At 49.8% G+C, this 69,967-nt stretch overlaps 2 protein-coding genes across 5 annotated transcripts; both read right to left on the bottom strand.

Moving 5' to 3' along the window:
• Positions 1-15,160: 15,160 nt before the first annotated feature.
• HERPUD1 (homocysteine inducible ER protein with ubiquitin like domain 1) lies at positions 15,161-24,971 on the bottom strand. 2 transcript variants are annotated; one of them, XM_019666840.1, is made up of 8 exons: positions 24,692-24,971; positions 21,756-21,833; positions 21,593-21,667; positions 20,365-20,495; positions 18,100-18,222; positions 17,202-17,552; positions 16,746-16,851; positions 15,161-15,926 (listed from the first exon to the last, which is right to left on the bottom strand). In XM_019666840.1, the coding sequence occupies exons 1-8, from the start codon at positions 24,824-24,826 to the stop codon at positions 15,762-15,764; spliced, it is 1,164 nt and encodes a 387-aa protein (XP_019522385.1). In that variant the 5' UTR covers positions 24,827-24,971; the 3' UTR covers positions 15,161-15,761. The 2 variants fall into 2 exon arrangements, with proteins under 2 accessions (XP_019522385.1, XP_019522384.1); XM_019666839.1 differs by having other exon boundaries at positions 15,163-15,926; positions 21,593-21,664; positions 24,692-24,970.
• An 8,043-nt stretch (positions 24,972-33,014) lies between these two features.
• SLC12A3 (solute carrier family 12 member 3) lies at positions 33,015-65,190 on the bottom strand. Of its 3 annotated transcripts, none has more exons than XM_019666837.1 (26): positions 64,853-65,184; positions 64,264-64,407; positions 63,005-63,080; positions 62,208-62,303; positions 61,759-61,898; positions 61,276-61,386; positions 60,256-60,367; positions 59,920-60,050; positions 57,659-57,743; positions 56,908-57,062; positions 56,520-56,627; positions 55,946-56,069; positions 54,123-54,224; positions 53,115-53,270; positions 52,307-52,406; positions 51,127-51,238; positions 50,741-50,881; positions 49,574-49,680; positions 48,028-48,110; positions 47,101-47,178; positions 46,456-46,557; positions 45,385-45,496; positions 43,049-43,135; positions 39,986-40,121; positions 38,371-38,438; positions 33,015-33,449 (listed from the first exon to the last, which is right to left on the bottom strand). In XM_019666837.1, the coding sequence occupies exons 1-26, from the start codon at positions 65,123-65,125 to the stop codon at positions 33,308-33,310; spliced, it is 3,081 nt and encodes a 1,026-aa protein (XP_019522382.1). In that variant the 5' UTR covers positions 65,126-65,184; the 3' UTR covers positions 33,015-33,307. The 3 variants fall into 3 exon arrangements, with proteins under 3 accessions (XP_019522382.1, XP_019522381.1, XP_019522383.1); XM_019666836.1 differs by having other exon boundaries at positions 64,264-64,410; positions 64,853-65,183; XM_019666838.1 differs by lacking the exons at positions 33,015-33,449; positions 38,371-38,438; positions 39,986-40,121; ... (1 more) ...; positions 45,385-45,496; positions 46,456-46,557 and adding an exon at positions 46,578-46,668 and having other exon boundaries at positions 64,264-64,410; positions 64,853-65,190.
• Between the last annotated feature and the right edge of the window lie 4,777 nt (positions 65,191-69,967).

Raw genomic sequence — 69,967 nt, 5'->3', positions numbered from 1 at the left:
GAGGGGAGGTGAGCTGTCCAAGGCCACACAGCAGTCAGTGACAGAGCCACCCCAGCCTAGGCTGTCTTCACCCCCAATATGGGTATTCAAGTCTTGGGATATTGACCTGCTCTCTCCCAGAACTTTGCCCTCCTTAGAGCTTCCCAAGCCCTCACCATCACTAATGGTCTGTCTTTGGGGCAGGATGAGGCAAGGGACTCACAAGTATACCCCCAATCTCCATGTTGGCAACTTCAAGTTGCTTTTACAGTTGCCCAGAATCAGAATTTTTGGGGTGTCTGGACCCAGCTTTTGCTTGATATGCACTAAGTCACCTGAGCTCTCATATTTTTAACTTCCAGAAGAAAGAGAGACAGAAACCCAGGCCCATGCTGCACCCCCCCCCATCACAGTGGCCCCCCTGGAGCTCTATTGATGGGTGAGCACAGGGAGGGAGGTGCAAGCACTCACCTGACACCTTACAGATGCAGCTCGGGAAGTCTGGGGTACCTAAGTCCAGGGGGGCAGGAGGCCTGGGGAAATGCTGCCCCTTTGAGTTCAAGCCCACATCCTGACAGTAACAGAAGCTGGTCTGATAACGACCATGGCTCTTAGTGCCAAGGTCTCAGTCTTCGTGGCTGGTTTCTGCCCGACCCTCTATAAGATGCCTTCCTTGACCACCTGTCTTTGCCTTTCCCTCCCATTCTGAATTCTCATCTGTACCAGTCACTGGACACGGCACCGTCTACTGTGGATGAGCTCTTGTGCTGTTAGACTTTTAATATTAATCTATTAATTTTTAAACTATAAAATGGGTACCTGCATAGTTGAGACATTATAGAGAAAAGGAAAGCAAATCACTTGTTAGTCCTTCCATCCTAAAACAAATCTTATTTTGTGTGTGTGGTGGGGAGGGGGCTTTCCTCTAGCAAGCCTTTTGTTCCTTTGCACATTTATTCATTCAACAAATATTCACAAATATTCACTGAGTATCTATTCAGTAGATGACCTCAGGCAGGGATGCAGAGGTAGGGGAACCAGATAGCTGCGGGCCCCTCCTCTCACAGGCCCATTTTGTACAGGGACATATAGAAACGGCCTGAGGCTCATGTATTGTGGTCTTGACCCCACATCCCAGAACCAGGAGGCGATGTGACTATTTACCAAATAATAAAATCCACTGTTCATTGAGCTCTTATTATGGGCCTGCTGGACTGCGAGCTCCTTGAGCCAGGATCTTGGCTGCATTGTATCCTTACGTAGTAGGTGCTTGGCACACAGTAGGCCCTCAATAAATACTTGTTGACTAGGGTAGAAGTGCCAGGTGCTGTGCTGAGTTCTTCACATGCCTTATCTTATTCCATTCTCATGATAACCCTATAAGCAGCTATCATCCATTCTCTCCATTTTATAGGTGAGGGGTCTGAGCTCAGAGAGGTGCAATAACTTAGGACTTGTACAGTGCGCATCAGAGAGTCTGACTCTGCTGCTGGCCACTGGGCAGTACTGTGGGCAAAGCTACTCTTGGATGTCACTAAATCAGAACCAGCTGCCCCATCTCACTCCCCAGGTTCCCACGCCATTTTTATCCTGCCTATTCTGGCAAGCCCACCTAAGCCTACTCCCCCGAATGGAAGAATTTATAGGGCCCAGAGCAGAGGTTTACACTTTCCCGGGAGCTGGCCCCACATGCATTTGATCGTAGGCAGAGCCAGAGGGGCACCTGGTTCTGAACAAGTGACACAGTCTTGCTGAAAGCAACCCCCCATTGGCCAATACGCTACACAAGGACAAGGAGCTGGACCCCCTAACCTCCAGAGCTGGGAACCTGTATCAGTCAAGGTTCTACCAGACAAACAGAACCAATGGAGATTAGTTACTTGTTTATTTCAAGGAATGGGCTTTACCTGGCTGTAGAAGCTGACTGTAGAGGCTGGCGAGACAAGTTCAAACTTATAGGGCAGGCCGGTGGGCTGGGACAGTCGAGGAGAAGCTGGTGCTGTAGCCCAAGGGCGCGACTGCTTCCTCCTCGGGGAAGCCTCAGTTTTGTTCTTCAGACCTTTCAGTAGTTGGATGAAGCCCATGCAGATCACTGAGGATGATCTCTTTTATTTAAAGTCCACTTTAACATGGTACATGTTAATCACATGTGCAAAATGCCTTCACAGCAACACCTAGATTGGTGTTTGATTGAATAACTGGGCCCAGCCAAGTTGACGCATAAAATTAACCTTCACAATTCACCTGTCGTCAACTTGGTATCCATTCACAGGTTCTTAAAGCACAATTCATCCCCAGATAAAGCGAGCAGCAAAGCCATGCTTCCAGCGATCGGATGCAGCTATCCTGCGTGTAACCAAAAACACGTGGACCCTTTCCTTAGAATAGGATGCCAAGTCCTTGGGGGATGGTCACATATCTCCTTAATATCCTGTAACTTAAATGCCAAGTTAAGCATCATGAATTCATCATATGTTAAATGATAAGGAGACGAGAGGGAAGAAATGCTTTATATGCATTATATATCTATGTATAATATGCAAGTCTGCATATTACTATGCAAACATATCCATAACAAATAAGGAGGAACTATTCATGATAATTATAGTTCTCATTTCTGCAACTGGTCACCTGGAGTTGGTGTGACCTTCTTCCACTACCATTCCATGCCCTCAGCAAGCACCTCAGCAATCATGGTTCTCAACCTGGTAGGGTGACACAAACCTTCATTCCTGACAAGTCTGAGCCATTAGTTGTGCTGCCTTAATTGGGTTGTTGTAGTTGTCCACTGCCTTTAATCACAGGGTGGATGGTAGTACTAAGGGATGCTCTGAGGGGTCTCCTGTATTTCAGATATCTTCTTCCTTATCTTCATGGTGGAGTAGCAACAAATTTCCTCTTGATAATCAGGATCAATCACCCCAAGCAAGAAAGGAACTCTTTTCTTTGCCTGTTTATTAAAAGGCATGAGAAGTTCAAAGGGGCCAAACGGTAGTCTTAGCTTCCAGTTCAAGGAAAGCATTGGTGTGTCCTGATGGAAATCATTGTCTCCTGGTGGAATAATTTCTCCCCGTTGTGGATTGAGTTGTGTCCCCCCCAAATTCATGTCCATCCAGAACCTTGGAATGTGACCTTATTTAGAAATGAGATCTTTGCAGCTGTAAATCCAACAACTGGTGTCCTTATAAGAAAGTCATGTGAAGACACAGGGACACGGAAACAGAAGGAAGATGCCATGTGAAGGCAGAAATTGGAGTGAGGCAGGTACAAGCCTAGGAAGGTCCAGGATTGCCGGCAAACATCAGCACCTAGTTAAGTTTATGATAACCCACCGTCATTCTCCAAGATCCATCTGTCTTGTACACAGCAAATAGGAGAGTTGAATGGAGAGTGGGACTCATGACACTTGCTCGTATCTTTAAGTCCTTGGTGGTGACACCAATCTCCGCAATCCCCCCAGGAATATAGCATGGCTTTTGGTTTACCATTTGCCTAGGTAGGAGCAGTTCTAGTAACTTCCATTTGGCCTTTTACACCACAATAGCCCTCAATCCACAGTTCAGGGAACCAACACGGGGATTCTGCCAGTTCCTGAGTATGTCTATTCCAATTTTGTATTCTGGAACTTCGGAATAACCACAGGATGTGTTCGGGGACCCACTAGACTCACTGTGAGATAGACCTAATCACCTGACCTCCATAAGTTTGTGCTTTGACCCCGTGGGCCACAGTCATGTTTTGGGTCTCCCAGAATTCGTGTCAGTTTAGAGCCAGTGTCCAGGGATCCCTGAAGTCTGATTATTTCCTTCTCCCCTGTGCAGAGTCACCCTGGTAAAAGGCTGTAAGTTCCTTTGGGGAAGGCTGGGAGGAATAGTAACAGTGAAATTCTTTCAGTGGTGCAGGGTCCTTCCTCAAGGGGACCTAGCCCCCTTCATTCAAAGGGGTCTGAGTCTGTAAACTGGCTCAAGTCTGGGAGTTGGATGAGGAGCTACATTTCTCTCTTTTGGTGATTCAAGTGAGACTTCTCTGTTCACTTCCCTAGGACTCTTCTGCTTATCCAGATCAAATAAGACTTTAGTAGACTGTCCATTTCTTTCTTTCAAGGGTACCATGATCAACTAACCAACGCCACAGGTCTCTGCCAGTCAAACTATTCCGAATTCTGTTTTGATTCTGCTGTCCATTATGGAAACCACAGCCACCTTGTCTTTGGTGATTAAGTGCCACCACTCAGCCCTTGTCATCCTGGAACCCAGTTATCCCCATTGTATTTAGGGGTAGAAGTCCAGCAGCACCATTTCCCACTGTAATTTCTGACCCACAGACATGAGTGACCCAGGGCTCTTCAGTGATTTATTTCTCACAAACTCCCCTCACAAATTTATTTCTCACAGTCATGGTGAAAGTTGTGTCCTCTGGACCCTCCCATGTTGGGTGAACAGGTCTAACATGATAAATCCACTCTGACATTCCAGTCTCCCCTAAGCCTTTGAATATCTTTCTCTATAGTATACCAAGGCAGTTCCGGCATGTCAACATCATTTAGTGTAGACTAACTTTTAGTCTATATTTCAGCCAACCAAACAGTTAGAGAAATTTCTAAATTCTCATGCTACATCAATAAATCCAGAACCTCTACTTATTGGGCCCATATTAATACATACAGCCTGATCCAACTTTAGAGTCCTTCCACCATTATCCCACACCCTTAAGATCCATTCCCACACATACTCCCAGATTTCTGTCTGTATAAATCGGAAAAAAACATGCTGTTCTTTTGTTGTATCGTATACCTCCTTGTGGATTACACTTTGAGGTCTGCTGGGAGGTAAGTCTACTTATGGTCTAGAAGCAAAGAGGGCTGGGGTGGGAGTAGGTCCTAAGAAGAATCAGCAGTGTCTCTCTAGGTCACTATCTTAGGGGAGGCCATTACAGTTCTTCAGACAAAGGGTTAACTTCCTTAGAGCCGGGTAGAAGGGCCGCTTCTACTGGCAAAGATAGCTGGAACCTCTCCCGTGTCAGTCAGACTGCAGACATGCGTGGCTTCTCATCTGCCTCCTGGCTATATAAAGAATATTGATTTCCACTGTTATTGTATAAAATGTCACTTCTAATCAAGTATCTGTTTGCTACTTAGAATGCCACACAAGGTGTTGATGGTAACTTATTTGCATTTCCCCAAAGCTGGCTCAGCCCTAGGCTTGTTCACAGGAAGGGTGAAGCTGTGGGCCAGAAGCCCCTTTAGGCACGTCAGCATATCAAAGGCACCACAAATCCTATGGGGAAGAAACCTATGCACTTGGATTAACCTGAGGTTTCCAGATTTACTTGACCATGAGCTCATTTTTTGGAGTGTTTCTTCTATAGAACTAGGATTGAAAAAAACACACCTTGGGAAATGCAAACAATAAGTTGCTACGGCCTGTGCTGGAATTATGGAGTATTTTGTTTATTCTTAGCTATTTATTTGCTGTTTAATAATAAAGACCCGAACGAATAATTTCCTAAGTATTAATAGTGGAATGTAGCACATTATTATACTCCATTTAGTAACTGTGTGGGAGCATTGCTATTTCTGCTACGTCCACCTGTCAGCTGTCTTAAGGCGTATGTGTTGTCTGAAGGTTCCTCCCTTTGTCCTAGTGGGGCTTGGGCCAATCTGAACACTTGTCAGCTGTCCTCAAGAGTACCTCTTCCTGGAATTATTTTGGGCCCATGGAATCTGGAGTTTAATTGTCACAACCTGATGCTACAGGGAGAGGCCCCTCCCCTTTAGAAACAAAAGATGGGCACCGCCAGTTGCCTGGGGTTCCAGGTCCCTTGCTAAATGGTGATGTCCACTCCTCTGAAAAGAATTAGGCTTTTCCACCCAACACTTTAAAAAGGCCATAGTATGGTATGAGATATGGAAATGTGTTTGTGTTAAGGGAAATGAAGTAATTTTGTCTTGATTATTTCTAAATGGGTAAGAGAACAAGACTGTACTAAAAGGGGCACAGAAATTTTATAAAAAAGGGATCTTAAGGAATTTTGGAGGAGATCCAAGATGGCGGGCGAGTAGATAAATTCGGTGCCTGCATCCTTCTGTGAACACGTTAAAGTTACAACTAAATTACAGAACAATCACCCTGGAGAATCATCTGAGGTCTAATTGAACAGAAGTCCTATAATTAGAAATATAGAGAGGAATGCATGTTGAGACTGGTGGGAGGGGCAGGGAGGCAGGACCTGCCCCAAACGGCCATGTGGCGGTTGGGAATCAGGAGAGATGTCTTGGCCACAGAGGTTCCCCACAAAGAAGTGAGGCTCCCCAGCCCAGAGTGGTGGTGCCAGAAAAAGGAGCCCCACAACATCTGGCTGTGAAAAACAGTGGGGATTCCAACCATCTGGGTTGGACAGAAGGCTGCGCAAAACCCAGATGTCCTCTTGAAAAGCCCACGCACAGGTTCACTCACTCACTCGCAGGCACTCACCAGGGCAAGACCTGGAGGACAGTCGCCATTTTCCCTGTGTGTGGGGGGGTCCTCCCTTTCTGTGCAGCTGGCAGGTGGGCGCTGTCTTTCCTGTGTTGAACTCTCCCCCACTCAGCCAAATATGAATCCGATTGGTCAGGTGAGCTCTGCTGGGATCCCACCCCACCTAACTCGCTCAATGCTGGAGGCACTTTCTCCAAGCGCAGCCAGCCGCATCCACGTTTCACACTTTCTTGAAAAATTATTGGAGTCTGGCAGGCCCCAGTCAGGCGGTGACTGGTCCCAGTGTGCTCTGAGACTTTTGCTGAGTTGCTCCAGGCTCAGCACTGTCCTGAAACCAGAGTTTACATTAACCTGGTGACCACAACTCTTCCAACTCTAGTGATTCCAAGACCCTGCCTCACCCAACTTGCCTACTGCATGAGGCTCTATGAGCAGCTGAACCTTAAGGGAGCCAGCAGGTGGCAGCAGGCCTCGAGGTGTACTGGCTTTTTGCAGAGCTACCCCAGGCCTGGTACTGGTGGCAGCCATCCTCAGTTCTCACCGAGGCCTCTCCCACATGCTCCAGGTTTAATACAGGCAGTGAACAACTGCAGATAGTTTTGTAGCTCCTACCAGATAGCTCCTGGCTGGTTATAGGCAGTAGGTGACCTGTGCCTGCACCAGAGCCCCTCCCAAGAGGCCCCAGAACCAACATACTTGGAGGTTGGCTTCAGACCACAGCAGAGCATAGCCCAATTAGCCCCACAAGCAGCATAAACAAAAGGTGGTCTCAGCAGGCATCAGAGCCCACTGGGGTGAATCACATTAAGTGGGGTAAGCCCCCTGCACAGCAGCCAATAAGCTGTGGATGTGGTCAAACCCCACAGCCAATCAGCCTGAGGGTTGGGTCGATCCCACCTACTGCTGTGCCAATAGCAATCGAGGCTCAACTATAACAGGAGGGCACACACAACCCACACAAGGGACGCTTCTGGAGCACCCAGACCAGGTGACCAGGGAGACTATGCCAGGGCCCCACAGGGCACCTACTACATAAGGCCTCCCAGCCAAGACTGGGAGACATAGCAGATCTACCTAATACATAGAAACAAACACAGAGAGGCAGCCAAAACGAGGAAAGCAAGAAATGCATCCCAAATGGAAACAGGAGAAAAATCCAGAAAAAGAACTAAACGAAATGGAGGCAAGCAATCTACAGAGACAGAGTTCAAAACAATGGCTATAAGCATGCTCAAGGAACTTAGTGAGAACTTCAACAAAGAGATAGCAAGCATAAATAAGGACATAGAAACCATAAAAAAGAACCAGTGAGAAGTGAAGAATACAATAACTGAAATGAAGAATGTACTAGTGAAATCACCAGCAGACTAGATGAAGTAGAGGGTCCAATCAGTGATTTGGAAGACAGTGTAGCAGAAAACACACAATCAGAACAGCAAAAAGAAAAAAGAATCCAAAAAAACGAGGCTAGTTTAAGAGGCCTCTGGGACAACATCAAGCATAACAACATTCATATCATAGGGGTGGCAGAAGGAGAAGAAAGAAAGCAAGGGATTGAGAGCCTATTTGAAGAAATAATGACTGAAAAATTTCCTAGCCTGGCAAAGGAAATAGACATATAAGCTCAGAAAGCACAGAGAGTCCCAAACAAATGAACCCAAACAGGCCACACGTTATAATTAAAATTATAATTAAAAGACACATTATAATTAAAATGGCAAAGTTTAAAGACAAAGACAGAGTCCTCTAAAAGCAGCAAGAGAAAGGCAACTAGTAACTTATAAGGGAGCTCCCATAAGACTGGCAGCTGACTTCTTAATAGAAACTTTGCAGACCAGAAGGGATTGGCACAAAATATTCAACGTGGTGAAAAACAAGGACCTACAACCAAGACTGCTCTAACCAGCAAGGCTATCATTTAAAATCGAAGGACAGACAAAGAGCTTCCCAGATGACAAAAAGCTAAAGGAGTTCATCAACACCAAACCAGTATAACAAGGAATGTTATAGGGATGTCTTTGAGATGGAAAAAAAATTATGAATAATAAAATGACAATAGCTACATATCTGTCTACAATTAGTTTAAATGTAAATGGATTAAATGCTCCAATCAAAAGACATAGGAGAGCTGAATGGATAAGAAAACAAGACCCTTACATATGCTGCCTACGAGAGACTTATTTCAGATTGAAAGACACATACTGACTGAAAGAAAAGGGATGAAAAAATATATTTCATGAAAATGAAAAAAAAAAAAAAAAAAGGAAGCGGGGGTAGCAATACTTCTACCAGACAAAATGGACTTTAAAACAAAGGCTATAACAAGAGACAGAGAAGGACCCAGTAATACCATTTCTGCGTATTTAATCCAAAGAAACCCAAAATGCTATTTCGAGGGGACATGTACATCCATATGTTCAGTGCAGCATTGTTTACAATGGCCAAGATGTGGAGGCAGCCTGGGTGTCTGTAAATGGAAGAATGGATAAAGAGGAGGTGGTACATATATACAATGGAATATTGCTCGGCCTTGGAAGGGAATGGGTTCTTGCCATCTGTGGATCGACCTGGAGGGTATTGTGCTCATGGAGCGCCAGACAAAGACAGATGCAATGTGTTTTTGCTTATATGTGGAATCTAAAAAACAAAATTTACAAACAAAACAGAAACAAACTCATGCATAAAACATCTAGATGGTTACCATATGGGAGGGGGGTTGGGTGTGTGGGTGAAAGAAGGGGGAGGGATTAAGAAGTACAAATTGGTGGTTACAAAGTAGTCATGGGAATATAGTGTATAGCATAAAGGATATAGTCAATAATATTGTAATAACTATGTAGTACGGTGTCAGATGGGTACTAGATTTGTTGGGGTGATAGATGGGAGGGGTTTGGGGGCAGGGTGAAAAGGTGAAGGGATTAAGCAGTACAAATTGGTAGTTATAAAATAGTCATGGGGATGTAAAGCAAAGCATAGGGATTATAGTCAACAATATGGTAATAACTATGTATAGTGCTAGGAGGATGCTAGACTAATCAGGGAGATCACCTCTTAAATTATACAAATGTCTAACTACTATGCTGTACACCTGAAACTACAATAATATAAAATACTGAATGTCAACTATAATTGAAAATTTTTAAAAAGGGGGGAAAAGGTGAAGGGGAGTAAGAGGTCCCAATTTCCAGGTATAAAACAAATAAGTCACTGGGATGTAATGTACAGCATGGGGAATACAGTCAATAATATTGTGATGGCGTGGTACAGTGTCAGATGGTTGCTGGACTTCTCATGGTGATCACTTCTTTAGGTATATGAATGCTGAATTCTATGGTCTACCCTCTGAAACTAATATAAATTGTATGTTAGCTATATTTTTAATAAAAATATTTAAAATACATATAATCAAAAAAGGAAAATTTTATGTGAGGTCAAGCTGAATAAGATTGAAACAAATTTAATCAAGTAAGTGAATTTGAAAATCAAGAGTAAGCTGATGCAAAAGCTTGGTTTTCTCTCTCTGCTAAAAAGGACTATTGGTCTGCTCTGATATTATGAAAAGGTTTTCTGCCTAGAAAGCAAAGATGCTGTGTTTTATCAAAACAATTTTTTGTTTCATGTTTTCTTAATCAGGTCCTTGATTACCTGAGAACACTGAATCTCCTCAACAGTAAGACCTAAGTTTTGCTAACGAATATGTAAACGTCTGTATTTGTGTTGAAATCTTCTATTGTTACTTTGGTTAAATGGATAATTAAGTATTGCATCATAATGGCTTTATGATCCTATTAAGTCAAATGTCCAAACCTTTTGATATATTTTGAGAAACTTCTCAAAAAAAATTTTTTTAAAGATTTTTTTGGGGAATTGGGGTAGGGAACACCGTTGGAGAATCGGGGAAGGGGAACAGAAAAGTTGCTGTCCTTTTGTTCTTCAGTCTAGTTGTGGAGGATGTCGCTTCACTGGCCCATGTTGGTATTACCATTGCGCTCTTCCCTGCTGAAGCAGATGGGTCACCAGGCATTGGACGGCAGCTCACGCCGGCTGCCAACCACTCAAGGTAGTTCATGGCAGCCCACTGCAGCGGGGGCTGCAGCCTATGCCATTGTTGGCAACTCACAGTAGCCCAGCTCCAGGTCGAGCTGTTGTTCACCATCTTAGCTGTAGAGGGCGCAGCGTCACTGGCCCTCATGTGGGATCCAAACTGTGGCCCTGCTACTCAGAGCTGGCGTCCTAAGCCAACTCTTAACTAACGTGTCACTCGGCTGGCCCCCAAAAATTTAAATTATAGAGTCTTGACTTGGGGATAACCTTGAGGTATTTCAGAAGGGTCCCTGGAAAATTTGTTTTCTCTCCTTATAAAAGAGAAATATTAAATTATTGTAATTAGGCCTATTTGATATACTAAAATTACATGGGAAGTTTTGTAAATAAAGAGATAATAAGTATGCTGTATTTGTATATGTTATAACTGTTCCAGAAACATATGTGAAATTCCTGAAAATCTGAGATGTCCTGGCATAAGATGTCTGTCATCAAAACTGCAGCACGTTTGGATGAAGTCCATTTTGGTTTTGCAAAAGTGACCCCTTATTGCCAGACTTTTGCCATCCTGATGTTCTTTAAGACGTTAACAATCTGTTCTTGAATGAAAAAAATTAGGATGGGTAGACAATGACTGTAAATTAAATGGCTAGTTGGGGCTATGGGAAACCCAAGATGGCCGCTTGGTTCTTCCTGGCTCCCTGGATTTTTTGTTTTTGTGTTCCTTCATCCACCATAGTACATTTGGACTGGACGTGTGGGTTATCAATGTCCTTGTTGTGTGTATGTATGTATGTTGTACGTATGTATGTTTTCCGGGTGAGTTGAGGCTTTCCCTTGCCATGAGGTGATGCCCTTACAATGGCAAACTGTTAAGAAATGTGTTTATTGTTTGCGGCATACCTTCCACAACATCCATTTTACTGAGCAAATCATATGAACTTTGACGGACAACCTTGCAGACTTCTTGGAATTATCACTGACCCTATCGCTCACAACTATCAGGCAAGGTCAAGGGAGTGAATAGAAAAACTGGATTCAAGCAGAACAAGTTTAATTACATGGGACTGAATGAGCTGATGAGAAGGGTTACAATTTTATGACTTTATTTGAAATATTGCTGATTTTTAAGATCTTTTGTTTTCCAGATAAAAAGGAAACTTGTTTCTCTTAAACTACCTATTAGTTAGCAATTTGGTAAATTATACCTTTGTAAGCAGTATTGAAGCATTTATATTTTTCCCCCTACTTGATCCCTACAGAACTTGGAAACTCTTAGTATTTAGCAACATGGTTATTTGCATAAGTTCAATAAAAGTCTGTTTTCCTTAAAACAGGACACAATTGGAAACTAGTTATATTACCAAGGCTTTGACTGGAATGAAAGAGAGACAGGCCATGAATAAACTGATATGACCAGAATGCTTTAAAGGAATTAAAATTGACTTTGAAAGCCAACAAAACCCCTTGGGAAAACAGCCTGGTATCTTGCTTCCATGGTTCACAACAGTCTTTCCAGGTAAGGAACAAAGGTTCCTTCCTGGGAGATGCAAAGAAAGAACTCAAGATATTTGGGGACCCTGGAGGAGAGAACACAGTTAGTACTGCAGGCAATGTCTGATGGCAAGTCCTTGCTTTGGCTTTTCTGTTCTTGATAGGTCTTTTTAAGTCAATCTGAAGATTCCTTATGAAAAATTCTAGCAAAGCAGATTTAAAAGAGCCTTTGTAGTTAATTTACTATTCTTGCTGGGCTTATACAAATAATCAGGCCAAGTTGATTGAAACTAAATTTATTTTGCACATAAATAAGTCTTAATTTGGCTATCTTTGGTAATAAAAATGGGGTGATTTTAGAGAAAAATAGTTTCAACAGAAATTATAAATACCTTTATAGATATTAGATTCTAATGATGTTCATTATCTTTTGAATTTTTTTCCCTACTTATAAACTGTACTGGATCCTGAATTTTTCTAGTTTTCTTAAATATTTGGCTACAACCCTCCAAGCAAACATTTTCATTTTCCCATCCTTTGACTTGGAATCATTGAGAGCTGAAATTGCTCTTTTTCCAAAGCCATGCAAGCTAAAGTAAGGCAGCTTGATATAGACTTCAGAGAAATCATCATAGCAGCTCATCTATGGACAATCTTTGTTGCAGGAAGATGACCAGAGACATTCCAACTGCACACCAGGAAAATCTATCAGACTAACTGCCTGCCTTCACTCCATCTGATGATCCGAGACAGACATCTAGAAATCTCCTTGACTGCCTGCATTCAGAACTCAGAAGCTGAGATTATAGTCTGCTCTGCTCATTAACCTTTGTTTTTCTTTTGTTTCCATAGAGATGCCTCCTATTACATGCCTGATTGCTTGCACTTTGAGAGCTCACCAGCATCACTACCTCCTGAAACGAAACACAACTTTAACTGAACTTTTCTCAGGATTGCTTTAAAGATACAGAACTATCTATCTACCAGCCCAGCTCCCGGAACACGAAACCTCCAGGGAAGTTTCAGAGGAGAGAACCTGGAGGGTTCAGAGCTGGTCACCCAAGATATGCCTCTTGGGTATGCCAACTGTTTTGAGCTAAAGGCAACTTTAGCCACAGGCCCAAGAGAAACTTCTGCTTCTCCCTTAACTACCTAGAAGAACTTGAATTAGGGGTCTTGTCCATAAGGTTATCAGAGATAACCTCTTCTGACCTATCTATAGAGCAGGACAAACTTCTATTTACTGAACTTCTGTTATTCTTATCATCCTGCATTGACCCTTTGAAGCCCCCAAGGCACCTGACCTCATCCCTGGATGTCAATCCCCGTCTCTTAACCTCTCTTGCATGTGGGGTCTCTGACTCTCAAGTACACGGGGTTCCCATACATATGTAATCAATTTGGTTCTTTTCTCTTGGAAAAAAACAACAACAAAAAACACCTTACAGTGAACTCTTACTGGTCACTTTCATAAATTGTCAAGTATGTCAGGATTCCTGCTTTTTGGTGGGAGGGACAAATCTCATGTCTGCCCTTTTGCTTTTGCTGTGACCCTTCTCTCCAGCTCCTCAGTCTCCTTCCATTATTTCCAACCCACTTCCTCACTCATAAAACTCTACATCAGCGGTTCTCAACCTTCCTAATGCCGAGACTCCTTAATACAGTTCCTCATGTTGTGGTGACCCCCAACCATAAAATTATTTTCGTCGCTACTCTATAACTGTAATTTTGCTACTGTTATGAATCGTAATGTAAGTATCTTTTTGTTTTCCAATGGTCTTAGGCGACCCCTGTGAAAGGGTCGTTCGACCCCCAAAGGGGTCGCGACCCACAGGTTGAGAACTGCTGCTCTAGAACCTCTGATCCCAAGTTATTTCTTTGTTCAAGCACGGATTTTGTCCTCATAGCTTGTCAATAATCACTGCCTTTGTACAGTTCCTCGTCCTGGAGGTACAGTGTTATTTGAAACTTTATACTATTTAACTCCTTACATAATTATCTTAGTTGGCTTTTTAGAACACAACCATACATAAAATACCTTTGTATCTACCCAGCATCTTGTTATGAACTGTTCAATGAATGTTTATTTGATGTAACAAAGTTTCCAGTAATGCTTAATTTAAATGATCACAACCACAATACAAGAAACTGATTTACCATATTTTGCTGTGTATAACACACTTTTTTGCCCAAATTTGTGAGGGAAAAATAAGGATGCGCATTATACATGGGTAGTACTAATTCCGTATCTATATAAATGTTTTTAATTCTTTCATTTATGCTCATGAGTTAAAAGTGTAACTCTAGAAATCGATAACGATATCCGTATACAAAATAGTACCCTGGAATATGATAATTGGTTTTGTCAAACTTACTACAAAGTTGCAACGAGGAAGAGTTCTTGGCCTTCTATGATGCCATAGTAAATTTTGTAAATTTGTTACTGGTACATAAAATGTCATGTACCTTATATCTGTTCTTGTGTTTTGTAATTATTTGTTACATAAAATTTCTTGTACCATAATATGTTAAAAACTAAATGCTAAAATTCCTTTATAATACAAAAAACAAGTACCTAAATGTAAACAAATAAAAATTGGAATTAAAATGAAAGATTTTTTCCTTGAAAGTTTGGGCCAAAACTATGTGTGTGCATTATACACGAGAGTGCATTATACATGGCAAAATACAGTACTTTGCCCTAAACAGCACTATCCAGGCCTTTAGCATTCTATCTATAACATTATTCACATGAAAAATACATAGAACTTTGCTTTTAAGATTAGTCTCAAAACTAGTAATTAAACAAAAGATTAGAGCCACAAAAGTAAATTCAGCTTATAAAAGCATGGCATTTGAGGAGGTAACAAAACTGTCTTAGAATTACCAAGGTGGAAAATACTTAATGTCACTAACTTAAAATATGTGAAATTTAACTTTGATGGGTTACTATGTAAGCCAGTACTGTTTAAATCAGGAAATGGGGGCAAACACAAGTATATTCTTAGTAAATTAAAACTTTCAAGGCCTTACTTCATCATTCTTAAGTAGTACAAACCATCCTTTTATAGAAAGAAGCAAAACATTCAGGTTACTTAAAAATCAAGCAACTTCACTGTTGACCGTCTAGTGACAACAGACACGGAGTAAACTGCTAAGAGTCTCTGCAGAATCATTCATAATAAAACTTTATTGAACAGAAAACCTCGCAAAGGTTTTCACCTCTGCAAAGTTCCCCTTGGTTTAAAGTAAAGCACTGCATTTGAAAAGGCAATTATACAGAAGTCTTTCCTAGAAAAGTCCTGCTAAAACATGTCTAGCAATTTCATTGATTATATAAAGTAGTACACTTAGTGTAATTTGAACATTCCAACAGGAATCAAATCGTACCAGCAGAACCATTTCTGCATCTATGACTTCTATGTACAAACACACATGCAGACACACACATCTGGAAAAGTTCCTCAGGCATAAACATGCGATACTAATGCCTTCTACTTACAATGCCTATTAAACTATATACAGTATATATTAAAGCTCTTCAGAATAAAGACATGAGAAGCCTTGGGCATTTTTTGTTCATCAATTTGTATCACGGCTTCACGTCTTACTTTCCGCTTTTGCTTGATCACAAAAGCATATCCTCCTCCTTGTTGGTTCTTTTACTAATTCTGTGCCATTGCCATGTCCAGGTGAGGAAATCTAGCTGGAGTCGAATGATCCAGTCCACGCCTGTAAAAGCCTCCAGCAGCCACAGAGCAAACAGCATCAGTTTGCTATGGCTGGGGGCCCTTCTGGAAGAAGAGAGGCAAAGAAAGTCTTGAAGACGAGCCAAGCTGTGCTCATAAATGAAGGGCTGGTCTGTTCACCATCCAGTACGTCCCTGTCTGGAGGGAGCTGGTTGGGGTCTTCAATTTCAGGATCAGGGCCTTCCTACAGACAATGAAACACAACGAGGAAACAATTAGGACCGTGATAAACACCAAATGATGTCAGGCAGTGGCAGAGAAAAATCCCTGGGCACTTGTGCCAGATGCAAAGCAGCCAGGCAGGCAGGACCCCAAGGCTGGATGGAGCTCCTTCTCAGGCCTCCACAGCACAACTGCACTTCTGACATTCTCATCTGTTTTGAATATTCCCAGCAGCAAGTATCAGAACAAATGAAGTAACGAGACCTTCAACTATTGTTAAATAAGTTAACCTCTTCATTAAATATGGATATTCTTCTTTTGGCAGTGTTGAGTTAAAACACTAAAAATGGAAACCCAGGGTTCTAAGAACAGACACTAGGGTGCTATTTTTATTATAAAACAATATCCTTTAGAATTATGCATTAAACTGCCTCATAAAAATTCTATTTCTGTGGGCAATTTCCAGGAAATCTATTCTGTGAGACGTACTTATGTTCTTAATCCTTAATAATAATGATCCACTAGCAGTTTCCATGGTCTAAGGTCTAACACATTGTTACAGACCACTGAATAATGGAAATAGTGAGTTTAAAAAAACATTATTTACATATGTCAAAATACAAATTGCCACAGCCACGGGACAAAAATACCTGATAGATGCCGTGACACATTTAATGCTTTAAAAATAGCTACTGTTCTAAGAATAAATTTGAAAAAAAAACCACCTGAAATATTTAGCCTAATAAAACGGTAAACCACGACACCGGTTAGTTAAAGATTAAGAATTTGCGAGCTTGGCATCTCATGTCAAGCTCGCTGGGCTCTCCTGGAATTGCCATACCTGTAAGTTATTGTTGGGGTCCTGATTTACAGCTTCACGAAGAGGACCGTTATTCGGGAAGTTCTGAACCGGTCGCTGTCTAAATGGAAACCACCCAACGTGATGCCTTCAAAGGAAGCACATAAAAGTCCGTCTTAGCTAACATCACAGTGAGGTTTACTCACGAGTTTAAGGCCCCCCTCGCTCGCCTCCTCTAATTGGAGGAATGCCCTGATTAGAAGCTCACAGCAAGAACCATCTGCAGACACCTTCTGTCACACCACCTCCTAGACGTTCTCCCTGGCCTGTCAGGTTCTGACGGCAGGGGCTGTGTTTTATTCATCACTGTACACTCAGCAACATAAACAGCACCTGGCACATAGTACGTGCTCCATAAGTGCTTGAATCTTGTAAAGTGTAATCTGTAGTAAATGGGGGTGGGGTGGGGGGGGAAGGAAAGTGAAATCATCTGCTTACAGGTACATAAGCACGGTGGCCCCCATGACCATGAGGAATCTGCTCAAGGAGGAGTAGAAGTAGAGGATACTGAGAAAAACGGAAAACGTAGCTGCCGAATAGGTCCAATCCAACCAATCTCGATTTATCTCATCATCTTCTTCCACGATAGGGCCGCCTTGTGCATTCATCCGCAGATTTTGATTGGCCCCAGGATTAACTACCACTTGAGGAGCAGCATTCTGATTGGCTGGTTGGTTTTCAGCTGGAAACTGGTTGTGAATAGGGGCTGGAGCAGGTGCAGAGACCACAGGTATCTCCTGTGTACTTGGTGAAGGAACAAAAGTCCCCGATGCAGCAGTGGCCGCTAAACTAAAATAGAAATGACAGAGGCAGATATGGTGAGAGCGAAGCACCGTGAAGACTGCGGTTCTCATTGCCTTATTTACTCAGGGATCTTTTTTACAGTTAAGTATTGTAAATAGCTACATACGAACTTATTTTTTTCTTTAACTTAGTGAAGAACTTCTTGACTAACACTCATACATGGCTTTTCTGCTCCTGAGAGAAGCCACATGATAACTTTCATCTGGAATTAAACAAGGCTACTATAACAGTATGGTGTGGTAGCAAACTAAAATCTTCACAAAACTTTAAAGATCCTACATGTTGAAAAGAAATTAACACATTCTACATGAAATCATCAAAGTATGTATCAGGCTTAAGCAGCCCTGCATCAACACACGAATTAGGTGGAAGTTAGCATTTCCGCTCTGCTCCACCCAAAGAACCAGACAGAGCAGGGCTCTGCAGAAAGGAATCAAAACACAGTCATCGCTGCCTTTATAGGGAACATGATGGGACTCCCCTCAGCTCCCAGGGGCCCTCCCCCCACCACACATGGCAGGAAAGCACTCACTACTGCATGTAGTACTGCCGAGCGTAGATCTGCTGGAACCAGGAGAGCTGCAGCCACCCATAGGTTGTGTAGCCTGAGAAACCAGGCCCCAGGCCCTGGAACGCCAGCTGGGTAGCTTCTGGCCTATGAGAGATTTTTTAAAAATACTCGTTTTGAGTTGGTTTATAAGTGAAAACTAAATTTAAATTACAATCAGGAGTTCAAATCAAAGCGACAGAAGAATGGGCTTTATGAGGGTTACACACAGACTAGTGTGTGATGCAGCTGTGGACACAGCAGAGGGCTGGCTGACCAAGCCCTCCTCCCATGGTCCAGATCCCACGGGAACACCAGAGCCGTGCCCAGTACTGGCTCTCACCACGTCATCACGGATGTACAAACAAGCAGACTGAGTAGATTCCCACCCCCATGTATGAATTGCCAAGTCTCACTGCAGGTCTAAACTCACTGTTCATCCTTTAGAAAGCAGCTCTGAAAAGCCACATTTCTCCCAAAGCCTTTCCTGAAGGAAACTCCCCACTCCTCCCAATACCCACTTCTCTCTTGCCTCTAGATCTGTGTGTGTGTGTGGGGGGGGGAATGTGTGTGTGAGGCACCACCCATGCACGCTCGCTGACCTGCGCAGGTGCTGGGCTGTTACCTCACTATTTCCCAACAACCATAGGGAGCTCTATCCTCTAGTTTATGGAGGGCAGCCTGAGTGCAGCTCAGGGAAGACAAGAGATTTATTTGCACAAGGTCACTGAGCTAGTAAGTAGCAAGGTTGGATTTGAGAACTGTTTGTCTGACACCAAACAAACTCATTCTTCTATCAGGCAACACAGCCTTAAACTGCCCAGGGGCTGGGGTGGGTGGGGGAGGCAGGGCCTGTGGGACTCATCGGTGGCTTTGTGGACCTTACACGGTGAAGTCCTTAGCCAGCACTTCAAAAAAGTGAAACTAATAGAATTGCCAGAAGATCAGGAGTTGGTTACGTGGTCATTTCTGCTAGTTGACTCATTTCCTTAACTAAAGTTATATACACACTGGCTGCTCTATAAATAATTGTTGAGTGAAATCAACAAGTTTAATTATAGTTAAATTCACATAGTTAGATATGGGCCTCGATCCTCAAGTTGTACAGCCAGAATAAAGGAAGCAGTTTTAAGTGTTTTTATCCAATAATGCATCCAATTACCATCCAATGTACATGCTGACAGTCTTTTAATCAAATTCCATACCCAGAGTATTTCTAAAATAGTATTCCAATACAAGCAGGTCTTGGTATGATACTATTTCTTGATCATTTAAAAAATCACATGCATAGAAATGAGAGGATAACAAAGTACTTTTGTTGGCTCTGACAATGATGGCACTGCAGGTATGCAAGGTTACTAAAAGGCGTTTACAGTTATATACTGACGTATGCAGGGGTAAAATGACATGATGTCCTTGAAATACTCCAGGAAAATAAGTGAAGGGGTAATAGATAAAATGAATATGGCAAAACTTTGATCATTATTGGGCCTGGGTGATGACTATGTGCTGATTCAGGTCCAGTTCCCTCTACTTTTGTGTGTATTTGAAATTGTCACTAATTAAAAAAGAAAACAAGAAACTCCTCATTCTTCAGACTGGCTTTATCAATAACCAAGTATTAAAAACTACTAGGAAAAGGAGGGCGGGGGAATTGGGGAGTTACAGAGTTTCAACTCATCATTAATACGTTATTTTTTCCCATAGGGACTTTCATAATAAAGTGTTCCAAGAGCTATGAAATCCAAATGTTAGAGCATTTAGTCACTTCCGGCTTTGGCTCTCAAGAAAAACTAAATCAGTGTAAAGAAAAGGCCTTTTTTCCTAGCACCACCAACAGTCCTTGGCAGAGCATTTCTTAAGCAGTCTGTTCATCTTGTCACCCATTGTTACAACAAAGCACAAAGCCATCAGCAGAGCAGCTGCATGACGCTTCAACAGCTGTTTTTTCTGCAGCAGCATGAATCTCCTATGGTGAGGCCAGCACATGCGAAGCGCACCATACAGGAGGGGACAGGCCTACATTTTCAATACATGCATCTCACACTTTTTTTATATGTGCCTAAAATTTTGGCTGTGTAGTAAGAAAAGTTAAATACATAAAAGATTTTTAAAATGAAACCTTTATGAAGCAACACTTTGTACATTTTAAAAGTCTATGACTATACATTGTAAACACCTTATTCTTAGATTGATACAAATGATGCATATTTGAGTTGCATAAACCTGGCTCTTTATTGTAACACTCACCTTGAGATGTTCTCCCATCCAGAGGGAGAAAGGTTCCGAAGAACCTCCCTTGGCCTTAAACCATCACTTGAGGAATCCCCAGGGTATTGTCCTTGATTATGACCAGCGGGCTGCTCTGTGGGTTCAGCAACCTAAATAAGCATAATGGGAACAGAGAACAAAGGGTCTGATGCAACTGGCTGAAATCAAGCTAAAAGAATTAATTTGCTGTGAATGGCTTATGTCCCCCACCCCCACCTCTGAAATCAACAAAATTAAACAGATGCAATATTATGTAAAAACTATTCTGAAATTTGTTCAACACAATTTCAATATATATTTCATTCATATTTTTTCCTAGAGTAAGTATGATGCAGTTTCATTAAAATCTTTTAGTGAAGTTACCATCGGTGAGAAAGCTTCCTGGTAGTGCTATGTATAGCTTATGGCACTCCATGTACTAAATCAAAAAATTAAATTTGACCAACAAGATTCATAACTACAACCCAGCCAGCAACCTGAAGGGAAGGATTTTCTATGCTATGTTCAGATGTTTCAGGAATGTATGCAGATGTAAAGCAAATTTAGAGTGTATCCCCACATTTATTAATGCTGCATATTTATTTGAATCAACACTGTGAAATGAAAAATAAATGATGTTGACTGTCAGCATCATTTAACAACAATAAGTCTTCACAGATCACTTCATAGAGACTGGCCTTTTCCTATCCAACTAAATAAAATAATCACAATGAAAATTTCCCAAGAAAATATCTTCACTTCTTCCTTCTTTATAAAAATTAACGGTTGCTTAGAAGAAACTGATTATGTGCTAACTTTCATAAAGACTCCTTGCGGAGTGCCTTGTTAGTTCAGTGATCTGGATGCACAAGCGCGGTACGTCAAATCACACCCCAGAGGACGGGTGACGCGGGCAGAGCCCCACTTTCCCACCACAACGTCGACAGGACCGTCCGTCTCCTACTATTACTGGGTTGTTGGAAAAGTCATGACGCATTTTTGCAACGAAAAACAGAAAAAATACATCATGACTTTTCCGACAAACCAATAGAATGAACTCTCACTTGTATTGATAACAGTTTCTAATTCCTGATTCTCGCTGGGGAAGAAACAAAATATTACTTGATAAAAAGGCTATAAAATCTCTCTTAAGAGTTTTATCCAACTTCCTCTATTCTTATCTTGAGTCTGAATGACACCAATTATCATGATGATAAAGCAGACAGACCTGTGCGCTGGTTTCGGGCATTTTTGGGGGAGTCTTCACATTGCACACCAGGTGCAAAACATGCCGCTTTTCCTGCTGAAAGTAATACGGAGCAACTTTAGGGCCTGAGCACAAACTGGTAAGAGCTTAAAAACATTCAAACGTTAACATGTAAGTGACATACCTTTGGAAGCAAGTCCCTGAGACACTGGTTATCCAACAGCAGCTTCCCAGAATAAATTAGCCTCTGGTCCTCCGGACGCTTATCATGGAAAGGAAGAGTAGCATAGGTCAGCGTTTAACCCCTACAAGTTCCCAAACACGGAAGACACTGTTTTATACAAATCATTTAAATATGTGTGTGTGTTTTTCCCCCCAGCATCACAGGAAAACCTTTTTTTCCCAAAGGCCCCATATAGAAAACTTTTATTTAGAAAGTATTTAAATTTAAACTGGTCTCTCACATGCAAATAAATTTAGGATGGAAAATAACCTGCATTCCACAAAACCTAGAGCTACGCTACCTGACCTCTTAACTCCTGGGGAAATCGCTTTCTGTCACTAAAAACACAGATTTCATTTGGGACTCCTATAGTAACTAACTTCAAAACCTGTTTGGTCTCGGGGCAGCTGGTTAGCTCAGTTGGTTAAAGTGCAGTGTTCATAATACCAGGGTTGCCGGTTCGATTCCCACATGGGCCACTGAGTTACACCCTCCACAACCAGAGTGAAACTACTGCTTGACTTGGAGCTGATGGGTCCTGTTCCCCAATAAAAAAACAAACAAGCAAAAAACCTGTTTGGTCTCAAAGTACTCCCAAGGCCAACCTTCATCAAAACCACCTAGTACTGGCCCAAAATAACATGAAGCAATTTTAAACTTCAGCCTCAGAGAGACATTCCCGACATACAAAGGCAGTTACAGAGGAGGTGGTGTGTGGCTTACATTTCCACAACAACCCTGTGAGATTTTGTACCCTTATTTTAAGGGGGGAAAGTCTGAAACTGAGTTGTCCAAGGTCACCAGCTGCTGACGAGGCCAGATTCCAACCTCTCACCTTCACTCCAGTGATTTTAAAAACACAGGGACTCCACACACTTTTATACAAATCTCAGTTTTAAAATCTGTTTTTCATTTCTTTAAAACTTTACTTAAAAATAATCACCTCAAATGATATATACCAAAGGCAGTACACGGAAGATTACCACCAACTTGTTAAACTACTCTCGCCAGAACGCAAAGCTTAGACCAAAGCTGCTCCTGCCAAGTAACCTGGAATTAGAAAGCAAGCTGTTTAAAACAAACAAAACACAACTGTGTCTGTTTACCTGCACAAATCCGAATTTTTACAACTGTGCAACTAAAGCAAACTACAGAACTGGATTGGACGCTGTGTTCACCGCTGTTCTCACTGACTGCCTTCATTGGTAAATGCTGTGCACACGATTTTGCAAAATGCTCTTGTAGAGGTGGGTCCTGCATCACACGCGTATGAAAGCGCCACGCCGGAAAAGGTTTGAAAACCACAGCTGTCTGAGACTTAAGTTGTCTTCCTCCTTAAAGGGCTGAATTGACGCTCTGTATCTTTCTCCAGAGGCTCATTTGATAAAAATTAAATATGTTAAGCAAACAACTATTATAAAGTAAGGCTTCTCACATTAGAAAACAAATGACTACTCTCCAGCCACAAATGTACATACCCAGGACACCTTTTATTTACAACTTTTGGGCCTTCAAACTTCAGTGATATTCCTCCCCAAGGAAGCCCTTAGGAAAGTTCTCCTCTAAGACACTGCCTTTTACCAAATGACGCAACTAGAGAGTACACCTGCTCTGCCAATTCGTGTACCTAACAGCCCTTCTTACAGCAACCCCGCCACCTCCTTTCTTGGAAGCAGCTGTGGTGAAACTGCCAAGTCCCCAGGTGCATGCAAATAAATAAATAAATAAGCAAATGCCAAAAGACAACTGGGAAGGAAAACTCACTGCTACATTCAATATTCAACAAACATGGAACAAAAACAACCTGACCCATGTGCTACCACACACTGCAACTCTTCAGATAAGAGGGAACAATTTCACAATCTTTTCCTGCCCTGATGTCCTCTCCTGTTTGCTGGAGAATTACACTTGTGGGCAGTAAAGCACACAGCTGACACTTACATAATATTAGAGTCGAAAGTAAATACAGGAAGGTCCAGCTCCCAGCCGCCATCACGCGGTGGACAAGAGGGCGGTGCTAAGGGGGATACTGACAAATGTGTCAACCAAAACAAAGCTAGGCAGTCTCCGTCATGGAGGGACCTAAGTCGTAAGGCCAAGACTCCAGACTCCTTCCGCCCGTGTCCCTCCTAAATCTTGACCAGCAAGTGCACGGGCTCCTCCCTGGGTCTAAGCAAAGGCTGTGGCGCACAGCACAGCAGGGAGGGGCCCATGGCGGAAGGTGGGTAGGGAAGGGGCAGAGCCACGTCTCGCTCCTGGGTGTGGGCCCTTAAGTACACACTCCTGGGCCCTCACCATGTTTCTCCAACCGGTGGCTTGAGCTTGGCACCTGCCCTCTCCTCTCCGAAACGAGAGGCTACCTTCAGAAAACTCATTTTGCGGCATCTATGTTTTATTTCTATCCTTTGGATGCAATCCCAAACGAGGAACGCCTAGTTGCCCTGTCGTTTTGCGGGGGGGAACTAAGGCTTGAAGGGTGAAATGACTCACCCAAGGTCAAGCTGCTGTTTCAGCGGCTTGGCTAAGGCTGGAAGCCAGATCTAGGGGACCGGGAAGGGGTCTGGGGAGGTGGCCAGGAGGATAGCAGCCTTGGGGGTTGGGAGACTTGGAAGGCGAGATGACAGGGGAAGGCAGGCCGTCAGGAAGGCGGGCGATGGCAGCCTACGACGAGGAGGTGACAACCACGGGGCCGGGAGAGGGGACGCCTTTGGCGGCAGGGCGGGGGAGACCAGAGGCCTGGGAGAGGTGACCCGGTGAGGACCCGCGGTCGGGGGAAGGCCGGAGAAGGGCGAGGCTACAGGATAAGGGGAAGCAGACGTGGCATCCCTCGGGGGCTGGGAAGAATGACAGCCGGGGCTAGGAGGGCGTTGGCAGCGGGGGTCGGGGGCCCCTCTCACCGGGCGCTCGGGGTAAACGCGGCTCAGGTGGGCCTTCAAGTGGCCCACGCTCCAGCTGCGATCGCCGCTCAGCTCCAAGTCGCGGTGGCGCTGGTTGGGGCTCTTAACCAGCAGCGTGACGGGCTCGGCCTCCATGTCCGCTGCGCTGTGGGCTCGGCTGCGATCCGAGAGGCCAGGCAGGCGGCGTCGCTGCCGCCCGTCAGCTCCGCGATTACGGTTTGTGTCTCTGGGGCGCGCGCCCCCGCCTCGGGTGCCTTTTATAGGGACCCGGCGCCCCAGCGCTGCAGCCAGAACCCTCTGTGGCTGCCGCCCATTGGCTGATGCGGAGGCCACTGCCCCCACGTGGCCCAATCGGAGGCCGGGCCCGTGGGCAGAGGCGGGCCGAGCACGTGGGCGCGGCTGATGCAACCCGACGCCGTTGCGTCACTTCGCGTCGCGGCTGAGCCGGGGTCGGGGGACCATGTCTGGGGGCGCTGTGGTCCGCTGGGACCCTCCGTCCCGAGGAAATGAGGTTGTTCCCTAGCTCGGGTGCCTGAGGCGCCTTGGGGACGATCATCCCGGCCGACTCCGGGACTGGCAGCCTCTGCAAATTGTTTCCTCACAAAGCAGCACCGCGCCCGAGTTGACCCCGGGCGTCAAGACCCGTTTTGCTTCTCTTCCCCCTGCGGCCGGCCCGACAGGGGAGGCCTCCCCACCTCGACCCTGGGGTCCGCTCCAAGTACTGCAGGGCTGACCCTGTTCGGCAGCCCACCCGGAAGGGCTCCCTCGAAGGGCAAACAGGAAACAGGGCGGTTCTTCCTGGGGCTGAGGATGGAGGCGGCCAACCTGCCGTGGCCGAGTCGTCTGTGGCCTCAGACTTGAATGTGACACCTCCAAGTGCGGGACGTCCCCCTATGAATGGCCAGCGGGCCAACACGGCCCGGCTGACACTTGGAGACACTCCCAAAAGGGCCCCACTTTATGGGCTGCTAACCTTCGCTTCCTTTACATGGGGGCTGAGACGAGGAGAGCATGGTTCTCAAGTGTTCTAAAACATGACGGCAAAGGCCTCTCTGAAGTCGACTCTCCCTCCCTCGCGTAGGGAAAACGGTCTCAAAAAACAACAACAGAAAAACCTGACGTTGTGCCGGCCCTGTCCTTGTTCCAATCCTGTCGGGACATCTGTTTTTCCAGGTGTGCCAGGAGCTGGGCCAGGGCGGGAGGGTGACGAGAGGCGCCCCGCCTGGTGGGTGGGTGTAGTGCCACAAACGGGGCAAAACGCGTGGCCTCGCAGTCCAAGGGGCCAGCAGCCTGGGATCAAGGTCTTGGGCAAGGTTCGCGTCCTTCTGAGGGCTCGGAAGGAGAGGCTGTCCCGTCCTTTTGCCCAGCTGCTGGTGGTTTGTTGGCCACCTTGGGGTTCCTCGGTGGGTAGACATCACCCCATCTCTGCCTTCATGGTCACATGGCATTCTCCCCGAGTGTGTGCCTTCCTATTATTTTCTCTCTCTGCGTGTCTGTTTCTGTGTCCCAATTTCTCCCCTTTTCATTAGGATGCTGCGCCTATTGGGTTAGGGCCCACTCTAATGACCTCATCTTAACGATCATCATCTTCAAAGACCCCATTTCCAAAGACAGTCAAGTTCATAGGTGCTGGGGGTTCGGACTTCAGCATCTTTTTGGAGGACATGATTCAACCCGTAACAGTTGGCCTTAACGTACGACAGAACATGGAGTGGCATCTTTTCAGCTGTCTTTATGTTAAGAAGGGAGGTGGAGGGCTTTGGAGATCATTTGTCCCCACGCTCAGCTCTCTGGGGTTGTTTTTTGTCACCCAGGAAAGCTTTGTTTCTTTTCATCAGGGCATCGCTCCCACCCTTGGTTTAATGCTCTGCTGTCAACATCTGAAAATTCTTAATAAATTTTGAACAGGCAGTCCTGCGTTTTCACTTTTCACTGAGTCCCACAAATTATGTAGCTGGTCCTGCTTTTCATACATCAGCATGGAAGAAAACGGCTGATTATGATCTGGTAGTCTTGCAACTAGCTAGCCGCTGACCAGTGGGACCAGACCAGATAAAACAGACCAGATAAAACAATCAGAGGCCCTCGAGGCAACAGCCAGGCAGGAGATAACGGCTTCATTGAGAAATTAAGTATGCCTCGTAGCATAGTTTCCTCTAGACTGCAGTGACAAGTATCAGGGCCCCTTAAGACAGCACATCCATGTCTGCTCGGTAGTAAGGGAGTAAAGGGGTGTTGTTGTTTTCCTAGGTAAAAGGCAATCCAATTTCTGTGATTCCCTCTGGGGTTATGTTCCAACAAGATAGCGCCTTTTAAAGGACTTTGGTGATTTTGCCTATAGCATGTTTAGAAAAATATTAAATTCAAGTCAACAAAAGTGCCAGGAATAGAAGGATAAACACAAGTGACCCTGCTCTCAGTGACCTTACAAATATAATGGTGGTGATAAGACACTACAAAAATACAGAAATAAAAGACAACCCCAAGGTCTCTTATATTTCTGAAGGACTTATGATTATATCGAGGAATCACACAGAGGCAGGAGGAGACAAAGGGGAGACAGAAAACTTGATGGAAGAGGTAGAATTTGAGATGAACTTTGTAGGCTGGGTGGAATTTGAATAAATAATAATGGCAGCAATTATTGATTAAGCCCAATAGGGTCCCTGTCTACAGAACTTGTATGGGCAAGTATAGCTCAGTGGTCAAACTCATGGACCCAGAGACGGACTGCCTGTTTTCAAATCCAGCTTTTGCCACTTGTGAGCTATGTGACCTTAAACAAATTACTTAACCTCTCTGTACCTAGTTTTCCTTATCTATAAAACAGTAATAATAATAGTATCAATTTCATAGGGTGGTTGTGAGGCTTAAATGATGTAACAATGTTAGCTACTAATATTTGGGGAACTGTAATGAGTCCAGTCCCGTGGTTCCCAATCATGGCTGTGAAACAGAATCACCCAAGGAACTCTTTTTTTTAAAATGAAGATTCCTATGACACCAAGTATTGGCAAAGATATGGAGCCGTTGGAACTCTCTTACATGGCTGGTAAGAGTGTGAAATGGTACAACCCCTGTGAAAATCAGCATGGCAGTTTCTCGTAAACACATACCTGCCCTACAACCCAGACATCATATTTGTAGGGATTTACCCAAAGGAATTTAAGACTGCACAAGAATGCTGACGGCAGCTTTATTCATAATAGCACCAAACACTGGGAACAGTCCAGGTGTCCATCCTAGGAGGCTGGATAAACACACTATACTGTACCCATACAGTGTAATACTACTCAGTAATAAAAAGGAACGAACTACCGACACGCGCAGTAACATGAATGAACCTCAAAACCATGCTCAGCAAAAGGACCAGACAAAAAGCATACATATTATATGACTCCATTCACCTGAAACTCTAACACAAGCACAATGAATCTGTGGTGACAGAAAACAATAAGTGGTTGCCTGGGGGTGGGGGTGGCAGAGGCTGACCCGGAAGGGGCAGGCCCATGGCGTGCTGAAGTTGTCTGTATAGACAGAACCAACTGTGAGCTGCTCTTCCCATCGCTGCTTTCAGTGACATCACGCTGATAGCTTGACATTGGCCATCGTGGGGATATTAACACCAGAGATGAGCAAAGGCTACAAAGCAGAGCTTTCCCCCCAGGGAATCAGTTGTTAAACTTTTACCAACACAACACTGGGCATGAAGGAAATTTCTGGGCTTGTGAAATGTTGTGTCTTGATAGGGTACGGGTTACACAGGCATAGGCATTTGTCAAAATGGATCAAGCTTAAGATTTGTGCATTTCACTACATATACATTATACCTCAACTAAATATGTAAAAAAATATAAGATGGGCATCTGGGTCCCATTTCAAGCCTACCAAACCGGGCCTGATGCATCCAAGTTGGTACTGGTTCAAGGGTGAGGCTTGGAAATGACCAGTCAAGTGTGACAGTAAGTACAGGTTTTCTTTTTAAATTACAATGACGTCAGCGAGAGGTAAGACTAGAAAGAATTCTTAGGACCAGCTCAGGAAAGACTTTGCATAGTAACCCTTGAGAGTGTGGGCCTCATCTGTGGGCAACTGGAGGTGTTTGACCAGTAGACAGGACACGATCAGAATCAGCACGGATTTGCATCATTACGGAGTCTGGGTTTGAGTGGGAGAGACTTGGGGGCCAGGAGACCCGACTTCAAGAGGAAATGTAGACCAGCACTAGGATAGTCCAAAAAAGAAAAAGTGAAAAATACAGAAAAGGAAAGAAAAAAAAAGACATTGCAGAAATAAAGCAGGAGAGAAAGGGGCTTGGTAACGAAGATTGGTTCATGGCTGAGGCCCAGGTGTGCTCAGAAGCCCCCATTTCCCCATCACGGCTTCCTGTCCTCCCTCGTCTAAATAATCTGATTGCAGTCCAGCATTTTACTTTAAAGAGAAAACAAAAAAATTCATTTACTTTAAGTTTCATAGTATGTTTTCATGAGCACAGAATCTTTGCTGTCCTCTAAGTAGAATTTTGAAGGTGTGTTAATTTCTTTCCTTTTACCCTTAGCAAAACACCCAGCTTCCACGAGCTGGTTTCAGACTAGACCTAGCACTAAGGCGAAGATGCTTAAGACACCAGAAATCATTTACAGGAACATTCTTGTAAAAATGGTGCGACTTTTAAATCTCCTCCATGAATTTAATCCTGCTTGCTCAGCCCTCCTATTCAACTTTGGGTTTCTCCTCTTAACCAGGCCCTCCAAACATGTCCACTCATCCCTCTAACCCTCTCACCTCTGACATGGTCAGGTCTGCCTTTCCCGCCCCAGGCCACACCAGTCACTCAGTTTAGCAGGAACTCTCGCTAGGGTCTGGTTCTTTGTGAACAGGCTCCAGCCCCCTCTCCCCGCACTTTGCTCTGTTTCCCAAAACCTCCTCACATTCACCAACCCCACCTTTCTCCAAGACTGGACATTTGAACATCTCCCGTTTCATTTTGTATCTCCCTCACAAGCTGGCGTGAGCATCACTTGTCCATTCTTGCCACTGTCGTTCATCTGTGTGGCATTCTGCTGTCTGGCCTCCCAGCCAGGTGGCTCTTCTCAAGGCTGTCTCTCCACATTTTTAGAAACTGAATATGTTGTGGCTCCCTTTCAGGAAGGGCACTCATGGCATGTGTCAGCTTTCGGTCAGAGGATTAACCCTCACTTCAAGTGGGGAATTACAATGAAGACACTGGCTGGGCTTTCCTGGGCCCCGGTTCTGTGAACACTTTGAAATTGGCAGCATTTTTTTCTGACAGCCTGAGCTATATAGAGCTACAAGCGAAACCTGACTGCTTTGCATGTACTTGGGGGCCTTCCAGCCAGGTCGGTCTTCTGGAACGTTTCAGCTGCTCTCATCCCTGTGAAGCCCACTTCTGCCTTGCCATATGAGAGAGGCCAGGCAGGTTTGTAAAAGGATTCCAGTCCAAACGGGGCTTTCCATGTCCTAGCGAGGCCACAGTTTTCTGCCTGGGAGGTGGAGCTCAGAGAGCCTCCTGGATGAAAAATGGGCTGTACTGTATTTATTGTACAGCCATGACAAGTCTGGGCAGGAGCTAAGGAGGATAAGGAATCTGGAGCGGAAAATTGGGAGCTCGCTGGGCAGTGGGTCCAGGGGAGATAAGTGAGGAGTCCGGCTGTGGTGACGAGTGTGGCTGCTGGCTGCGGCAGGGCCCCAGCCCTGATGACCCATCCCTCTGAGGGTCAGGCTTTCCATGCACAGTGCAAGGGGACAATGACACAGATAATACTTCCTACCACTGAAACTCATAAACGTGGAGCATTTTATCATCGAAACACAGAGAGAGACACACTGTGGATTGAAATGTCTTACTGTCCTAGTGCCCAATAGGCCCAGCAATGACTTGGAGAGCCTTTAAGAGGCCCTGATCACACAGCAGGGCAGTAGGAAGGGGTGTGCCAAGGGATGGGGGGACTGAAGAATGTGTTCTCCACCCCGCCCCCAGCACCCACACTATTGATCAGCCATGCATGGGCCAATCCACAGTCATCAGCTGGCCAGCTGGCTAGTGACACCAGTTCTGGTCCAACTGTCTCATTCCATAGGCTGACGCCCAGAGAGGTTAAGGAGCATATCTGAGGTCACACAGCCAGGTTTGGGGGGAGACACACTCAAATCCAGTTCTCCTGGTGGCTGCCCAGTGGCTCTTTCCACTCAACCTCTCCACCTCTCAGTTTGAGGCAAGGTTAAAAATACTGGGAACTTTTATAAAAACTAAAGAAAACGGGTTCCCTGTGAGTCTGCAAACACATGTAAGATAAGCAAAGGGAAATTAAGTGTCTCCTGAAAATATTTATGTAGAAATCTTGCCATATAACCTACAGAACCAGCGGAATCTCAGAGAAAAGTTCAATCTAGGGTTGAAAACAACAATACAGTTAGTTTTTTCCAAAACACACAGCAGAGTTGAAAAACAATGTGTTCCTATACAAATAAATTCTGTTGATTGAGTGAATGTACTTTTTATTCATTTCATTGTTTTGACCTCACTGTTAACGCAAGGCTTTTTTTGTTTTTCAAAGCTATCATCATTGTTAAAAATTCAGTTTCCAACAGAGTGAAAATTTTATTTTTTTGTTTTAAATGCCTGAAGCCAAAGCATTTTCTGTTCTTGGATCAAGGACTCCCTGAGGTCTGGAGAGGGAGCGCTCACATGCCCGGAAATGGCTTTCCATGTGGTTCTAGAAAGACAAGCATTCCCTGATTGAGTTGGGGGTGGAGGTTGGGGCGTTGGTCCCAGGTTCACTGAATGGCTCAGAGGCAGGCCCCTTTCTGAGGCCCCTGGGGAGCAAAGGAGCCGTCCCCAATGAACCCAGCCAGGCTCTCAGTGTCTCTCAGCAGGTCCCGATGAGCAGAGGCCAGTGGGGCTTATGACAGCCTGGGAGCCCAGAGCCTTTGGTCGCTGCAGTGGGGCGGAGCATTTAATGCTGACGTCCTTTGGGCCCTATCCCTAACAAAGAGATTTTTGCCTTCCTGACTAAGTGGGTGCTTCAGTGGGATTGGAGGGGGCCGACCAGATCCAAAGATGCCCCATTCCATCAGCCACCCCTGTGCTACTGGAAAAGACCCCACCAGCCGTGTCTGCCAACTCAACTTTGTGTTGCGTGGGTACGTCTAGAGCTAAAATGCCCTTTCAGGAAACCTCACCCATCAACACCGACACCTCTTAATGTTCCTTCTGCTCTTGCATCCAAGCTTGGTTGGTGTAAGCTCTCTAGGGGTGTTCAATCTACAGGAACCTGAAACCTTAATAAGAGCAAGGGCCATCTTCCTCGGGTTCTCTCTCAACTCTGACCCCATCTTATGACCACCCACATCACAGCCCCCTCTGCCACTTGCTCTGTTTCTATCGCTTACCAGTGGCTTCTTCTCCTCTATCCTTTCATCCAGTCTTGAGCTGGGGATGAAGCTTTCTGATTCTTAGCCCAGTCTTGCCATCTTTATACCCCGTCTCTGCTCCTCCATTCCTGACCCACCAAACCTCCATCCTCTAGCCCCAACAAAATCTGAAACTGAACACCCTTCCAAGATTCTCCCTAAATATTGTCCCTCCTTGGAAGCTCTGTCTTGACAGGCCCAGCATCAATATGCCTCCTCTGAGTGTTTTGTTAGCTCCATTTTCTTCCCTTGGGATGAGGGGAAATGGCAGTGAAGCCCATCACGGCCTTTCTCCACATCAGCCGGGCTCCCTGCTGTGTAGAAAAAAATGCAGGGCGCCAAGGAAAGTCTAAGCTGTGGTTTTCAAACCATGGGTCACTACCCATTCGAGGGTCCCAAACTCATTTTAGTGGCTTGCAACCAAAATTCAAAGGAGAAAAAGAACTAGAACAGAAAATATCAGAGCATGTTGCCCAGAGTAAGGATAAGTATTGTTTTGTGACACTTTCGTTTCAGTGTGTGTTTGCTCTAAGTCTCAATGTGAAATCTATTTCTTACTGTGAGTTGCAGTGCAAAAAAGTTTGAAATTCCCTGATCTATCAGAGCACCAGCCAAAACACTGAAGACACATTATTATTGAAAGCGAAGGGAGTGAGAGATGGTTAAAGAAATTTGCATTATTATGGAGGTTCCAAGAGTCCTGCATTCCTCATGGAAGGGCTACAGGGTGTGTGTGTGTGTGTGTGTGTGTGTGTGTGTTAGGGGGTGCCCCTTCTCCTGACCTTAGGAGGAGGGAGGCATGGTTAGGGAGTATCCCAGGGAAGGTCTGTAGAAACTGCTAAGAAACACACCCAGCACTCTTACTCAAACTTATATATAAATCAAAGACTATGAACTTAATTTGTTGTAATCAAAATCAAAAGAAATTAAAAGGAATATGGACCCACCAGAGCATTTTCCACACAACGTCAAATGTTGTTGCTTCTCCAGCCCATAAAACAAAGCCCAGAGGATGTGTCCGATGGGAGTGGGGTCCCACCAAAGTCTGGAAATCTATCAGCTTTTTCAGTCAGATTATCAGAGGCTCCTGTTTAAAGTGCAACAGGATGTAAGTCTCATCTCCTCGGAGAGGTGGATGTCCCACGCACCCTCGGCTTCAGGCCGGCATGGACAAGCTGGGAGTTACTGGCAGTAAAAGGTGAGCACGTTTTCCTGGTTTCCTCGGATCAGGAGGACCGGAGGTCTGAGGTCCTGGGACAGCGTCTCCAGCCAGGCCATGTACAGCGAGCTCGGGCATTTCCCCTTCCTCCCTATGGGCAAGGTGCTGCGACACAGGAAGAAGAGGCAGGCGAGCAATTAGCGAGGGTCGTCTGCCCACAGCCCAGCTCATGGTTTGCTTTCTGAATAGCAACTCTGTTTCGTGACCCCTTCAGAGCGCCTCCTTCCCGGCCACCCTAGGAACGACCTCTCGCTCTCTTTAAAAGCATGATTCCAAACGTACCTTCAGCTATGAAGCATTTCTGAACAAAGCCATAGCCTGGAAGGCCCCCATGATCTGGTCCCCATCGGCCTCTCCATCCTCACTTCCTACTACCCTCAGCCTTCTTCACACCCCTACAGCTGCAGTGGCTTTCTTCCTATCCCTGGAAAATTGGCCAGCTTGGTCCTGACCCAGGGTCTTTGCATCAGATGCCTTCTCCACCCAGAAGGCAGCGCCTCCAGCTCTTCACCTGGTTGGCTCCTTTGAATGACTCAGATCTTGGTTCACGTGTACCTCCTTCTCTGATCACCCCCTCCAGAGCGGGCCTCCCATCTCTCTCTATCATATCACCCTGTTTTATTGTCCTCACAGTACGTCTCGCTCTCAATATCCTCTTTTCATTTATTTGTTGTCTGTCTCCTACTATTATATTCGACGCTTACTAACCAGCACAAGAATTCCCTGTTCTCCACCCTCTTTCCCATGATGACGAGAACACAGGCTACAATAGGTAGGGTAGTTGGAGGATCCCCCCCCCCAGGCAGCCGCAATAATGCATGCCGCCCGCGTCGCCTCTCCCACCCCACTCCCAGCAGCGACCCATGATATGTTCCCTGTGTCAGCTGAGTGTCCTTGTCCCGCCTCCGGGCCTGTAGGTAGTAAGGCTCTTGGAGCAGGTTTCCGTCCTTGGCTGGGGACGGCCCCTTGCCTGAACTGCAATGCTATGCAAATAACAGGATGCCCTGGGGAGGCTGTCCAGCCACATTTTCATGGCTGTTCCAGGCAGCGACTTTTCCACCATCTTGAGACTCCAAAAATGCATCGCAGTAACCATAGCTGCCCTGCTCTTGGTTCAGGGAGAAGCCAGCATCTCACAAGAGCCAGCTACTGTTACAGAAAGTTGGGGCGCCAGCGCCTGACATGGGCCTGTACTTTGTTTTCCCAAAGTACATCCACAGGTATTATTTTACTTGAACCTAAAAGCAACCCTGGGGAAAGAACAGGGCCCCCATCACCGCCCTCTCCCCCAGCTGGGGGAACCCAGGCAGAAAGGAGGGTGCTGGGCGACACTGGCGTGGCAATGGCGTCAGAGAAGCCATATGAGTCGTAGCCTCACCACTTCCTCAGCCCTGTGGCTTCGGCAGATGGCTCATTGCTCCTGAGTCTCAGTTTTCTCTTCTCTAAAGTGAGGACACACGTAGCTCCCTCCTAGGATGCGCGTGAGCTCTGCAGAAGACAAGCTCACAAAGGGCACCACACCGCCGGGCACCCAGCAAGCACTTCAGCGTGCTCGTCACTTGTCATCATTTACCAGCATGACACAACCACGCTGGTGGGTGACAGAGCTGGGACTTGAACCAAGGTCTTTGGGTCTCCAACCCCAGCTGCCTCTGCTCACTGCACCCACTTCTTCAGAGAAGGTGAATTGGGGTCCCTAAACAGCTACCCCTTATTTAAAGTTCCATCCTCAAAGCTTCACTTGGGACAACACTACCCTCCTTTAAAAAGCAAGGACCCCAGGATTGGGGAAGGCAGGTGGGGACAAGGACATTTCATTAAGCGAATGTCGCCTTAGTTAGAATAGGTTTGTGTCTGGTGACTTGATAGGGGAAAAGGAAGTGGGTATCTTGAAACAAAACTTCCTGATTTAACAGTTATGCCAAAGGCTGAAAGTGTGTTCTGGTAACTACTTCACCATTCTCAGGGACTGAATTCAGAAATTTCCAAGGTCACGAGGGGCCTGGTGACGGTATTATCGGAGGTGGGGGACATCCATCACTCCTGCTGTGGCCTTTTAAGCTTCAGTGTGAAATTCCCTCCCCCAGCAGAGCCTGCCCACCTGTCTGAGGGACAGGCTCCCTTGACACTCACCCCCAGTGCACAGTCAACGACACTCTATTCCTGCTCACAGGGTGTGCGTGCTTTAAACTACCAATCTTTAGAAATAAAGCCACTCCAGCACAAAGGATCTTTTTGTTCAGAATTGCATCACTTAGCCACAAAGAAAGGCAGCCTGGGATCTAACCTAGATGCAAACAGTAACCCTGTGTCAGAACCTTCGCCACAGCTTCAAAACCCCATCACTGCCCCACAGCTGTGAGATCCTGGGCAAGTTACTTAACTCCTCTGAGACTCAATTTCTTCATCTCCAAAGGCTGGGGGGAGGGTAAAGAATAGAACCACTTCATAGAGTTTTGAAAATGAACAAGGCCAATGCCTTGAGTGTCAGAGAGGCTCAATCAATACAATGCAACGTGGATGCTTATTATTTTGATTATTACTATTTGGCTTTGAGGAAGAAGTCTTTAGAAAAAAAAGAGGAGTCCAGACCCCAAAGAAAGACCAGAAATAGGGTTGTTAATTTGGGCAAAGCTTGCTGGGCTGGTTACAAGGCTGGTTTATCAGCTGTGCGGGTTAAACTGAACTTAAACTTGCCATTAATCAGATAAACTGCCGATGGGTAGGCAGCCAACAACCAAATCCTGCCTCCAACTTGCTCTAGAAAATGGCTCTGCTATGCTGTCCAAAATGCTGGCGAATGTCGTTTTGTCATTTCACCAATGCTTGGGAGCACTTTTGTTTCCTCAGAATTTCTGGGGAATGCAGGTTTCTGGACTGTCCCCCAGACCCTGATCTGGAAGGAACGGAGAAATTTGCCATTTTCCACAGTCTCCTGGTGTTCTGATGAAGGTGACCTTCACAGAGAACTTTTAGAAGTGGGAGGAGGGGGGAGTGGGAGTCAGCAGTCCTGGACTGGAGATTAGTGATGCAAAAATGCAGCTGTCATGTCCTCTGAGAGGGGTTGGCCTGACAGCCGGTGCCCTTTGGGCAACAGCTGTAGCTGCCACCATGGGGTGGGACGCTGTGTGTAGGCCTCTCCTCTGAGGTGATTTGGACTCATTGTTATTCGTATCAGCTAATCCCACAAAGACTGGTGGGCAGGGTGTTGGCTTTCCCTATGAGGCCTGTGGGGTGGGGGAGTGGAAGTGGAGAGGCACCAATAGGTGGTCATCTCCCATGATGAGATTCCTCATCTTATGTCTTGAGAGCCTGACTCAGTTTAGTGGCAAATAAACTTGGAATCAGCATGTTAGAGTGAAAGAGAATCTAGGAAGTAATTTAGTTTAACTCTTTTCTATAATCAGGGAAACTGAGGCTCAGAGAAGTAGGGTACGTGCCCAAGGTCACACAGTGGGCTAATAGCAGACAAAATACAAGCCTGTTTCTGTACAAGCCCTGTACTGAGAAGTGTCCCACTCTGGGTTTACTGCTCTGCTGTCACCATCTTGACATTCTTAATACGTTTCGAACAAGGGGCCCCACATTTTCATTTTGCAGCAGGCCTCACAAATTGTGTGCTCCGTCCTGGTTTCAGGGTAGGAAAAGAACAGGTTCTGCAGGCTTCTTGGCAGCCCTGTGCAACTCCCAGGCGAGTAGCCCCGGGAAATGTAAGAAAGGCCAGTGTTCGCTCCCGTTCCCTTTGAGCTGGCCTCTTGGGGAGAAGGGACGCAGGCATTGCTGACCATGTCCTCCCTCCTGGCCTCGGAGAGAGTAGAGCCACCGTGAGACCCTCTCTGTGCCGCTGTCACCTTCCACTTACTCAGGGTTGGCCAACTCCCACCAAAGGCGGCTCATTGCTGGGCACAGGCAGCAGCAACAGAAACCAGAGGGTCTGATAGGCAGGGCGGCGGGACTGATCTGCTTCCGCAGCCCAGGCTTCACACCAACGTCAGCTGGGGGTGGCCAATGCCAAAGAGGGCTGGGCGATTCCCAAATAACTAAGAATTGGTTTTCTTCCGGAATGAGCTAGGTCCCCTTCGAGAAGCGGAGTTTGGCAGGAAAAGGCGACAAATAAGGGAAAAGCAGTGGTGAGGGATGTCGGCGAGGCCGGGGAAACGTGAGGCCCTAGGCCTCTGCCCGCTGGTACTGACAAGGAGAACATTCCAAGACGTCCTAAGTCAAATTATCGCAGGCCAGAGTCCAAGGAGGAGGCAAGAAGGGGTTAATCCGGGAACAACTGCAGGGCCAAACCGACAAAAGACGGCTCCCACTCCTAGTGTATACTGGAATTTTGGATGAACTTCCAGGAGGCCAGTTCCATGATTATCTAAACGAGGAAACCGCCAGGCGCCACCCAGCCCCAGGAGCTTCTGCTCGTTGGCAGATGAGCTTTCCAACCCGCTGCCCACGGCCAACCACAGGAGTGACACTTCTGCCCTGTGGGCTCTGTGCCCCGCTTTGCCTTCCCCCACCCCCTCTGTCTACAGCCAGTGTGAATTCTTTCAAAACAGTGTACATCTCTCTCCCCTCTATTCGGTGTATAAAAACTCCCAACAAGTCCAGGATCTGGGTGTGCTGGCTTTGCCACCCGCCACTGCTGCGGGTAGTTCATAGACGCCATGCGTCAGGATCTGGTCTTCTTTCTTTCCCTTCCTTCCTTCCTTCCTTTCCTTCCTTCCTTCCTTCCTTCTTCCTTCCTTCCTTCCTTCCTTTCTTCCTTCTTTCTTTTTTACTAACAATGACCCAATAAACCCTTTCTTTTGAAAAGCCTTTCTGCTGTGGAAGTTCACATTTTTGTTTAACAGCGCTCAGGTGAGAACGTGTGGCAGACGCAGGCCCTGGACGTGCTGAAAAGCCACCGGGGTTGTGTTTACCTGCGCTTTGAGCCTTTCTGTCTCGCAGGGGAAGGTTCAGGTCCCCAGCTGGTGGCCACCCTTTCCCAGCGCTGACACCCGTGGCCTCTGGGACACGTGTCTCTACTTACATGACGACGAGAGCAGCGTCTCGGGAGGAATCCAACAAGATCTCGTTGAGCCTCACCTGCCGCAGGGACTGGGGCGAGGAGAAACCATGTGGTCATTGTCCACATCCTTGGGAACAGTCCCCGCCAAGCCCAGGGGCCTCTTTCAACATTTCAATCAGGACGTATGCATCATTCCCCCTAAATTATTGTAGACTCTCCTGCCTCCAAGAAGGAAGGAGACCCTTATCATAACTGAGTGCCAGGCTCACCTCCTTGCAAAGCCCTCCTTGCTTGACTATGTTACCACCACCAGCAGGACAGTGGAGGGACAGAGCACCTCACGTGGTGTTGGGAGAGCTGATAGAGAGAAACTGAGCAAGGCACACTGACTCCCTGAGCTCCACCTTCTTCATCTATAAAATGAGTATGAAAACATCTCTCCCCCTCACGCCCCCTCCAGGGGAATTTCAGGAAGCTGAAGTGAGATAACCTATGCAGAAGCCCAGAGTGGAGGCCTGGCCTGCGAAGGCTTGATAAGGTGGAGCCGGTGGATCAGGGGTGGGACAGACGTTCCTCCCACCTCATAACAGGGTAGGCTAGAACCTTCTTTGGACACGATGCTTTATTCAGCTTTTTCCAAGGAGCCAGGCAGCTGTGTGTGCCCTCTGGGGTAGGGCCTCAAGGCTGACAGATCAGGGAGCTCCCCAACACTTGTGTGGGGTTGGGCTGCGGGGCAGACTCCCTCCTACCCCAAGGCCTGTCTACAAATTGTTCAGAAATGATTGACGCTCAGAGTCTGGTAGTGGACGGACACCTCATTTGAGAGAATGGAAAACTGAGGGCAGGTGAGCTGAGCTAGATCAGAGCTTCTGACCTCACACTTCTGGCATTTTGGGTGAAAGAGTTTTTCTTTGTGGGCTGTTGGTTTAGCAGCATCCTAGACCTCTACTCACTAAGTGACAATAGCAATCCCACCCTCCAGTGGTGACAGCCAACAATGTCTCCAGAGGTTGCCAAATGTCCTCTGAGGGTCAAAATTGTCCCCTGGGGGAGACCACTGACCCAGGGCACAAAGAGAACAGAACTGTGATTTCCCCAGTCCCCCAAACTGCTCTTTGCACCTCAAAATGGCCATGGCAGCCACCACTGTCCTTTAGCTCTCATTAGAGCCTTGAGATGCTGTCTGGCAAGGGGGCGGCCATGGCTTTGGGCTGCTTCTGGGCTGGGGTCTACAGGCTAAGGGGAGAAAGTCAGGCAGCTTTGTGGGCCCACAGGACACATTCTACCTCTGCCTTCAACACTTGTTTCATGAGTCCCTTTCACCAGGCACAGAGGAATGGGGGAAGGGAGGGAGAATGATGCCAGGCTATCCATCGCCATGGCCAGGGTGACTCAAAGTAGGCAGGAGGACTAGGCTCTCGTGGCAAGGACGGCTCTGAGTCCCACAACCCCAAACTGGTTACCCATCAGGCCGAGCACCTGTGGCTTGAGGATACCTCAGAGCTGGGCGTGAGGGGGGCTGAGGGTCAAGGGGAGGGCGTTAAGGAAGCTCAGGACAGACGGGCACAGGGTCCTGATTCAGGAGAGCACCTGTCTCCCTGACCCCACCCCAGCAAGGTCCTGCCCCCTCCTGTACCTTGACTCTATTCTTGTTAATCTCCTCATCCGAGATCTTCCAGGGGCAGTCCCGCCTCATCTCCGTGACAGTGGCCTCGTCCTTGAAGCCATCATTCAGGCGGAAGGGTGCAATCATGTCCTCAAACTTCTTGGTGCTGGGAACAGAGAGAGCAGGTGAGACCAGGTAAGATGGCCCAGTTTCCAGGGGACCCAGGTCCTGAGAGGGAGATGGAGGTGGGTGCCACAGGGACAAACTTTTCCATCTGAAACCCATTCTGACACTGCCATTAACATCAAAGCAGCTTTTGTGTTGAACTCGGCACTGATGGTACTTCTAGGAGTTGTCCACAACCACTGACCTGGGACCCACCTCCACCCACCCGAATTTTCCCAGGTATTTGCTGAGCACTCTTCTGTGCTGGGTTTGTTGCTACACACGTGAACAAACGCTCCTCATGGAGCTCACGCTCTGCTGGGTGATACGTAGGCTCAGAAGTTTTACAAAGGCTCTGGGATGGGGACTAACAGGGGTAGGGAAGGCCTCTGGACCTAAAGGATTCCTGTCCTTCCGAAGCCAGCTATGCACAGGGCAGGGGCCGCTGGAGCAAACAGAGTGGAAGGTGCAAAGGCCCCGAGCAGAAGCTTGCTCGGTCTGCTTGAGGAGCAGCAGAGAAGCTGTGTGGCTGGATCACACACAGGGGAGGGCAGGGGAGAGTGGGGCGAGGCAAGGACAGACGGGTGTGGGGCCAGGTCAGCCAGGCCTTCATGATTTGTCCTGAGTGAGACAGGAAGCTGCTGGAGGGTGTTCTGTGTGACCTGACTTCCGTTATTAAAGACAGAAATTCCGACTGGTCGGCATTCCGATGAAGCCACGCGGATGGACAAGCTCACCTGGGGACAGAGGAAAGAGAAGGGGATCCAGGGCTGAACCCCCAGGATGCCAATGAGTGTCAGTCAGGTAAAGATGGAAGGGGCAGCGAAGGACACTGAAAGACGACCCCTGAGGCAGGATGAAACCAGTAGAAAGTGGCGTCTTGGGAACCAAAAGAGCTGTTTCAGGAAGGATGGCTGAATCAAATACAGCTGAAAGGCAGAGAGAGGAGGACAGAAGTGGCTCTGTGCGGCGCAGAGGTCACTGATGATGCTGGCGAGAGTGATTTTAGTGGAGGAGTGAGGTGGAAACCAGACTGGAGAGAGCCAGGAGGAAGTGACGACAGAGTGTACCACCTCCTGGGAGAAGTCTGACAGGGGAGGGGAGAAATGGTCCTGGAGGTGGAGGCAGAAGCAGGGGCGAAGGAGGGGATTTAAAAGAAAAAGAGAGGCTGGATGGGGTCTGCGTCTCGCTCCCTGTCCTCCCCAGCCAGAAGGCCTTCCCCCATCTCTCTACGTCTGTGGCCTTTCTCAAGGCTTTGCTCCTTCACCAACAGAGACGTCCTATTCTATTTTGCATCCTGTTCCATCCGCTATTCTGACAGCTCTTGACGTCCTGCACTGAACCAGGGTAAACCCTGGAGGGCAGGTTACTCATCTCTGCCCCTGCAGCTCCAAGCAGAGCTTGAGCAAACGGTAGGAGTCAATGTATCCATCCCCATTAAAGAGTTCCTTTCTCCCCACCTCGATTTTCTTCCCTCTCCAGGTAATGGGAGACAGAAGGGAGAAGGGCAAAGAGATCAGGACCGACCTTACTGTATGAAGAAGAGAGAGTCCTGGACAAGCTCATGTACCTTGATTTACATTACAGCAAATCCTGTTGGAAGCATCTTATTTGAAGAATATGAAATTGAATCATGGGAAAAGTACATGACCCCATAATTGAGCCTTGCTACAGTTCACACCAGGGTTTGCGTAAAATCTGCATACTGCCTTTGCATGGGGGGGAGGGGAAAAAATTTTTGCCCAGACTGGTCAACATTTTCCCCCACTCCAAACCCACCATGGCTGAACAGTGCATGCTGGATAAGGCACCATGTTATAATGTGTTAATATAACATCAGGGGCTGCATGCAGCTGCCCGCTCCTGCCTCAGGGCCTTGTACCTTCCATTGCCTCCAGCACCTTTCAGCCCATGGAAGCGACGTGCCTCTGCTGCAGCCCCTGCAGAAGGAGCTGCCCTCCAGCCATGTGCTTTGGTAGATGTGACTCTGCCACCCCCGGCCATGGCCAACTGGACCAACGGTAGCTTTGGCCTGGCAGGAAGGGACAAGCTGGGCCAGTCACATTCCATTTTCAGGAACTTAAATTAGGCAGCGCCTGGCGAGGGAGGCAGCTGGCACAGAAAAGTCAGGATGCAGAGCTCAGAAGCCACACGAGTAGGCAAAAGCCACAACTCCAGCATGTGTTGGACACTGACTCTGGGCCGGGCGCTGTGTGAAGCACTTTACATAGATTGTCTCTAAGACAGTGGTTCTCAAAGTGGGGTGCCTGGACCAGCACTGACGGCTTGTTCGACATGCAGGTTCTCAGGCCCTACCCCAGACCTACTGTCTCAGAATCTTGGGAGTGGAACCCAGCAAGCTCTGTTTTCACAAGAACTTCCAGGTGATTCTGATGCGTGCCAAGGTTCGAGAGCCACTGCATTATGAAAACACTCCGGGGTTGGAGAGAATTTAGGAGACCAGTCACCTTTGGAGGTAAAACCAGCCTTTCATCAGCAGCCAGCAGCCTGGGCTTGTGAAGTGTGTAACCAGAGACTCCCTTGTCCCCCAGGTCTGTGTGTGTGTTGGGGGTGGGGTGGGGAAACTTTGTGGATGAAACACCGGCCTCTGCTCAAGTCGCAGAACAGCCATGACCTTCACCAGTAGGAGCTTAAAAACACTTGGTCTAAGAAAAGCATCAGTGTCAATGTTCATCAGCCTCCAGCGCAGGTGTGTCTCTGGCAAAGATCAGAGCTCTGATATGCAAAGGAAGACACACAGACCCGAAAACAAACGGCTGCACACTCCAACCCTTCCTCTTTCGATCCATGAGCCCCATCTAGGCAGGGGGGCAGGAAGGACAATGCCTCTGCCCTTGGTTCACCAGAAAGGGGCGACAGACACACAGCTGGCCCTTCTGCCTGGAACCCCCAATACAGAGAACTCACTGCTCAGCCCGAGGCTTCTGGTTGATGTCGGGAAGGACGTGAACTTCGTGAAATCCGAGTCGGAACTTGCTGAGCAGAGAAATGATCCTGGAAGACAGAGATTTTTTTTTAAAAAATGCATTCATTCATTCAATCCATTTTTATGGCAGTGAACAAAACAAATTAAATCCTGCCCTCACGGAGCGTACATTCTAATCTGGCAGGGGGGCCAATGATAAATGAATATTGATAAGGTAGGTCAGCCAATGACAAGTGACATGGAAAAGTAATTGACTAGTATTCTCCAAGTCTCTGGGGCCATCTCTGTACCCCCCATTTTAAAGTGTCTGCACATCTGATCTTGTTACAATGCAGATTCTGACTGCCGGTCTGGGTAGGGCTTGGGATTCTGCATTTCTGATAAGCTCCCAGGTGATCCTTGTCCATGGACCCCACTTTGAGAAGCAAGCAAAGGTCAAAGAGACGGGAAGGTGAACTACAGGACATCACAGGGTGGCGGAGGAAACAAAGATAACACATATGCATTAAGTACAGAACCAGGAGTAGCAAGCCGGATGGCGCTGACTTTGCATCCAATGGGAGCGAAAATGCCAACTATGGTTTGCAGCAGTCTAGGAAGGCTTCACAGAGGAGGTGGCAAGCTGGCTGGACAGTGCATGGTGGGTAAGGTTATTATAGGCCAAAGCGAGTGAGGCAAGGGTGTTCCCATTGCAATAACCCAAGGAGACTTGTAAATAATACACCTGCCTTGGTCCTAGCCCCCCATTGTGTCAAATCCCTGAGTGGAACATGGCTTTGGGGATACCCCAGTTCTAGTTGACAGGGAGACAGGAAGTCCAAATGAGCGAAGGCATGGGGTGAGGGGCCGGGGGAGGGAAAGGACCAGGCTGGGGCTGGCCATTAAACCACTGCAGATCCCTGAACTTGGGAGTGAAATTAGAAAAGCAGGGCTGTGGGCAGACGGCTTGGCGTGCAGCATAGAGGTGTCAGGCCTGGGCAGGGCCTGGGCAGAAGGCAGCGCAGGCCTGGCCTCCAGGTCACCAGGACGGGGAGGATGTGGCCGCGTCAAGTGGCAGTTGGGAGGCGGAGGAGCTTTCACAACCTTCACATGGTAGACACCCTGTGGCCCCGCAGTGCCATGGCCTTGAGCCAAACTAAACCTGTTAAGTCCGGCTTGCATTCGGAGCTGGAACAGAAAGCTGAGGCTGATCTGCTGCTGGGAGATCTTGGAGAAGCTGCTGCTGCTTTTCCCAAGCACGCCTTCCTGGGCGTTGCTGAGAAAGGCCTTCCGGTGGAGGAGTTCTCCACAGGGGCGAGGACAAGGAGATGAAGTTGTTGGGTTGTCCTGAACTCACGTAGGAGGTGACTGAGGGGGTCGTGGGGATGTGGCTCTGGCACAGGACTAGGGCAGCACAGGCCACAGGGTCCTGACTAGAGGCTGGGCAGAGTTTTTCCTCTTTGGCTAATTAATTGTACCACCTTGGGTGGCTACCCCGTCTTTCCCGACCCGTCTGCCCCCACTAGCAGCCCTCCATCCTACCACCTTTGACCTTACTTGACCTTTCTCTAAAGCAACAATTGCCCCATTCTAGGCACACATGTGTCAGCTGCCGGACTCCCGCCACCTCCACACCTGTGTACCTGTCTTACCATTTACTTCCTTTTCAGCTCAAATCAACTGACACACTTACTTAGATATATCTCGAAAGGAAATTTCATGTCACAACTTTAAACAGAAAACCAACTTCTCTTTCCAAAAAGAGGTGACCAATAAAACCCAAGTCAATAAACCACAACGTCACTAACTTTTGGTCGAATGCCATCACCTGCCTGCCATGCCCCCAGCCAGGCGCACACTCTCTTGATTACATAAGAAATTAACATGGGTTCCAGAGCAGAGAGTCCTTTTCCTGCACAATTAGCCACACAGTTGGAGGAGAACTAGAGGTCGCTTGTTCCGCGGGATTTCTGCCCCATCTCCTGGCCACTAAAGTCACCTCTTGTCTTGTCTGGGATGGCAACCCAAGCCTACGGGGACATCGCCCCAAGGAGTCTAAGCTCTGCCTCTCTTCTCCAGAGGAGGGGACTTCTTCATCCTTCATTTCACACAGTTATCTCCTTGCGCAGATTTGGGGTTTTAAAATTTAACACCCCTCCCTGTCATGCTTGGGACTAGGGCGTCTGCAACCCCCTTTAGGAGGACAAGACACCAAAACAACTTCTGAAACAAACAGAAACCTGCTCCTTCTCAGAGCTTCCTCACCATTGCTGTGACATGGACAGAGCTGAGCCATCTGTGATGGGGGCCCCAGTCACCACCAGCCCTCCCCACTTACGCCTTCCTCTCCTGGTCCATCCTGTTGATCTGGCCCCCCACGAACACTCGGATCTTGCATTTGCTCCATCTCTTCTTGCGGCGGAGCAGGTAGGGGATGAGGAGGGTGAGGCCTGGCAAGGAGGGACCCCGTGAGTCAAGAGGAAGCTGCTCTCAGGGTAGAGCGCTCCGTGGGTTCTCACCCCTTCTCCTCTCTGGCCTTCAGTTTACCCATCTGTATAATGAGCATGCTGACTAAACCAGAGCAGCATACGAGGCTCTGGGGCCAGGGTTTATTTGGCTGCTGCATGATGTTTTTAAAGAAGCGAGCTGGCATTTAAGAATTGGGGAATTTCACATAAAATCAGGATCTCTGGCATTTTTTGAAGATTGAAATGTGACCAGGGGATGGGAGCCCTTGCCCCTCTCTGTCATCTCTCTATACAAGGCCAAGGACTGGCTGTGACTTATGACTGCGTGACACTGGACAAATTACTTCACCACTCTGTGCCTCAGTTTCCTTATTTGTAAAGGGGGTTAATAATAGTTCCTACCTGGGGATTGCATTAGATTAACCCACGTAAAGCATTTAGTGCCTAGTGAGCGCCCAGTCAGGCTAGTGATCATTAATGGGACATATCCCATTGGAGTAGAAACAGTTTCTCTCTGTCTAGGATGCTATCAGAGGTGGGAAAAGTAAAGCTGAGAGTCATATGTTTTAAGAAAAATGGGAGAGAGCGTATGTCTTTGGGAAGTGAAGAATTCCTAAGCCTTCCTGTGCACCAGCCCATCTCCCCTATTTATGTCATGTGCTGTGACCCCAAGGCCCATCCAGTCGGAAGGTTATATCTCATGTTGACCTCAGATCCTTCCCTAAAGTCCCCACTTTACAGCTGAAAAACTGGAGGCCAAGAGAGGGGCCCAGCTAGGGTCCCCCAAGCCCAGTGGGGATCCAGGGGCCCCATTCCCATTTGTGGGCTCTGAGGTCCCACCAGAGGCCTTGTCAAGCGCGTCCATGAAGGGCAGGCCGAGATAAAGAGCCACGGAGGGAAGACGGCCAGGAGGGAGAGCTGGTGTCCGAGGGGGCACTGACCTCCATCGTCAAATAGCCAGTAGATGTCAATGGTCTTCTTGCCCTGCTCTGACTGGAAGACGGTGCTGGCCTGTTCCTCCCGCACCAGGGCCTCGGGGTCCACTGCAGGAGCAGAAGCACATTCAGGTGCCTGAGTCTGTCTGAAAACAGCCAGCTGCCCTGTGAGGCGGACTCGCTGTCACCTGGGATGTGCACACAGCTGCCTGAAGCACCCTGCTGAGGGCACACATGGAGGGTGGGGAGTGGCCCAGAGCACCACCAACGGCCCCTCTGATGCCAAGACTCTGCTTTGCCCTCACAAATGCCCACAGGGTGACCCCAGCTCCCGTACCGTAGGTTCCCCTGCCTCTCAGAACACTGGGGGGAAAGAGAGGAGAAACCTGCCCCTCCCCTAACATTTGAGCAGGGCCAGGGGGCCTTGGAGGGAGGGGAGCACCAGCCCCATGGGGTGGGTTCCCACGATGCCCACACTCACGATTCCCCGGCAGGGCTTCAGTCTTTAATTCTGCCCAAGCCCCCACTACACCCCACAGTGACCCAACCCCAGTGGTCTCAGGCACCTTCTACCCTTAACCCCACATGGCCCCCACTAGCTGCCACACAGGGTAAGAGTGCCCCGAGCCTCTGAGTGGGGTGGGGACTGACGTGTGCCTGAGACGGATGGTCTGGCCCTGCTGGCGCTGGCTTCCTTGCCGTCCTCCGCTGGGTCAAACACAGGGTTAACTGCAAGACAGGGGCAGCTGTATTCCAGTCTGTCCTCACCTGGGCTCTTCCAATGCCTCCTCTTCTGGGCTCTCCCTTCCACGAGGAAGAAAGTCCCAGCACCTCACCTTCCACTGATCTGTCCCTGCCTCTTCCCGCTCCAGCCCCATCAGGCTTCCTTCTGTTCCTCAAGTCAACTTGGTGATTCCCTGAGCCATGAACAACTTTCCCCAGCACCCCCTTGTCAGCAAAGGGCCCCGTCCTCAGAGAGACCTTTTTGACCTGTGCCCTGTGTCAGTATCACTGTCTGAAGCGACTCATGGGTCCACTGCATTTCCCACCAGAATGTCAGCTCCCTGGGGGCAGACTCAGTTTTGTTCCCTGCTGTAGCCCCAGGGCCTAGAACTGGCGGTTGCCGCTCTGTAAATACTGCTTATGTGAACATTCACTGGACTGCGCTGTGCCAGGCATGTCCTCGGCACTCGGTGACACGATGCAATGAACAAGACCAGGGCCCTGCCTGCGGGACACACAGCGTCCACACCTTACCGTTCTCCCAGCACCCCCATTTTTCATACATGCTGTTCCTTTCACACCTCTAAATACTACTAATTCAGAGTCTGCGTATTCATTTGTGACTTTAATTGTTAAACATATCTGTACTTGGTGCCCCAGCAATGGTTTTGGAGACCAAAATGTCATTTTCATGGCCTTTATATAGACATATTTTCACATCCCTGTGTCTTTATGTGGGCATTCGCTTCTCCCCTCTTTTCCTTCCTTCCTATTAGGACTTCCTTACCCCATCTGGTGACAAAAGCACTGATCGTGATTTGGGGAGCTCTGAGTTCGAGTGGGGCGTGTACTCACTGTGTGCCTGCATCACCTCCGAAATGTTGAGCCCCTCACGCATCCTCATGACACACACACCGTAGTTGAAATCAAAAGCATCGCTGGAAAGAGAGGAAGTGGGGTGAGGCTCCTCGTAGCCCCAGGCCCCAGCCCCCAGGAGAAGGATGTCTAGAGCTGCGCCTGCCTCTCCCCACCCCCTTTCTGCTCTCTGGGCCTCAGTCCCCATCTGCGAAATGTGCAGGCAGAACTGGAGAGTTCCCCAGGACCCTTCTAGCTCCGTGGTCCAAGGCACGATGGGCCCCGTAGACCCTGTACTCAGGGGGAAACGGAGTCAGGCCAGTCTTTGGGCCAGGCCCTGTCCCCCCGATACATTTGGATAATCCTCACAACTCTGCCAACAGAGGTGGGGATGGAGAGTATTATCCCCATTTTACAGACACAAAAGCTAAGTTTTGGTTAAGTGATTTACCCATGCTCACACACTAAGTGGCCAGCTGGGATTAGAATGAAATAGCTGAGACTGTAAACCCTGCCCAAGAGCAGGCACACACACAGGAACAGCCTCGCTCAAGAAGGCAGCTGCAGGTTGTCTCTGTAGAATGTCTAGGAGATTCCTGCCCCAGAAGTGCATTTGCTGCCTGGTTGACACGCCCGAGAGCCCATCATTAGGGCTGATCTAACAAGCAAAGCATTGTCCTCTCTGGACTCCCTTAATTACACAGCTCTGGGACAGGGACCTTTTAGGCCCTGGCATGTGGGAGTCTTGGCATGTTGGAGCTGGGGGAGTGGACAGCAGGTGTCCCATCACCTCCCACTGTAACCCTGTTAGAGGCAGCTGAGAGGCACTGCTCAGAGTCATACAGCTGGTTCTCAGCAGACCTGGACGCAAGTCCCAGGTCCCCAACACTCAGCCTTATGTCCTTTAAATGCCACTGCATGCTTCCTCTCAGTACCACAACAATGCAGAAAAGCAACTCAGACATGCACTTTCTGGAGATTGCACAATAAGAGCTGAGGGAGAGAGAGTTTGAAGTTAACCCTGAAAACCCCAGGGAGTTCATCCCCTGGTCCCATTTTCCATGCTTATCAGAGGCCTGGTTCCACTTCTCACTCAGTCGTAGCACCTCACAGCTTTCAAGCTGGCTATCCGCAGGTTGTCTGCAGCCCACAGAAGGGCACAAGGTTTTCACCTAAGAACCCCTATTTTCAACTTCTCTGAAAAACTAGATCTGGCAACACTGTGCCCACATTTCTGTCTGGGCATAATTGTTCAGGGCCCAGTAACAGCTCTCTCTCCAGTTTGCCACAGTCCCCACTGCTCCCTATTACCCATACCTGGGCCACTTTGCTCTTTGTTACCTGCCTGACCCCTGCCGATCTTCATGTCCATGACCCATAGGTCAGGGTGGGGAGCCCCCACTCTGTCTGTTTCTTCCTCAACTTTGAACCAGTGACTCAGCTTCTTACCGCACCGCTGCTTCCCCTCTGCTTGCCAAGGCCGAGGAAACCCCAAAGGCCCACACTGACAGAGCCCAGGCCCTGCGCCCCTCGAGCCCTCACTCACTGCAGGATGCTGACGTAATCCTCCACTGTGGCTGGGTGGGCCGACTGCCAGTTCTTCTTGAACCCGACCACCAGAATGTTGGGCTTCATTCTCCCGAGACCTGCAGCCTGCCAGGGGGTGGGGGTGAGGCGAGAGGTCAGGTCTCACACCCCGTGGGGGCCCTGTCCTGTGACTAAGGTGGGACTCTCTGTCAACCCCAGCTGCCCTCTCCAACAAGTGGTAAGGGCTCAGGAAATACACATCCTCCAGCTCAGGGTCCTGTCTGCCTGGACACAGGTCAAGACACAGCCAAAGTCACACCCTGTGGCCTTCCAAGCCTGGGCCAACGACTGGGCTGTCCCATTAGTTCCTGATTGTCCCAGCAACTGCGTCTCTCGTGAGTTATTGCCCATAACAAGGGACTTGAATTTGGACGTCAAGCTTAGAGTATTCCTGGGTCATCTAATCCACACATCTTTGATAGTTCTCTCTTTGTCTAATGTTTTAAATTTTAAAAAATATTTTTAGGTGAAAGTCACATAACAAAATTAACCATTTTGAAGTGTGTACTTCAGTGGCATTCAGTACATTCACAATGTTGTTCCACCATCACCTCTATTTAGTCCCAAAATATTTTTATAACCCCTAAAGGAGACCCTGTACACTCTTCTTTTTAAGTTTTGAGAAATAGTTCAAACTATTAAAAAGGATTCTCATATGTTGATTCACAACTAGCGATTGTTATTTTATCCATGCATCCCATTTTTACAGATGAGAAAACTGAGCAATAAAATGAGTTGCCTGGTGGAATGTTCTGGAACTTGATCTGAGTAGTGGTTTCACACCACTGAGTGGCGTCTGTGTATACAAACATTTATCAACCTATATGCTTGCTTTTTTTTTACTTTGCTGTCTGTAAATTATTATTATTATTATTATTATTTGTAAATTATCTTTTAAAAAACAAACTAACAAGGTGTGCGTAAGGTCACACAGCCCCCACAGGCTTCCAAGCCGGTTTCTCCAGGTCCTGGGAGCTCCGAGAAAGTGCCCTGAGGCAGCATATGTGGGGAGGCGAGAAAGGTGGGACCCCTGTTGCAGCAAAAAAAGGGCTTCAGCTAGCCCCTCAGGATGTCTTGCCTTCCAGGTTGTCACACCAAGTAACAAGGCTATGGGGAGCCCCCAAACCTGCATGAGAATCTGAACCCCACTGCGGAGGTCTTCAGCAATGACATCTGAGTAGAAGGCCTTGATCTTCCTCTTGTTCAGCCACTTGGTGTGCCCGTTGGCGATGAGCCGGAGCTCAGGCATCCTCTGTTTGCGGGGTCCCTGTGGGTGGGGGGGGGCAGGTGATATCAGGGGCTGCGTTTGCCCTCTGGCCTGAGACTCAGCCCCCCTTGTGCCCTGGAGGCTGCCCCACAGGCTCAGCAGCACCCAGTTTCCTTCATGGAATTAGGGGAGGGACGGAAGAGGCGGGGGTGTGGTGTGGGGGGGTGGATGTCCCTGTGGGTGGACGTCGCACCCCAAGGCGCCTGAAGGAGTACAGCCCCGCCCCACCTCCAGGGGTCACTCACGATGAGCACGTGGCCACAGATCATCAGGCTGAGGTTCCTGGTGAAGGTGCCCACAAAATCCACGAGGGCTGGGCGGAAGTTGGGGGGCCCTGTGAGCACCAGGCACTGGGGGCTGAGGAGGGGAGAGAAAAAGGGCATGAGCCATTGGGATAGAGCCCACAAGGGTCTGGATGCCAACCCAGGCACCCCACAATTTCCATGCCTCCTGGGTCTCCCTTGCTAGACAGGTGAACCTCTGTGTGGCCTCCAGCAGGACCCTGCATGCTTTGGGCCTCATCTTCCCATCTATGATTCAAGGGAGACTTTTGGGGCCTTCCCAGATCTCGTGGTGGCCACCACACTGGGTCCCCTTTGTCCTTTTTGCTCAGGTCACCAAACGCTCCACTTGGGCAAACCACCCTTCTCGCTACTCCACCTAGTGCTCCTGCCCTGCCCGGCCTGGCATGGTGGTGGGAAGAATAAAGATGTGTAGTGGGAGGCCCATCATGTACGAGCTCGCTGTGTCACCTGGGTGGGTGACTCAGCCTCTGGGTCGACAGGCAGCCAAGGATTGTGGTCAAGGGCCACTACCAGTTGGAGCCAGATAAAATTGGCCACTTACAGCTGTGTGATCTGGGGCCAGTTACTTAACCTCTCTGTGCCCCAGTGTTCTCATCTGTGAATGGGGTTAGTCATTTCATGCACCTCAGAGGGCTGTGGTGAAACTGTGTAAAGCACTGTGTGCAGTAATACAACATGGATAGACACGGCCGATTATTGGCATTACGATCCGGTGGGAAGGGGGCCCTGGGCACACGGTTCTCCTCATTGAGGAGGGAATCAGCTTCAAAGAGTGGCCAGGAGAGGTTCGTCACAGTCAGCCTCATGAATAGTCGTGATGGGAATTATAATACCCGATCGCCCCGGAGGAGCCCTTTGCGTTTCGAAGAGCATATTCGACTGTGGACACTGAGGTACAGAGTGGCCATTCGACTTGCTTGGTCCCCACTGGGCGATATCAACCCTGGTTCCCTGACAGCCAGCTGGTGCTCCTGCAGCTCTGTTCCCTCTCTGAGTTGCGGGGAGGGGTGCAGGACCACCCTGGGTCTACCCATGTCCTGTGACAGGTCTTGGCTCGGCGCCTCCCAGCACAGGGTCACGGAGGCCCTGGGCCCCAGGCGGGCCCGGAAGCTGTGCTCACCGGTAGTTCTTGATGTGGTCCTCTACTTCGCTGAGGCCCACGGAGTAGCTCAGGGCCAAGTTGTAGGAGCCGGCCTGTACAGAGGAGCCCCAGTTCACCTCTGGGGGGTGTGGAGCACAAGATTAGAAATCATGGCGGGGAGCCAGACGTGCAGAGGGGAGGGACGTCGGCCTTGTTTAGGAGCCGAGCTCCCACACGGAAGCAGGGCCACCTGGCAGGCGGTCAGCCTGTTCATCTGTTCCTAACATACCATATGGCTACAATTATACAGTTGTACACCAAGGTATTCAACTCTACAGAGAAACTCGCTTCCCTTGACAAATAGACCTTCACAACAACCTGGAAGGCCAGGTACAAATGTAGAATTCTAGGCTTCCCTGGAGTTATACGTCCCGTCCCCAGATCACTGTCACCCCAGCATCCTTGCTTGCATGCATGTAGACCTCCTCCCTGCCCATGTGTCCATGCTTGGTCCCCCTGTCCTTCCGTCAGGGGGCTCTTGGCCACACCTCAGGCCTAGGTGTGCACACCAGCAGCTGGCCACACTCAGGAGGTTAGACCTGGGCAGGCAATTCCCCTTGGATGCCCAGTGGGGACTCTAGAAGTAGAGATGTGGGCTCTGAGTGGGTACATTCCCACAGGCTTCTTGCCCCACAGGGAGGGACAAGACTGGAGGGCCAGAGTGGGGCCCTTGAGAGCAGAGCCCGATGCAGGCCCTTTAGCTGAGCTGAAGGGCAGGGCTGCCTGCTTGGTGGCCTCAGGGGGAGAAGGAGGTGCCTGAGCCCCTTGGCAGCCTGAAACTTCACACCTGGCTTCTTGTAGATCACGTAGAGCAGGAGGAAGATGACCACACCAATGGCTATGAGAGCCGCCCACCAGGTGAGAAGGAACATGATGACCACGGAGATGACCGCCCCAAACAGTGCCGCCCACTTGCTGTAGTATCGGAACGAGGGTCTCCATCCTGGGTGGGGACACAGGCCAGTGCTGCTGGGCAGGGCCTTGGTGGCAATGCCAGCAGTGCCCACCCACCCATCCTGCCTCCTGGGTCTGGGCCTGAAGGCTCTGGGCAGACCACATGTTGGCCGTGGCCGGCATTCTGCCACGTTGACAGGCTACACCAAGGAGGAGGCATGTAGCTCTGGCCAAATATGGCCACAAGATGTCCAACGTCAGCAATAGCGTTGGCTCCCATGGCTGTCTCAGAGCCAAGGTGGTGAGATGGAGGAGGAGGATGTGATTCTGCCTGCAGGCCATGCCAGGGCCTCCATTAGTGACAGCTACTCCATGGCACAGCTCCAGGCACCATGGTCCGCGGTCTATGGAAAAGGCAGTCCGGCGACTGGCCCATTGGCAATTTGGGGCTAATTAGAAAAAGTCTTCCTCAAGACTCTTTACTGCCATCTGTCAGAAATTTTTCATAATAAACATGCAAATCTACGACATCTGTGAGTGGCACCCCCTAGAGTTGTATGGTGGGCAGCTTGCAACAATCCTGTCAAACTAGGGGCGATTTTCTTCCCTCTCTGAGGAGTCAGACTCCTGACTCCTGTAAAATGGGTGGAGGAAGGCACTAGAAAAACCCCTGCACGCTGTAAGCATTCATGTAAGTACATCCATGTACAGTGTGCTTCGTAAGTGCTTGATAAAGGATAGCTATTATTATTGTTGTTGTTATCATTTGAATGGTGCCTTTAATGGATTTTGATTAGAGAGGTGACTTTGGTCTGCCCACTCGCATCCATGCCTTCCACTCCCCATCTCCATGCCCCAGTTCTGGGTGCCGCCTCCCGTGGAGGCGCGAGGGGTTGCTTACCGGGCGAGTTGGTGATGGAGGCGTGGAAACAGCTGAAGTTGATGAGGGCGTAGGAGCACAGGAAGAAGTTGGAGATGATGGGGGCAATGGTGTTGAGCTCAGCTTCAGGGACCCAGGGAGAAAGAGGACAGTACGTTAGGCAACTCCGCCAAAGAGCCGCCTGGCACCCTCCCTCACAGGGTAGGGGACCCCAGACAGGCCGCTGAGGCTCAATGGGTCTCATCCTTCTCATCTATGAAATGCATCCATCATTTTCTAAAGCTCAAAGGACCGATGTTTCGTAAATTGTAAATTGCCGGCTTTTAAGAAGATGGAGAACAGTGGGAGAGTAGATCCCGTCAGGCGATGGGATGACCAAGGACAGTGGCTGTCACAGTTTTTTTGTGACCACAAATTACAGTGAGAAATACATTTTACGATGTGACCCAGGACACATGTTTTTATATGAAACCCTGAGACCGTATCTCAGTTCTACCCACAGTGGGGACCCACTCAAGAACTGGCTCTTTCCCTTCCCTGCCTCACCGTGCCCGTCCCCTGCCACTGCCCTGCCACCCCCAGACAAACTTTTGCATGTGAATCCTTGTTTCAGGGCCTGCTGCTGGGGAACCCCAAAACAAGACAAGCACCTCCTCTCTGAGCATGATTCCATCGAATGGCCACAAGAACCCTGCCCCAGAGTTGGTCATGGTCCTCAGTCTGAAGTCCAGTCAGAACCCCCTAGATAAAGGGACATCAAGTCCCAGGGCGTGGATTTGCAGACTAGACGTTTCCATCTCCTGGGTGTGGCCCTGCCACCTCCCAATCTGGTTCATGATCCAGGAGTGTCCAGTATCTGGAAAATTTTCCCTGAGTGAAAGTGACTAGATTGCTAGGGTGAGTCTCATGGATTGGTGACACCAGCCTGAGTAGCAGGGACTTGGCTGTGGCAGGACCACAGGACCACCAGCAGCCAACCCTACCCCACCCCTGTGCGGGGAGCAGGGGCCAGGGGGTTATCATGCCACGGCATGGCCGCCGCCCTTGCTCTCCTAGTGAGTTCTGCCTCGTTGGCTAAGTAGGCAGGAAGCAGCAGGGAGTGTGCACACGTGAGTGTGTGCATGTGTAAATGCACACGTGTGTGCGCGCGTGTGTGCGCACGTGCACCACAGGTTCTTCCTGCCCATCCGGGACACACCTCTTATTTACTCGTGTTCCCATTTTGCAGATGAGGAAACTGAAGCTCAGGGAGGTGAAGTGATTTGTCCAAGGTCATACAGCTGGCATATGGCAAAGCCAGGATAGAAGGTCATCTAACTAACTGATTAGCTGGGATCTTTCTCCTAGGGCATCCCCTACCTTGAAGCCCAAGGGATCTATCAGCCCAAAGTCTAACCAATGAGGTTTATCTCGTTTAAACACCTACAGAGAGCTTGATCCAGCTGTTTGCATCAGTTCCCAAGGAGGGACCAGTCAGCTTGTCCCATGCAAAAGATGTCCCGGGGGCTAATTCAGATCTGGGAGGGAAGGGGTCCCCGCTGCCAGGACGCGGGAACGCAGAACCAAGGAAAGCAGGCGGGGTCCCTCCTAACAAAATAGGATTGTCCGCCTGCCTGGCATGGTGTGGGACCCCAGACAGGCCACTGTCTGGGGTGTAGAGGGAGGGAGAGGGACCACATGACCTCCCGAAGTCTTCCAGCTAGGGCCTCACCCACTCAAGAGTTATTCACCGAGTGCCTGCCGCCTGCAGGCTTGGCTGGGTACTGGGCATGGAGGTGAGCAGAGGGAGAAGAGTCCCGCCCCCATGCCCTTCATGGCCCCCGTGTGCCCTGGCAGCCTCTTACCAATGATGATGAAGGCCACCGCGATGGCATAGGCCAGCAGGTAGCCCCGCACCGGCTCCTGGTTCTTGCCATAGCCCTTGCCGAAAAAGCCGATCAGAGGGTACAGCTGGTCCTTGCACAGGCACTGTGGGTACAGGACGCTGCACTCACCCCCTGGCTGGGCCCTGTCTCCTCCGTGCAGCCACCTGGACACCAGCCCCTGTTTGCTCCCTCCTGATCTCAGCAGGCCGCTACCCCCATCTGGGTCCTGGCTTCCGTCTCTGTTACATGAGAGTGATCTCCCACCCTCCCCACCTCACCAGGAAGACAGTGAAAGGGCAAAATGAAAGGGGTCAATGGTGGAGATGCAGACAGGGGGCCAGGCTGTACAGGGGCGAGTTGGGTGGAAAAGGCAGGTGCTCTTCAAGCACCCCACAGGAGGCGGCTGCTTCCTACAGGAGTTCCTCACTAGCCCGCTTGTCCTCCCGTCCAGATGTCATTGTCACATGACACCGCCAGGCCTTTGTGGCAGTCACCTGGGGACCTTTGCACCTGGGCCTCCTAGATACCACCCACGCCCCTTCTGCAGCCTCACCTGGAAGACTTTGGCGGCAGAGACGAGGCAGGCCAGGGCAGAAGAGAGGGTGGCCCCGAAGATGCCGGCCGTGATCAGGGGTGCGAAGCCTGACACCATGCTCATGGTCTGCAGGGACATGGGGTTCAGGGCCCGCATGGCTGAGGGATAGGCCCGGAGTCCCCACCTGGGGCACCTCAGTCCCCACTGCAGGCAAAGGTGGGGTCCTGATGCCTCCATCTGAGTCCTCCACCATCACCCAGGGATCCCAGTGCCCACCGAGGCAGAGACTGGGTGGCAGAGACCTGAGCCATAATCTCCTTCCCCCAAGTCTGGGACCCAGCTCCCCAAACCAAGTCTTTCCCGGCCTGCTCCATCCTCCGCCAGGCCCCCCAGAGGCTGCATGTACCTGGTAGTAGTTGATGAGGCCATAGTGGCAGCTGTGCTGCTGGGAGCACTCGGTGAAGTTCCAACCATAGCCGCAGGCCAGCCCCTCACAGGTGCCCAAACCAGGGGTCACCGTGTCATTCAGGACCCCCGAGGCATCGCGAACCACGCAGGAGCCTGAGGAAGAAGGAGGGCATGGGCCCCATGTGAGCAGCTCACCACACAAGCTGTTTACTGGAGCAACAGCACCTGTGAGGATCTCAGTGAGGAGCAAGCGTCAACAGCCGAGGCCTGGGTTCAAAGCCTGGCCCCACCGATCAGTGGCTGTGTGACCCCGGGCAGGTCACTGAACCTCTCTGAGCTCTCGTTTTCTCCTCTGTAAAATGGTGGAAATGACACTGCGTGGATTAAATGTGATGAGGCAGGTAAAGGGTTGGGCACGTGGTAAGTCAGTTGCTAGTATCATCATCATCATCATCATTATCACTAGTATTCCTATAGTCGGAGCACAATTCGGCCTATAGGATTTTCACACCCTTGAATCTTTAACCTCAGGTTTGAATGGACTGAAGAGCTTGGTCTGACCACCCCCCATCTCCACCACAAATTACTCCACCCCCATGAAGATGTTCTAATCACCACAAATGTGCCCCCAAAATGAAGTCCAAAGCTCTACTTCCTGGGGTTGCCAAGCCCTTCCAGCCCAGCTCTCCCTGTTAGACAGCCGCACCCCACCCTGTGACCCCCTCCAGTGGTCTGGGCCGGCTATTTACCGATGGTGGCTGAGATGGCCAGGTAGGAGATGGTGGTCCAGAAAATGGCCATGAGTGTTCCCTTGGGAATGGCGACAGCAGGGTCCTGGGGGAGGGAGAGGAGGAGGGAGGACATCAGGCAGCCTCTGTGCCTCCTTCCAGGCCCTGTAGGGGTGGGGCAGCAACCCCTGACCTTGGCCCTTCAGAGTCCCCTTGTTGGGGACACAGGAAGGAGGGAACTTTGCGATTCAGGACTTACAAAGGAGGACAGGACACAGCCAAGGTCGTGGGGCTGAGACTACATCCAGGGCCCTGGGAGCCCAAAGGTGGGAGAGAAACTCCAACCAGCTCCACGCCTGGTCTGCTTTGTTTACTGCTATGTCCACAAGACACCGGCATAAAGCAAGTGCTTAGAATATATCCATTGAACGATAATGTTGTGAAAAATTAGGCCTCTGTTCTAGAAACTTGCATTCTCTGCCACCTGTGTGTGGCCCTGGGCAAGCCCCTGACTGTCGAAGCTTGGTTGTAATAGGGGGGTAATGGACATGTGAGCCCTCACGGCTGCCCCAAGGGTAATGTTCGTACAGAAGGAGGTGCTGCGTTGGCCACATGGTAAAAATGACAATGGCCTTGACAACAAGTCCTTAGCACTTCGTTTGTGCTAGACACTGTTCTAAGCACTTGACTTAAACCAGCATGTTTGATTCGTACTCCCTGCCCTGCGAAGCAGCGGCTGTTAGCCCCATTTTACAGTTGGGGTAGCTGAGGACGGAGAAGTTTTAAGGGACTTTCACGAAGTGTCTGTGAATGGGACCTGCTCTTCTGCTGAGGACATGCCATCCCACGAATGCACAGAGGGTGGATCTAGGAGGCAAGCACTCCTTCAGGGCTTGACAGCATTTTGGACAGAAAAAAGGTGCCCACCTCACCCAGCTCCAAGACAGCTGCCTGGCCCTTACGTGCCTGTACACTGGGCCAGTTGTAACCTAAGAAGCTTGATGAAGCATCTAGATAAATCCCCAGGCTACGATGATCTATATCTGAGCACAAGCCTGACCTCTGCGGGGACCTCAGGGCAGGTGGACCAGGCCGCTACTGGCCGCTCCCCAGAAAAGGGAGAGGGGCGGGGGGAACACGGCTGCTCTCTGATTTCCAGGCTCCACTGTGCACCATCCAGGCTTATCCAGTTAGAGCCGGGCTGGAGTTCAAGACTGTCTGCAATGCACTGTTATTGATTCATTTAAGAAGATGCATCACGCGGCACTTTTTGAATGGACTGAAGCGTGAGGTGGGTGAGGGTTTCCAGCCCCGAGCCAGGTTCCTCACCACCCAGCCCACATGCACACAATCTCCTCTGATCCTCCAGCCAGCAAGGGCGCCACCAGCTTTCTCATTTTTCAAAGCCCAGCTCCAGCCCCTCCTCTGCCCAGAGGTCCTGCCAGAGCCTCTGCTGAAATCAGGCTCTCTTTCTCCCCCACTTTGTAGCACTTTGTACATCCGCTCTCACACTTCCCATTTACTAAAGTTCACCACTATTCACTCAACAAATATGTACTGAGCACCTAGGATGTGTCTGACCCTTAGCTGGGAATAGGGACACAGGGAGAGGCCTCAGTTTTCCAGATGCAGGGGGACAGAGACAGAAGAGGCCTGGCATTATTATTCTAGGGAACCACGACTCCGATGGAAAGGCTGGGAGAAATATAAATATGGAGATGTTATTTGAAAGAGGAACAACTTCATGAGGTAAAGAACGGAGGGTAGGGGGTCCCAGAGAGCAGTGGCAAAGGCATGGGGGAGGGGACACAGGCAGCGCAGTGGATTCTTAGGGCTGGGGCAGGGGTCACGGGCATGGCAGCAGTGGGCTGCGGGCTCGACAGTGGAGGTCCCTCAAGGCCTCAAGTGTGGCTGGTGCCAACCCACAGCCACAGAGTTGAGAAGCGTGAATGGCATTGATTTGCACTGGCTTGGATTGAGCTGAGTCGGACTGGACTGGATTTTATTTATTTATTTTTTTTTTAGCCTACGCCATCGCCGGCGACTCACAGCAGCCCAGCTCCAGGTTGAGCTGTTGTTCAGCATCTCAGCTGTAGAGGGCAGTGTCCCTCATATGTGGGATCCGAACCGGGGCCCTCTGGCGTCCCAAGCCAGTTCTTAACCATCGCGCCACTCGACCGGCCCTGGACTGGATTTTAGAAGCTCAATGCTCAGCTCAGTGGCCAATGGGAGATGCTGGTAGGACAGGGCCAGGAAGCAGGGGGGCTGGGCGTGCTGCTCACCTTGAGGTCCCCAGAGATGTTGGCCCCTGCCAGGATGCCTGTGGCTGAGGGAAAGAAGATGGAGAACATCCCAAAGAAGCTGCCATCCGCGCCCCGCCAGTCGGGCACCAAGTTCTGGACAAAAATGTCCCCTGGAAAACCAAGGCCTGAGTCAGCGCCGCCTGGACAGCTTGGCCCCGTCACTGGGTCCCGCTGGGCAGGCAGGGGGCTCTGCTGGCAGCTCCTGGCCATGCAGCTGGGAGGTCCATCTTTGCGGTACCCACAGAATGGGCCAGATGGGTGGGCAGACTGTCCCTGTCCTCAAAGCCATGGACGGGGACCCCAACCTGCACATACCCCGGTAGCTGAAGAAACCTTTGGAGGCCTTGTCCTCAGATGGGGGGATCAGTGTCCCCACCAAATAGTTGGCAAAAGAGACCATGATGACCAGGAAGAACAGCACTTGGGCCTGTGGGCAAAGGACCTTGACGTCAGACGGCCTCAGCAGGAAGAGCCTGCCCAAGATCCCTCACTCTCTCCTTCATTCATTCACCAGCCATCAAGCTGCAGGCTCTCTTTTAGGATCTGGCAATAACTGCAAGGCTTTTATCTTGCTGATTAACAAGGAACATGAATCTAGAGGAAGAACGGGAGTGAGATAGGACTGGACTGGGGGCTACTTTAGCAGGGTGGCCTGGGAAGGTGTCTTCAGGGGTCCTAAAGGGAGAGGAGCATAAGCTTGGTGCACTCCAGGAGCTGCGAGGAGGCCGGCATCGCTGGAGGTCAGAACGAGGGAGAGAGGAGGCGGCCGGGGCCAGGTCTGGCCAGGTCTGCCAACCGCGGCCCAGCACCCCTGCGTCCCCTATTTCATAGCGCTAACCCTCTGATTGTTGGCTGGATAGGGGTTCCATTGAAGACCATGCTCCCCCAGCACCCCTTACAGCTACATGTGGCCATGGGACCAAGTTCTGGCCGATGGGATGTAAGTGGAGGGATATGTACAACTTCCAGGATGTGCCGGAGAAGGAAAGGGAAGAGGGATGTCCCTCTTTCACCCTTCTCCCTTGCCTGTGGACATGGTGTTGGTGGATCATGTACCAGGTGGATGAGGGCCACCCCCTCGGGATGGAGAGGCCACAGGATGGAAGGGGTCTGGGTGCCTGAGCCCCGAGAGCCAGGGACACCTGGACTGTTACATGAGAGAGAAATGAATGATTCTTGTTTAAGGCCGCTTCCTTAGAGTCTCTTTGTCACAGCAGCAGATCTTAAAGCATAATACACCTTAGAGGAGGAGAACTGGGACCGGGACCGGGGCTAACAACTCCCGACTCTCCACCTGACCACACCCACATCCTTTCTCCAACACGCTCTCCTCACCTTGGACTCCCATTCCATGCCAGCCAGGGAGATGGCTAGCAGCAGGGTGACCGTGACCACGCCAATGATGCGGATGTCATTAGTGGGGTCCACAATGGGGGTGCCATACTCCTGGAGGAGGGGAACAGGCCAGGCTACGTGCTGCCCTCTGAACAACCCCCGCCCTCCCGGACTCCTCAACCTGGGTTCACCTCATAGGTAAATCTTGATGCACCCTTCGCAGGGAAGATGCAAACTCAAACACCTCCTCTGTCAACAGACCCCCAAAGCAGCTGCTGCAGGGGCCTGGACAATTTGGCCCTAAAGGCAACATGCACCCCTGAAAGGGACTTCTGGGGATGGTCACCCTTGGCAATCAGACTGTGGCCCTGATTTCTGATGGGCAAGCTGGACAAAGGGGCAGGAAGGCCTGGCCCGGGTGGGGTGAAGGAGAGCGAGGTAGGCTGCAGTCTCCCTCTGCCCAGGGTGCAGCCCCGGCCTCACCCGGATCAGGTCCCGCACGGTCTCTGCAAAGCCCACGGTGTGCATGGCCACACCCACAGCATTGGCGAAAGCAAAAATGAGGCCGATGGAGCCCCCTAGCTCTGGGCCAAGACTCCGGGAGATGAGGAAGTAGGTGCCACCTGTTGGGGACAGAACCAGGAGCCATGACATCTGAGGAGTCAGCTAGCTGAGATGGACTTGGGGTAGGCAGGAGCTGAGGTCGGGAGAGGGTGACCATGGGGCCCATGGGGCCCACAGCACAGGAGACCACCCAGGCCATCCCGCGGGTGTGCAGAGCCTGCCCAAAGCCCTCATCTGGAACCAGAAACAGCAGCCTGGGGTGACCCAGCTTTGGGGGTTGGGGGTGGGGAGCAGTTCAGAGACCCGTTCCCAGGGTAAAGGCTGGGGAACCTACACGAGAGGGACCTTCGGGGTGGGGTGGGGCCCACCTGACTTGACCTTGCCGTTGGTGGAGATGGCCGAGATGGAGAGGCCCGTGATGGAAGTCACCATGACCGAGAGCAGGATGATGGTCCAGGTCAGGACTGTGGGGGGTGGGGGGGGATGTGATCACCCCAAAACTCAGCTGGGGTGTTTTCCAGGGGAGGAGCCACATAAGGAACCTGAGTCAGCCAGCCACCTGATTCACCATGTGAATTAAGTCACTTCCCTTCTCTGAGCCTCAGTTTTCTCATCTGGAAAACATGGGTCTCTAGCTACCCCCTGTTCTATTCTGAACAGCCAGGGACCTGATGAACCAAAGTGTAAAGGATCATTAGGTATGGATGGGAGGGTACCCTTTTTTAATAATAAAAAATAAAGTAATAGTTACCACCTAACGAGTACCCCTGGGTGCCAAAGCCTGTGCTGATTAAGTGCATCATAGAAACCCCATAATAGGTCTGTGAGGTAGGGCTAACTCACCTCCATCTTACGGATGAGGAAACCAAGGCTCAGAGAGGTTAAGAAACTTGTCCAAGTTCGTGCAGCATGGCACAGAGCTAGCATCTGAACCTGGTCTGTCCAGACTGCGAGTTCCTAACCCAGGTGCTCTGCAGTAGAAATTGGCTCTAAGAGCCTTCAGGCCTATGATTCCACATCCTGTGCTCCTCTGCCACACCACCCTGACCTCTGTCGCTGCAAGGGCCTCTGGTCTCTGCAGCCCAAGTTCAAGACTGATCCTGTGGGTCTCAGAGGACCAGAACTCAAACACACCTTCCCCTTTCCCCCCAGAAGCAGCACTCACCAATGCCCGCCTGCGCTGTAATCCAGGGGAGCCGCAGGTAGAGGATCACACCCCAGATATTGAGCATGCAACGGATCTGGGAAGAGAGGGGGGTCAGAGGCCACCTGGGTGGGCCAGGTAACCCAAGGCCAAACACACAAGTCCCTGTCCCCAGTCATGGCATGGCATCAGGCACTTAGGCCTAGGGGACATCTGGGTCCTTTCTTTGCATTGCCCACTTCAATGGGTTCCCACTTCGGGGCCCCTCTGGTTCTGTGGGGCAGGGAAGGGAGGGAACCTAGAGACCCACTTGCCCCTCCTACCCACTTTCCTGCCCTCCCATCGGGGCCTGAGGATGGGCTGCAAGCATTATCACCCCTCCCCTCCTCTTAGTCCAGGATGCTGTGTCCCGGAGCCCCACACATGGCCTCAGTGGCCAGCTGTTGGCCCAGGGCCTGGCACTGAGAGGGAGCTAGCAAATGCCAGCTGAGTCAATGCCCCACGTACAGGCAGAAATCAGACCTCGGGTTGCTGTGACTTCAGCTTCCAAATTTAAAGCAAAGCCAGAGGCCTCAGCTGAGGCTGAAATTCCCCGTGGAAGGGCCTGGTGTGGTCACTGGCCCCAGGCAAGTATTGTGGGGCATATGGGGAATTTCTAAGGCCCTCCGTCTGCTCTGAATGGACAACGCCAGGCTCTGGCCACCACAGTCCAGGGAGGAGGTCCAGAATCTGGATATGAGCCTCTGGGGGTAGAGGATGGCTCACCATTCAGATGGAGAAACAGAGGCTCAGCCAGCAGGCCGCTGGCAGGTTTAAGGTCAGAACCAGGCCCCCCGCCTCCCAGAGCAGGACTAATGCTTTCTCCTAGATCCCATGCAATTCCCTCCGTTAAGTCCCATAATGTCTTTGAAAGCCAAGTTCACTTGATTCTTTGCTGTCTGGGGACTTGGTGGTGCTCTACACTACAGGAAGACTTCCTTCCCCTTCCCGTCATGGAAACTGAGAAAAACACAATTGTTTGGATTTGTGTGTTTAGTCCTGTCCCCAGGTGGCCTTTTTGGGAAACAGTTCCTCCTGGTAACTTCAAGGCAGACATTAATCCCAGCACTTGACACCTATTAACTTAATGCTTTTATTTCACAAACGAGCAAACCGAGGCACAGACAAGGTCATAGGATGCCCTGGCCACTAAGACCTGAGAGTCAGAGCTGAGCCTGGATGGAGGTCTGTCTCCTCAGCCCAACTCCCATTCCCAGACTTCCCATCCACACCCCACTCACCATCACCCCCTTGACCCAGCCAAAGCGCACGGGCTCCCCAGCGTTCTTCTCACTGCTGGCGCCTGCCTCATCCTCCACCAGCCCATCGGTCATCTCATGGCTGGGCCGGCTGTCAAAGGCCAGGGCGTGCAAGTGGCTGCCTTCCTGCTGGGAGCCCAGAGGACACAGTTCAGGCAGGCAGGGGTCATAACAACCTAGCTCCCAGCCCTCCCCACTCCACCATCCAGCCTCCCAGGCAGCAAACCCAGAAAGCCTCCTCTCTGATGCAGACCTTCCCTAATTTCCTTGCCCCCATCTCTTTCAGCTGTGTGCAGCCTCTGTTTGCATGTTTTCACTGGCTGGGAGCTCATTACTTCTCTCGGCTGCCCTAGGTTGATTGATTAGGTTACCAGTGACTCGACAATAAGCATTACAACATATGCCCAGAATTTTACAGCTCTCATGTCTACATTTCACTTGGGCCTCTCAACGCAGAAGGAAGACACTTAACCCCATGGCATAGATGACAAAGCAGAGGCTCAGAGAAGTTAGGTAACTGGATCAAGGTCAAACAGCAAGGACGTGGCCGGTCTTCTGAGATAGTGCTTACCTTGAGGAAGGAGTGCAGCTCGGCCAGTGTGGGCCGGACCTTTTGGGGCTCGCCAGGCAGGGCGCTGTTGGCATAGTGCTCATAGGCAGGCACCACATCAATGGTGTTGTAACCAAAGGTTCGCATGTATAAGGTGCTGCCATGGGTCAGGTGGCTGTTGTCATAGGCAGCTGGTGGCGGAGGCTCATCGCCTCCCAGCAGTGTGCTGATGGTGAAACGCCCACTGCACAGAGCAGGGTCCCCGGGTGTCTCCGAAACAGTCAGCTCTGCCATTGTGGTTCTGGGTGTCAAGGGAGGGGGCCAGGGTCGGCAGGGACATGTAGAGTGGCTTTATAGGCTGGCCCTGCAGCGAGGAGGAGGCACGGAGGTTGGCCCAAACCGCCCACAGCTGGTGAGTAGGGTCCCAGGACAGGGTGGGAGGTAGAGCACGTGCCCACTGCTGTCCTGCCCACCATTTGATGGCTGAGATAGCCGCCTGCCTGGGACCAAGAGGGCTGGGCTGGCTCAGAGCCAGACACAGAGTGGAGAAGTGGGGAGCCACACCCAGTCCCTGGGTCCTGGAGAGGTGCTTCTGAGTTTGGGGCAGCAGACATCTTTGGCCAGGACCCCAGGAGATAGCAGTCACCAAGAGGACCCTTAGCGACCCTATAAAGGACCTCAGAAGATAGCCTGAGGACCTGAGGACCCACCCTATACAGGTTCAAAAATCTCTCTCGTTAGTATATGGTATTTAGCCTTATTTTTTATTTACTTAGTATTTTTGAATGGCTGAATGGTATGACATTTAAAAAGATACACACATAAAGGCTGGTCTCTCTGATGCAGACCTCTGACTCCCAGTCTTGCGTGTCTTTCTAGAGACACCTCAGTATGTATAAGCCGTTATGTACAAGTACCCCTAAACAGAGTTTGGCACGTGCCAGGTGTGGTCTGCAGCCACCAGTGTGGACTGACAAGCCCCTGGGGGCTTGTGGCTGGCCAGTGGCAACTGGGCACCCACCCCACATACTTGCACAAGAGCTTCCCTGGGCTGTGTCTTTAGGGCCGAGTGCCCGAAGAGGCAGCGCCTCACCCTACCCCCAGCCAGCCCAGAGAGAGCACCCCCAGCTCCTACGGCAGGTAGGGGGCAAAGGCCCCATTCCAGTGCTGGGCCAGGTCAGGCTCCAGTTTTGTCAGCAGCCCTGAGGCCACTCCTTGAATGCACAGTGGCGTGGGAGCAGCACTGTGGTCACCAGAGGCACCCAAGCCATTGCAGAGGTGGGTGGGGGTTGAAATTTGAGTTAGGGGGACAGGTGTGAAACAGAAGTGGGTCAGGGTTTGGAGAGAAGAGTTAGTGGGGTGAACGCTTGACGTGCCACCAGAAACGAAGGGCCTGTTGCCCCAGATGCGGTGAGGGCTCTCAGCGTCAGCCCCTATGGCAATGGCCTCGCCTGTGGCCTCCATTCCCCGAGGGGCCCGCATCCAGTGGCTGATGGGTGCAGGGTGTAAAGGCCTGGTGCCCTTCCCCACCTGTGAAGGGGCCACCCCAGCTCTAGAGCTCCCCCAGGTCTGCTGAGGCTTCATGTCTACGCGGGCCGCCACTCCTTCCTCTGCTTAATCCTGCTGCCTTCCCTTCTCCCCAGAGGTTTGGACCCCAAGAGCCCTCCCTGGTGAATGCCCAGCATGCAATGCTCACTTCTGTCTCAGTCTTCCCGGGGGAGGGTGGCCTAGGGGCCCACAAGAAAACCACTGATCTCTTTGTCACCCCTGCTGGGTTTTGCATCTTTCAGCCATTCACCCAAGAAATCTTTAACGCCCACCCACCCTGCTATGGGTGGCCCCAGGAGACCAAGCATCGCTGGTAGGCACTGTGCCTGCACTCAGAGTGCTGCTGAGTTAGTGCAGGGAATGGACATGGGAGCAGACCAGGGGAGCTGTGAGCGCAGCGATGGGAGACAGTCGTCAGGGGGAGGGTCGGGGCGGGACAGTCAGGGACAGGGCAGCCCCTGAACTGAGCCTTGGAGGGTGAGTCGCGCCTCTGGAGGCGGGGGATGGGCAGAGGCCTCAAGGCCACCACCAGCTCCAGGCATCTGAGCTTGGCCGATGCTCAGGCCCCGCCATCCTCGGGAGGGACACATTTTCTCTCCCTCCCTGCCCTGCCTCTCAGGCTTGGCTCTCAGAGATCACCTAGGCCCCAGAAGAACAGCTCTGAGATGCTCAGAGCCCTTGGGACTTCACGGCCTCCAACGGCAAGTCAGCGGTCGTGGGCTGAGAGCTTACCCAGGGGCCTGGCCGGCTCCCGCTCCCGCCCTCACTCCCGGTCTAGAGGGCCCAGGACAGGTGTGCCCAGTTACAGGGCCAGGCAGCACGGGGCAGGTGGAAATGCTCAGGTTGTGTTAGCCTAGCAAGCTGCATTAGGGAGTCACCCTTCAAAATGAGGGTGCTTAAACTGGGGTTCAGAAGCCCCACGAAACTGTGGACAAATTTTCATACCTAGTGCATTTTTCTGGGAAGGGGGACATATATTTAACCCAACTGTTAGAAGGCCAGCAGCCCACAAGAGCAGGGATCTGGGCCTATCACGTTCAGGGATGATTCCAAGCAACTGGAACAGCACAGAGTAGGTCCTCAAGAGATGCTTGTTGAGTGAATGACAAAGGGGACCAGATCAAAGAGGGCAGAGAGCAGCCATCATAGGAACCCTTGGCAACAGCATTACCCCGAGCGGAGTGGAGGTGGGCAAGGGCAGCTCCTGGGGTTCTCCCAGCTCAGGTGGGCAGGGAGGTGAGCTGAGGATGACAGGACCTTGATGACAAACCCAAAAGGTCACGATCACTGTGTACCTTTTTGCAAAGTTTATGTATTTACTTGACGTGTTAATTTTTTTAAAAGACTCTTAATGACCCCCAGTCTTGCCTACCCCCTTCCCAGGAGTTCTCAGGAGTCTGTCCGTCCCCCCTCCCCCCGCCCGCCAGCTGCCAATGGGGTGAAGGCTCAAAGGTGAGGACTCCCCGGCAAGGACCCGTCATGGTCAGCGTGGTACCCTCACTGCAGCCCTGCCCGTCAGTCCGGTGGGGGAGAGGCCTGTGTTACTCATTCCTTCTCCTGGGGCCTTGGGGGCAGATCTTATCACCCTCTTGCTCTTAAACTGCCACCTGACTGGTGAAAATCACAGCTGCCCAACATGCCCCCACACCATTCCTACACACCCTGGCCCTGGAGCAGGAGTGGAAAATTCCTGATAAAGATCTCAGGCGAGGAAGGGATGGGAAGGGGCCAGGGCCGCCCGCAGAGAGAGTGAGGGGCCACAGGTTCGCTGAGTGACCTTGCGCAAGCCTCTCCTCCTCCCTTCACGATCCCCAGGCCAGGTCACATCCAAGGTCCCTTCCAGTCCTGGAGGGGGAACATTTGCTGCTTCAAGAAACCTTTCCTGAGCCTTTCCTGCCCCTCCACTCTCTCTGGGGTGGGATGGGATATAAGCAGGACCCCTCAGAGGGCTTATCAACAGCATAAGCTGAAGGGCCTGTCAGAACAACCTTGTTCCAAAGCACAGACCCCCAAGGAAGGGGATTCTCACGTGTGGATGGAATCTCACCCATTTGAGAAATGCTAACAGAGACCCTCTTCTTACTGGGGACACAGTGTTGGATCAGACACAACTCCTGCCTCGTAGCTTCCAGGCGGCCCCAGAGCCTTTCAGGTCTGAGACCCAGGACTCCGAATCGGATGTACCTGAGCAAAGCCCTGTGATGGGGCCTCGGGTTGGTCTTGGGCTCCATCTCAGTTCTCAGTTTCTGTGTGACTTTGAGCAAGTCACCTGACCTTTGTGGGCCCCAGCTTTCTCAGCAGCAACATGGAAATGACACCCACACCAGTGTCAGTTATGGCTCACCTGTCCAGTGTCAGTCCCTGGCTGAGTGGCTAAGGGCCCCTTCACCATCTCCCGGCTCTCAGAAGGATGGAGAACAGGAGCAGTAAAGGAACTGAGACTCAGCAGTCAGGAAACTCCGGAGAGGTGAAAACTCTAGACACAGAAGGGCTGAAATGGCAGGGACAGGGTGGAAGGGGGCGGAGGGCTGTTGTAGCCTCTGAATCTCAGGGCCACTGGGGCACCTAAGTATTTATTGTGCCCCTCCTGTGTACCAGGCACTGGAGCTCACAGCCTATCTTGGCAGACAAACCAGCTGCCCAGGAGAGGGAGAGCAGAGCTGGGGGGGGGAGCTGTGTAGCCAACGATGGAGGGGGTTGTGGAACATGGGGTTCGGGAGGGGAGTGGTCAGTGCAAGGGAAGAGGTGGGTGGGGGTTGGGGAGGAGGGAAGACATGGTGGGAGATGAGGCTGAAAGGGGTCTGATTGTCTCTTCATTCACACATATTTATTGAGTGCCTACTGCATGCCATGCCCTGTGCAAGGCAACGGAGGCACCATGGGGAACAAGACAAGGCCCTGCCCTCCTGGAGCGCACATTCTAGTGGGAGAGACAGACAGTAAATAGACGAGCAATCACATAATACATTTGTGCTATGGAGAAAACAAAGCTTTTTCCTTCTTTTTTTTTTTTTTAAGGAGTGCCATGTAAAACTCTCTGAGAATGAGGCATTTGAGCTGAGCTTCAACAGTGAGAAGGAGCCACCCACATGTGGGCAGGTATGAATGAGCACAGAGGGAAGAGCGTGTGCAAAGGCCCTGGGGTAGGAGTGTGGTTGGGGCTTCAAGGTAGAAGGAGGCAGCTATGACTGGAACAGAGGAACTAAGCAGATGGGGTCTGAGCCGTGGAAGGGGGACATTGGGCTTTATAAACCAGGGTTAGAAGTTTCACATTCTATTATGTGATAGTCAGAGTTATATTTTTCAAAAATCACTTTGGCCATTGTGTGGAGAAAGGACTGAAGGAGGCAAGGGCAAGGCAATGCTAGTCCGGGGCCACCGCAGGTGCGCGGTGTGGTGTCAGGCCAGGGGAGCAGCTGTGGGTGGCAGGGTGGTGAGTGCTGGGAGCCGAGACAGCTTCGGAAGGCAGAGCCCACAGAACCAGCACACAGATTCGGATGGGGCAGGTGTTCGAGAGATGAAGGGACCAGGGGGGAGTGAACGGGGCAAATAGTGGTGTCGCTTCTGAGTAGGGAAACCTGGAAAGAA

The sequence above is a fragment of the Hipposideros armiger genome, unplaced genomic scaffold (genome assembly GCF_001890085.2).
Source record: "Hipposideros armiger isolate ML-2016 unplaced genomic scaffold, ASM189008v1 scaffold_479, whole genome shotgun sequence".
Classification (NCBI taxonomy): Eukaryota; Metazoa; Chordata; class Mammalia; order Chiroptera; family Hipposideridae; genus Hipposideros; species Hipposideros armiger.
The sequence above is the reverse complement of the archived record's forward strand: the minus strand, read 5'-3'. Positions and strand labels throughout refer to the sequence as shown.

Bases quoted from the DNA above. Each gene is read 5' to 3' on its own strand.
- HERPUD1 (XM_019666840.1), bottom strand. From the start codon at position 24,826: ATGGAGGCCGAGCCCGTCACGCTGCTGGTTAAGAGCCCCAACCAGCGC. The intron at 21,834-24,691 runs GTGAGAGGGGCC...TTCCATGATAAG, and splicing joins GCGTTTACCCCGAGCGCCCG to CGTCCGGAGGACCAGAGGCT. The intron at 15,927-16,745 runs GTATGGCAATTC...CATTGTCTGTAG, and splicing joins ACCCCAACAATAACTTACAG to GAAGGCCCTGATCCTGAAAT.
- SLC12A3 (XM_019666836.1), bottom strand. From the start codon at position 65,125: ATGGCAGAGCTGACTGTTTCGGAGACACCCGGGGACCCTGCTCTGTGC. The intron at 64,411-64,852 runs GTAAGCACTATC...CTGGGCTCCCAG, and splicing joins AGCTGCACTCCTTCCTCAAG to CAGGAAGGCAGCCACTTGCA. The intron at 63,081-64,263 runs GTGAGTGGGGTG...CTCTCTTCCCAG, and splicing joins GCTGGGTCAAGGGGGTGATG to ATCCGTTGCATGCTCAATAT.